This window comes from Cetorhinus maximus, chromosome 26 (assembly GCF_964194155.1).
Source record: "Cetorhinus maximus chromosome 26, sCetMax3.hap1.1, whole genome shotgun sequence".
Taxonomy (NCBI): Eukaryota; Metazoa; Chordata; class Chondrichthyes; order Lamniformes; family Cetorhinidae; genus Cetorhinus; species Cetorhinus maximus.
This window is the reverse complement of record NC_135904.1, coordinates 16,326,880-16,381,508: the sequence shown is the minus strand read 5'-3', so window position 1 is coordinate 16,381,508 and position 54,629 is coordinate 16,326,880. Positions and strand designations below refer to the sequence as shown.

At 39.8% G+C, this 54,629-nt stretch overlaps 1 protein-coding gene across 3 annotated transcripts; it reads left to right on the top strand.

Annotated features, from left to right (window-relative positions):
* Positions 1-2,313: 2,313 nt before the first annotated feature.
* Positions 2,314-53,929, top strand: ap4e1 (adaptor related protein complex 4 subunit epsilon 1). 3 transcript variants are annotated; one of them, XM_078530222.1, is made up of 20 exons: positions 2,314-2,408; positions 12,195-12,318; positions 13,401-13,474; positions 20,466-20,587; positions 22,480-22,639; positions 23,263-23,429; positions 26,796-26,869; positions 28,908-29,030; positions 29,121-29,230; positions 29,561-29,689; positions 30,973-31,096; positions 31,537-31,652; positions 32,781-33,083; positions 34,037-34,151; positions 40,144-40,279; positions 42,473-42,707; positions 46,541-47,146; positions 47,835-48,025; positions 50,213-50,373; positions 53,740-53,929. In XM_078530222.1, exons 1-20 carry the CDS (start codon positions 2,352-2,354, stop codon positions 53,898-53,900), a joined length of 3,288 nt encoding a protein of 1,095 aa, XP_078386348.1. In that variant the 5' UTR covers positions 2,314-2,351; the 3' UTR covers positions 53,901-53,929. The 3 variants fall into 3 exon arrangements, with proteins under 3 accessions (XP_078386348.1, XP_078386350.1, XP_078386351.1); XM_078530224.1 differs by having other exon boundaries at positions 29,561-29,700; positions 30,984-31,096; XM_078530225.1 differs by lacking the exon at positions 12,195-12,318 and having other exon boundaries at positions 2,335-2,408.
* The last annotated feature ends 700 nt before the right edge of the window (positions 53,930-54,629 follow it).

The window sequence follows — 54,629 nt, the reverse complement described above, 5'->3', positions numbered from 1 at the left end:
TCTCCTAACCCCCCTCTCTCTCTCTCCCACCCCCTCTCTCTCTCTCCCACCCTCTCTCTCTCTCTCTCTCCAACCCCCCTCTCTCTCTCTCCCAACGCCTATCTCTCTCTGTCCCAACCCCCCTCTCTCTCTCTCTCTCTCTCTCTCCCACCTCCCTCTTCTCTCTCTCACCTACCCCCTCTCTCTCTCTCTCATCTACCCCCCCCTCTCTCTCTCTCCCACCCCCCCCTCCTCTCTCTCCCACCCCCCCTCCTCACTCTCTCCCCACCCCCCCTCCTCACTCCTCCCCCCCCCCCCTCCTCACCTCTCTCCCCACCCCCCCCCTCCTCACTCTCCCCACCCCCCCCCTCCTCACTCTCCCCACCCCCCCCCTCCTCACTCTCCCCACCCCCCCCTCCTCACTCTCCCCACCCCCCCCCCTCCTCACTCTCCCCACCCCCCCCCTCCTCACTCTCCCCACCCCCCCCCTCCTCACTCTCCCCACCCCCCCCCTCCTCACTCTCCCCACCCCCCCCCTCCTCACTCTCCCCACCCCCCCCCTCCTCACTCTCCCCACCCCCCCCCCTCCTCACTCTCCCCACCCCCCCCTCCTCACTCTCCCCACCCCCCCCCTCCTCACTCTCCCCACCCCCCCCCTCCTCACTCTCCCCACCCCCCCCCTCCTCACTCTCCCCACCCCCCCCCTCCTCACTCTCCCCACCCCCCCCCCCCTCATCCCCACCCCCCCCTCCTCACTCTCCCCACCCCCCCCCTCCTCACTCTCCCCACCCCCCCCCTCCTCACTCTCCCCACCCCCCCCCTCCTCACTCTCCCCACCCCCCCCCTCCTCACTCTCCCCACCCCCCCCCTCCTCACTCTCCCCACCCCCCCCTCCTCACCCCCCCCCCCCCTCCTCACTCTCCCCACCCCCCCCCTCCTCACTCTCCCCACCCCCCCCCTCCTCACTCTCCCCACCCCCCCCCCTCCTCACTCTTCCTGTGATATTTGTTTTGCAGGCATGTTAATGGTGTCTGTGTCATCTCAGAAATAATTGAACTGTACTAGCTGTATAAATGCTGTGGCTACACGAGCAGGTCAGAGGCTAGGAATCCTGTGATGAGTAAGTCACCTCTTGACTCCCCTCCAAAGCCTGTCCACCATCTACAGGGCACAAGTCAGGAGTATAATGGAATACTCTCCACTTGCCTGGATGAGTGCAGCTGCCACAACACTCAAGAAGCTGGACACCATCCAGTACAAAGCAGCCCACTTGATTGGCACCACATCCACATTCACTTCCTCCATCACCGATGTACAGTAACAGCAGTGTGTACCATCTACAAGATACACTGCAGGAATTCACCAAGTCTCCTTCGCCACCACTTTCCAAACCCATGACCACTACCATCTAGAAGGTCAAGGGCAGCAGATAGATGGAAACACCACCACCTGGAAGATCCCCTGCAAATCACTCACCATCCTTACTTAGGACTATATCGCTGTTCCTTCACTGTCGCTGAGTCAAAATCCTGGAACTCCCTTCCTAACAGCACTGTGGGTGTACCTACACCACATGGACTGCAGCAGTTCAAGATCATCGTAACTTACTGAGGGGGGAAAAAATTCTCAATCAAGTTAAAACATGCAGAGAAACCTCTAAAATTATTTGTACCTGGTGATCACAAGATAAATATTGATGAAAACATAATTTGGATCATTGTAATTCATTTATTTGGGAAGAAACCCACAGTTTCCCCAACCCAATCATAATAGCCAGGATTTTCATTGGCATTGCTCTGCCCAGAGACCCTTCCAAGTGTTGGTCATTCTTTGTACAAAGAGTAGCCTCTTGACAAGTAAACATTTGTCTTTCACTGGTGTTTCCTTGTTCTACCGACGAGAGAAAATTCCAAGTAGTTTTCTGGATTTATGTTGTACTGCCTGGTATATCACTGAACTGTTTGAATCATTCCTGCATTCGTTTTTGAATCCTTCAAATTTTTTGCCAAAGAAAATATTAGTATAGATTTTTGAACTCTTTGAAACAAATTTGTGAAATAATAATGGCCCTGAACAAGAATCGTACAGACTCGAAACATTAACTCTGTTTCCCCCTCCACAGATACTGCCAGACCTGCTGAGTTTTTCCAGCATTTCCTGTTTTTTTAAAAAAATGAAATAATAGTATCTTACCTGTCCTCATAAAGTTGTGTTGTGTGGATATATCTGCCTTTATGATTAGATTATGAATTGGACGAGTGCTCTAATTTTGTAAGTAAATAATGCAAATGTAAGTTGGAACTCATCATGTTTAAATGTTTCCTTTTGTATTAACAGTTAAATGATTCTGGTTTTAGGATGAGGAGAAATTGATGAAGAAGGAATTGGCTGCATTAAAAGAACAGGTCTCTGTTCCTACCACATCACTGGTAAGAATTCACCCTCTGAGGCAATAGATTAATTTCTCCTTTCTGTGACTACTTTATATGATGTGATTGTGACTTGGAGCTAGGTACAGCATCTTTTGTGCACGTTTTCATTTCATGGTCATAGTAAGGTGGTGTGAAGCAGATTCGCCAGTTACTTGGTCAACTATATTAAAAGTTTGCACTTTATTGTAGCATTTTAAAGAGCTATATTTATACATATCATTTTGGTTGAGAAATCTTAAGTAAAGAGGCATGGCCAATAAATGCAGGACACCACCAAGGTTGAAGAGATTGAAGATTTCAAAAGCTGCAGTTGAACATTGAACCAGTGTGTTCATATACAAATAAGACTTTAGCTGAAATGTTAACCTTGTATTTTATATTTTCAGCATTTTCTGTTTCTATGTCACATTTTGTGTATTGATCATGGACGAATACGTTAATGAACGTGGTATAGCGCGTTTCTCTTAAAACCCCTTGGATAGATTTCCACTTTTCATGTTTGAGACTGCCGTTTTTGTTAACCTGTTTTTCTTTTGAAGACCAGGTCATCGGCATTCCTTTTTCAGAAAAAAAAATCCACCTCCCATAATATTGCATTTAGGGACTTAAGATCAATCATCAGGTGAAATGGTGTTCAAGAACAAGGGATAACTGTACCACTCTAAGTAAATGTAATTTTTCTAAATTTCATAATAAATTTCTGTGCCCACGTTTACAATGAAAAATTATCTGTGTAAACTTGTCACATTGTAACTCAGCCCTCTTGCTGGTGGTGTCACTGAAGTGCACATTGGCATAAATTTGATTCGAATTTTATCAGCGAAAAGGCAACTGGCATCTGAGTTGAAGTGTGATCTGACAATTAAGTGAAACCTGCTCTGTTTAGCTAGTGGATGGATGGATCATTTAGTTTTCAGGACGTTTGGTTTATGTTAGTCTGTGGGCACTTAATATTTATTTTCACGTGGGGAATACAATAACATGTTTATATTTAGCCATATTTTTGAAGCTATACTTCAGAGCTAGGGAGAGAATAATCAGACAGTGCTTCCACTGTTGCCCCGACTAGAAATGAACAGCTGTTATGACGCGGCCGATGATGTGTGCCAGGCGGATCAAATCCACAAGGGAAACTTGATCATGTGGTCACAACAATTTTGCAATTTGTATTTTATTTTGAAATGTGTGCCCTGAAATTCAGTAGTAATAAGTCCAAGACTCTCGAGATTTTTTACAAAACTAAATTAAACATTTGTTAACAAAAGAAATGATTTTAAGCACGTACATATGTCTACAAATTACCACTATAATAACTCCTCAACCCCTAATTAATCTGGCTTCCAGTCACACCCCTGTTAAGGCAACAGTAAACAAAAAAATAGATTCCAGCCAGCTAACACAATACCCTGGACAGTAGAATTCAAAATGACTTTTCCTAGCTTTGGTTTCTGTACTGTTTCACGTACACTCCTGATAGATCTTACAATGCCTTTCTCTCTGATACATAGCCTCATCTCCTTTATACATGTTTCTCCCTTTTAATGCAAATTCCATTGTTCTCATATGTCTTTGGAACTTTACTTTTCTCAGTATAAATCTATTCATGGTGCTAATATTGGCAGTAACTTTTAGGTAAAAATAAACAGACTGCTTGGCCTAGCTTCTCTGGCTAGGTGTAATATCCTGCCGTCTCTTTGAAATTCAAACTATCCTGATTTATCTAAAAATGCAAATGCAAATTCTCCTCACCTCATATTCTAAAGCTTCAGCCATGTTTATGTATTTAGCATTTCAAACCTAGCTTCTTTTGATGAGTCAAAGCCTCCAGACCAGCTGTCTTCAATTCAATTAAACCCCTCTCTCTCTCACACTCACACACACACACACACACACACACACACAAACTAGCAAACCCTACTTTTACAATAAATCACAATATCCTGAGGATTATTATACATTCGTGACACACCCCTCCTTATGAGGAAATGAACTGTCGTAATTTAAAACGGCTTCATTTTCTTAACCCATCTTACACTACCTCCTATACTTATCTATATATTCACACTATTACATTACCAGATGCATGCATTAACATAATATATATACAAATCCTTGGTATCAACAGAAATCATTCCAGTCCAGATTTCAAATGCCCAATTTTTCCTTTGGGCTTTAAACTCTCGACAAGGCATCTGCAATTGGATTTTCTTGTCCAGCTACATGTATAATCTGTAGATTAAATGGTTGCAGTAATAAGCCTCATCTGAATAGCCTTGCACTTCGGTCTTGAAATTTGTCCAGAATCTTTAAAGGATTGTGGTCTGTATAAACAGTTGTTTCTGATAAATTGTTCACAACCTAAATCTCGAAATGCTGCAACACTAACACCAGTCTCAGAGTCTCCTTTTCGATCGTTGAATTTTTTTTTTATTCATTCACGGGATGAGGGCTTCGCTGGCTAGGTCAGCATTTATTGCCCATCCCCAGTTGCCCTTGAGAAGGTGGTGGTGAGCTGCCTTCTTGAACTGCTGCAGTCCATTTGGTGAAGGTACACCCACAGTGCTGTTAGGAAAGGAGTTCCAGGTTCTCGACCCAGCGACAGCGAAGGAACGGCAATATAGTTCCAAGTCAGGATGGTGAGTTACTTGGAGGGGAACCTCCAGCTGGTGATGTTCCCATGTATCTGCTGCCCTTGTCCTTCTAGGTGGTAGTGGTCGTGGGTTTGGAAGGTGCTGTCTAAGGAACCTTGGTGAATTCCTGCAGTGCATCTTGTAGATGGTATACACTGCTGCTACTGTGCGTCGGTGGTGGAGAGAGTGAATGTTTGTGGATGTGGTGCCAATCAAGCGGGCTTCTTTGTCCTAGATAGTGTCAAGCATCTTGAGTGTTGTTGGAGCTGCACTCATTCAGGCAAGTGGGGAGTATTCCATCACGCTCCAGACTTGTGCCTTGTAGATGGTGGACAGGCTTCGGGGAGTCAGGAGGTGAGTTACTTGTCATATGATTCATAGCCTCTGACCTGCTCTTGTAGCCACAGTATTTATATGGCTAGCCCAGTTCAGTTTCTGGTCAACGGTAACCCCTAGGCTGTTGATAGTGGGGGTTTTAGTGATGGTAATGCCACTGAACTTCAAGGGGCGATGGTTGGATTCTCTCTTGTTGGAGATGGTCATTGCCTGACACTTGTGTGGTGCGAATGTTACTTGCCACTTGTCAACCCAAGCCTGGACATCGTCCAGGCATTGCTGCATTTGGACATGGATTGCTTCAGTATCTGAGGATTCGCGAATGTTGTTGAATATTTTGCAATCATCAGCGAACATCCTCACTTCTGACCTTATGATGGAAGGAAGGTCATTGATGAAGCAGCTGAAGATGGTTGGGCCTAGGACACTACCCTGAGGAACTTCTGCAGTGATGTCCTGGAGCCGAGATGACTGATCTCCAACAACCACAACATCTTCCTTTGTGCTAGGTATGACTCCAACCAGCGGAGAGTTTTCCCCCTGATTCCCATTGACTCTAGTTTTGCTAGGGCTCCTTGATGCCACACTTGGCCAAATGCTACCTTGATGTCAAGGGCAGTCAATATCACCTCACCTTGGGAGTTCAGCTCTTTTATCCATGTTTGAACCAAGGCTGTAATGAGGTCAGGAGCTGAGTGGCCATGGCAGAACCCAAACTGGGCATCAGTGAGCAGTAAGCAAGTGCCGCTTGATAGCACTGTTGATGGAGAGTAGACTGATGGGGTGGTAATTGGCCAGGTTGGATTTGTCATTTTTGTGTATAGGACATACCTGAGCAATTTTCCACATAGCCGGGTAGATGCCAGTGTTGTAGCTGTACTGGAACAGCAGGTGCGGCAAGTTCTGGAGCACAAGTCTGCAGTACTATTGCCAGAATATTGTCAGGGTCCATAGCTGTTGCAGTATCCAGTGCCTTTAAATGTTTCTTGACATCACGTGGAGTGAATCGAATTGGCTGAAGACTGGCATCTGTGATGCTGAGGCCTCCGGAGGAAGCCGAGATGGATCATACATTTGGCACTTCTGGCCGAAGATTATTATGAATGCTTCAGCCTTATCTTTTGCACTGGTGTGCTCGGCTCCTCCATCATTGAGGATGGGGATATTTGAGGAGCCTCTTCCTCCACTGAGTTGTTTAATTGTCCACCACCATTCACGACAGGACGTGGCAACACTGCAGAGCTTAGATCTGATCCGTTGGTTGTGGGATCGCTTAGCCCTGTCTATCATTTGCTGCTTATGCTATTTGGCATGCAAGCAGTCCTGTGTTCTAGCTTCACCAGGTTGATATCTCATTTTTAGGTATGCCTGGTGCTGCTCCTGGAATGCCCTCCTGCACTCTTCATTGCACCAGGGTTGATCCCCTGGCTTGATGGTGATGGTAGCGTGGGGGATATGCCAGGCCATGAGGTTACAGATTGTGTTCGAGTGCAATTCTGCTGCTGCTGATGGCCCACAGCGCCTTATGGATGTTCAGTCTCGAATTGCTAGATCTGTTCAAAATCTATCCTATTTAGCATGGTGGTAGTGCCACACAGCACGATGGAGGGCACCCTCAATGTGAAGGCGGGACTTCGTCTCCGCAATGATTGACTGACTGACTGTGTGGTGGTCACTCCTACCAATACTGTCATGGACAGATGAATCTGCGGCAGGCAGGTTGGTGAGGATGAGGTCAAGTATGTTTTTCCCTTTTGTTGGTTCCCTCACCACCTGCCACAGACCCAGTCTAGCAGTTATGTCCTTTAAGACTTGGCCAGCTCGATCAGTAATGGTGCTACTGAGCCACTCTTGGTGATAGACATTGAAGTCCCACACCCAGAGTACATTCTGCGCCCATTTCACCCTCACTGCTTCCTCCAAGTGATGTTCAACATGAAGGAGCACTGATTCATCAATTGAGGGAGGGCGGGATGTGGTAATCAGCAGGAGGTTTCCCTGCCCATGTTTCACTTCCCTGAAAAATACCTATCGTTTCTCAATTCCAGTTTCTTCTTCTTGCGACAGTGCGGCCCCAATGCCTCTATCGCTTTCGTCTATGGCCAACTTAAATTGCTTGGCACAGTTGGGTGCTGCCAAAACTGGTGTCGTAAGCAATACAGTTTTTAAACTGTCAAATGCTTTCTGACACTCCTGTGTCCATTGAAACTTCTTGTTTTTTACTAGTACAGACAATGGAGCAACCACACTGTTAAAATTTGGTACAAATTTCCCACTTATACTCAGAAATCTCAAAACTTCTCGTTTTGTTGTATGCACAGGGAAATCCACGATAGGTTCAACTTTCACATCTTATGTAGCCACCTTACCATATCCAATGATATGGCCTAGATGTGTAACTTGTGCTTTTGCAAATTCACTTTTAGCCAAGTTCATTACCAAATTAGCTCCTTGTAGTTGACTAAATAATTCTTCAAAATGTTGTAAATGCTGCTCCCATGTTTGGCTGAAGACTACCAAGTTGTCAATATAAACAGCGCGATTGCTCAGTCCTGCAATTACTTTGTCAGTTTGAAATGTTACAGGTGCATTTTTCATGCCAAATAGCATGACTTTAAACTGATATTGGCTTTTGTGACGCCAGATGGACTAATCTCCTTTCTTCTCTCCGATAATGGTACTTGCCAATATCCTCTCAGCAAGTGAATCTTAGTGATAAACTTTGATTGGTCCACTTTCTCAATACAATCTTCCAACCGTGGTATAGGATATGAATCCGCTTTTGTTACTCTATTCACCTTTAGATAGTCCACACACAGTCTTTTGTGTTCCATCCTGCACAATGGGCGAACTTCAGTTACTGCAACTAGACTCAAGGATGTCATTTTGAAGCATGAATTCAATTTCTTTATGTACTTGTGCTACCTTTGCTGGATTTAATCTATAAGGATGTTGCCTTATCGAAGATGAAACTTCTACACTGACATCATGTGTAGCTAAATTTGTCCTCCCCAGCTTGTTCCCACAAATAGCTTTGTGTGACTGCAATAGCTTCTCCAAATCACTTTGACACTTGTCTGGGAGGTATCTCAATATTACATGTAAATTTTCAAGTACCCCCTCATTATCCAATTTAATTAGAGAAAAATCAATTTCAGAATCTTACATTTATACCTCGTTCTCCTTATTTACCACCACTAATACCTCCTTTTGGTCCTCTTCCACGTTAAAGCACTTTTTAAGTATATTCACATGGCACACCCTCTGCTTCTCCCTTCTATCTGGGGTATTTGTTAAATAATTCACTTCACTCAGTTTCTTTTCAATCCTGTAAGGTCCGCTAAACCTTGCATTTAACGAGTCACCCAGTACTAGTAACAGAACTTACACTTTTTCCCCAGCAACAAGACTACGAGCTATAGCTCCCCTGTCTGCCTTCACTTTCATTACTTGCTGTGATATCTTTAAATGTTCCCTAGCTAACTCTCATGCTCTGAAGTTTGATACATTATCCAGGAGAGTAGTTTCTGAATTTTGACCCACCAATTTCTCATGAATTAATTTCAGTGGTCCCCTTACCTCATGACTATAGACTAATTTGAAAGGACTAAATCCAGTCGATGCATTAGCAAATAACAAGAATGAAATTCCCCTTTCCTAATCCTGTGGATAATCCTGTCTATACACCCTCATCATAGATTTTAAAATTTGATGCCATCTTTCCAAAGCCCCTTGTGATTCAGGATGGTAAGTTGTTGCCTTAAACTGTTTTATCCCCAAACTGTTCATTACTTTCTTAAACAGCTGTGACATGAAATTTGAACCCTGATCTGACTCTTTCTTTTGGTAAATCATATCTTGTAAAAAATTTAGTCAACTCTTCCACAATTCTCTTTGTAAATTGTAATATTTCTCAAAGACATCGTTTCAGGAAACCTTGTAGACACAGCCATTATTGTCAGTAAGTACTGATTTCCCCTTTTAGTCTTAAGGAGGGGGTCCTACAAAATCAATCATACCCCTTGTGAAAGGTTCTTCAAATGCTGGAATTGGAATTAAAGGTGCTGGCTTAATCATTGCTTGTGGTTTTCCTATCACCTGACATGTGTGACATGTTCTACGGAATTTGACTACGTCTCTCTGAAATCCAGGCCAATAAAAATGTTTTTGTATTTTCACCTGTGTTTTTCTAATTCCTAAATGACCGCCCCCCCCCCCCCAACCCATTGGAATTTCATGAACTATTCTCAGGATCTCATTTCTATATCCAAATGGCATAACAATCTGATGGACTTCCCTCCAGCTTTCATCTGCTGAAACTTGTAACCGCCACCACTTTCTCATTAACACGTCACTCGTAACATTCTGGAATATATTCTGCCTCTGTTTCTGAGTAAACTGATATAACTGTTTTATTCCTGGATCCTTTTTCTATAACTCTACCAACTGCCTTGAGCTAGATACCTCAGCAGCATTATCCTCCATTCTTTCTTCCTGAACAACCTTATTAAAGACAGTGTCAGCTAATTGAATTTCAACACCTTCCCCTGCCTTTTAACTCCCTCTCCTTCCTGTGTCAACGTGTGAGCTTGTGATTTTGTTTCCACACAATCTGGAAACAACCCAGGATGCTCTTTCTGCAACACTTCTGTTGAAAACACCGCTACAGGCTGCTCAACTACCATAGGCATCACCCACACCTGTGATCCAGCTATATCATTATCTAAAATAAATTGAGCCCCTGCAATGGGCAATTTTTTCACTACTCCAACAATCACCTCACCTGTTTTCTAGTTACTCTTTAAATTTACCTTCCACAAGGGAATAGGTTTAGCATCTTCATGAACCCCACTTATTATCACCTGTTCCTGAAATACTCCCCCTGAACAACAAATATCACTATCCCACAACATTAAGGATTGACTAGCCCCTGTATCTCTTAAAATTTTAATATCTTTACCCACTCCACCCTGAACACATGGAAAGACTTCCCCTTCACATGCAAAATCTTTAAACATTTCTGCAACCTGCTCCTCAGAACTCCCTTGGGTAAATTATGAAACATTCCCACATCGTAACTTATCAATGCTTCTTCCTGTTTTACCTGTACACAAACCACTGGTTTTTCCTGTGCCAGAACCTCCGAACCCATAGTACTTTTCTTCCAGAACTTTTTTGCACCCCAATAATTCCAACAGATTTTCGCTGTAATTTCCAACACACTGACTTTGTGTGCCCAACTTTTATTACAATGCAAACACCTCAATTTTCGAGTGTCACTTCAGCCCTCAGCGCCTTCCTTTTTAGTCTGTGAAAAATTTCCTGGTAATTTCCACCTACTCCTCTTCCTTGACATGTAGCCTTCCTTTCCCCTTCCCACTTTCTATCCTTCTCCGTTTTAAAAGGGTGATGAAAAAAAGGTTTAGATTTATGAACTAACTCATAATCATCAACTATCTCTGCTGCTTGTCTTACTGTTTTAACACTCTGTTCCTCCATATGAGTTCTCATTACCGAAGGAATTGAATCGTTAAACTCTTCCAAAAGAATTATTTCTCTAAGAGCTGTTTCTGTTGTCTCTATCTTTAATGGCCCTATCCATCAGTCAAAATTACTTTGTTTTACTCTCTCAAACTCAATACAAGTTTTCCCAAGCTGTTTTCTTATATTCCTAAATTTCTGCCTATGTGCCTCAGTAACCAACTCATGTACACTCAAAATAGCCTTTTTTTTTAAACCACATCATAGTCCACTGACAATTTCTTCTGACAGTGAAGCATAAACCTCATGTGCTCTACCCATGAACCTAGATTGTAACAACAATGTTCAGTTTTCTTGTGGCCATTTCATCCGTTTAGCTATCTTAAATGAAATAAAGAATGCCTCCACATTTCTTTCCTCAAACTTCGGAAGAGCTTGCACAAATTTAAACATCTCCCACTGGGTTTCGAGTTAATGGTTTTTTTCATCATCAGAACTTTCCTCAGCATCTGATGTCTCTTTTTAAAAGATTTATAGATCTTAAAAAGATTCCAGCCAGTTAACACAATACCCTGGGCAGTAGAATTGAAAAAGGCTTTTCCCAGCTTTGGTTTCTGTACACAGCAGCTTAATGCACAACTACTGGAGGCTTTTCACACTCCTTTCTCTCTGACACACATCCTCTCCTCCCTTCTCCTTTATACATGTTTCTCCCTATTAATGCAAATTCCATTGTTCCCATATGTCTTTGGAACTTTGCTTTTCTCATAATATAAATCTATTCATGGTGCTAATATTGTCAGTAACCTTCAGGAAAAATAAACACACTGTTTGGCCTGGCTTCCCTGGCTGGGTGTAACATCCTACCATCTCTTTGAAATTTATACTACCCTGATTTATCTAAAAATGCAAATGCAAATTCTCCTCACCTCACATTCTAAAACTTCAGCCATGTTTACGTATTTAGCATTTCAAACTTGGCTTCTTTTGATGAGTTGAAGCCTCTAGATCGGCTGTCTCCAACTCAATTAAATCTCTCTCTCACCCAAAAACTATCCAAACCCCAGTTTAACCTACTTTTACAATAAATAACAACAGTATTATGAGAATTGTTATACTATCGTGACACAGAGTGGACATCGTTTGAAGACTGGAGCAAGCTTGGTGCAATGTCCCTGCAGGTGAATGGCTTACCAGCACTTACTGCCAAAGTTCACTTGTGAATAATGATTACTTGTGATGGACCAGTTAGTGAATATTGTCAGTAGAACCGATTCGTGACAAGGAGACATGTTTTGGAGGAGGAAAATAAACCTTTGCTCTATTCCTATTACAGAAGCAGATGCGCGAATGTTTGGTGCGACTCATCTACTGTGAAATGCTGGGGTACGAGGCCTCCTTTGGATACATTCATGCTATCAAACTAGCTCAACAGGGTAGTCTGATGGAAAAAAGAGTTGGTATGTTCCCTCCTCAAGAGCATTGATTAAGTAGATAACGTTTTAAATGTAAATAATATATTTAGCTCTCCTGGTGGCGTGGCCTAGGTATTTAAGCCTAATTACTGGTCTGTGGTCTGTTGATCTTAGTCATGTTGAGAGAATTGTACAATTAGCTGCATTATTTTCTGGATACAGAGAGGGAAATGGAGCAGAATTACTGATGTTTGTGATTTAATAACCTCTGTTAAGGTGCACATGTAGATGTCCAGCGAAGACTGGTTGAATTCAGTTGTAATCCCTCTCCATGATGAAATAATATGAAACCACTGTACTCTAGGTAATGCGGTAAGAATCATAGAATGGTTACAGCACAGAAGGAAGCCATTCGGCCCATCATGTCTGTGCTGGCTCCCTGCAAAAGCAATTCACCTAGTCCCACTCCCCTGTCTTTTCCCTGTAGCCCTGCAATTTTTTTAATCTTCAGATAAGTGCCTAATTCTCTCTTGAAAGACAAGATTGAATTTGCTTCCACCTCACTCTCAGACAGTATTCGGTACTAACCACTCAGAATTTGTGAATGGTTACCTGGGCACTGTACAATAAATAACATGGCAATATACTCCAAAGATAACTCTCTACCTTTTGGCAGGGACCTGTAACCTCTCCAATCTGAAATGCTTGGGACCAAGTCATTTCTGGATTTTGGAATTTTCTGAATTATAAAATGATTTTAGAATGCCTAACCAAAAATGTGTGAACCAGAAAACACCACCAATATAAATATTTACTTGAAATATAAAACAGTGGTTAAAGTTTAAAAGTGGTAATAAACTTGTTTTACTGATGCAAATATTGTATCTTCTATATTTCCGCTCCCACAATACTGTACTGAAATGATGCTAATGATCCTTGGGTCTGCTCAAAGGAATTTCTGGACAACTTGTGTTTCCAAACAATTTCCAGACTATCAAGGAGTAGGATTGAAGGTTTCACTGAAATATCTGCCCTGCTATCCTGAAATTCTGCAATGGGAATAAGGGTGGGAATTACACTGGAACTATTTGAGCATATTCCTGTTTACTTTTTTGTTTCTTTGCTAGGCTACTTGGCTGTTTCTCTGTTTCTAAATGAAAGCCATGAGCTGCTGCTTCTGCTTGTGAACACTGTTTTAAAGGTAAGGAGTGGTAGTATGTTGAATTTATAATCAATCCTAACTATTTCACAGAAAATGCTGTCTTGCATCAATCCTAGTTAATCTGCAAACTTTGCCTCCCCTTCGTTTTGTACTCTATAAACATTATCAACAAAGATTTAAATACTAATAAAGTTTGTTGCAGTTTTTGAATTTTGTGGTAATGCGGATCCATTTACGTCCCATTTTTGTAATTTATTTTTCTCAGCCCTATAAACCCTTATCCTAAAACAAAAATTGTCACCTTTTGCCTCAGGTTTCCTCTATCTTAATTTCTGACCCATACTGAGTTGGCAGAGCTCCTGGTTTGTGGGAACTGAATAAGTCATATAATGTTTTTATTGTAAGGAATCCTGTGATTTTTTTTTTTTAAAACTGGTGTTTTTGGGTGACTTTCCACAGTTTTATTCACTTTTGTTGAAAATCCCAAACCAAAGCATCAGGTATTAGTTATAATTATTCTGCGCCAGTTCTAAGACTACTTGAATTGTAACTCACTTCTCATGTTTATGAGTGAGTCATTGCAGCTGACTCTCAATAAATCAGCAGCTCCACAAGTATCAGCATCGAGCAGAAATAAAGATGAGGGAAACTCCAGCAAAAACATGCCTTTTTTTTCTTTCTTAAAAAAGGAGGCTAATAAGGCAGAGAGAAATAACTTAAAAGAATGACAAGTAAATGTTTCTGCATTACCGCGCCAAGGTGCTGCCACTCTGTGTTGGTAGTGGAAGTGGAAGGAGCGAGTGTTGAAGGTGGTGGATGGGGTCCCAATCAGTCCATTGCTTCGTCCTGGATGGTGTTGAACTTCTCGAGTGTTGTTGGGCCTGGATGAGTGAAGCTCGACACCATGCAGGACAAAACGGCCCGCTTGATCCTTCCACCACTTAAAAATCCACCCTCCATCATCAATGCACGGTGGCAGCAGTGTGTTCTAGCCACAAGATGCATTGCAGCAACTCAGCAAGGCTCCTTCGACAGGGCCTTCCAAATCCGCGACCGTTACCATCTAGAAGGACACAAGGGCAACAGATGCATGGGGACACCACCACCAGCAAATTCCCCTCCGAGCCACACGCCCTCCTGTCTTAGAACTATGTCGCCATTCCTCCAGTGTCGCTGGGGCAAAATCCTGGAATTCCCTTACTAACAGCACTGTGGGTGTTCCTATACCACATGGACTGCAGTTGTTCAAGAGGGTGGTTCACCACCACCTTCTCAAGGGCAATTAGGGATGGACAATAAATGCTGGCCAAGACAGCGACGCTCACATCCCATGAACAAATATTGTTACGACACTGTTGGTAAAGGCTGAGTTGTTTAAATCTCAGAGGGAAACTTGAACAACTGTCATAACCTATATTTTAAATTGGTATGTTTGAGATGCAGCTTTGAATTCAGGAATAAGACCACCAAGCCTCAAGGGTTTTTTATATAAAACTAAATTAATTATTTATTAAGTTAACAACAAACTAAACACACACATATCTACAAATTACTACCGCAATAATTTTAAAATAAATCCCCAAATTAATCACTCAGGTAAATCTTCACCAAGGCAACAGTAATCCATTGATTTTAAACAGACACCAGGCAAAGCACATTTGACCGTACAAATTCAAAATGAGGTTCCTTGCAATTTGGTTCCTTTGCAGACACAGTTGTAGGCTTACAGGCTGTTTAGACCTTAAATGCCTCTGACCTACACACAAACTCCTTTCTGTTTATACGCAGTTTTTCCTTTGAATGTAAATTTTCCATTATGTCCTAGGCTTTTAATGTCACATCTTCCAACAATAACATTTTCATCCCAGTAATTTTATCAGTAATATAGTCATACTTGGCGTCTCCCGGCTAGGTGCAAGATTTCACCCATTCCTTTGAATGGTTTATTCAACAAATGCAAATTTACACTTCACCTTCTCCTCCTTACGTTTATCTAATTAACATCTCAACCTACCATACATCAAAGCACCCAGACTAGCCGGCTTTAATCCTATTAACCCACACACAGACACACATCCTACTACAATTCCAATTTAAGAATAATTTCCAATAACATAGATATTAATATCTCTTCATGATATAAATACTGGATCATTCAAACAATGCACTCTATTAGCATTTAAATCTTTGATGATATGATACATCAGTGATTAGAACGCAACAGAAGTGAAGATGAAATAAAGGCAGATAATGTTGGAAATACTGGGGCCTGCCACCATCTGTGGAGAAAGAAACAGAGTTAAGGTTTCAGGTCGATGATCTTTCGAGAAGTGAAGATGAGTCATGTTAACTCTTACCACCTATTTGTTAGTGGTAAGAATACTAATATATCAAACTAAAGTGCAAAAAAAATTATAGGATGGTTACAGCACAGAAGGAGGCCATTTGGCCCATCGTGTTTGTGCTGGATCAATTCACCTGATGTCACCCCGCTGCCTTTTTCCCGTTGCCCTGCAAATTTTTTCTTTTCTGATAATGATCAGGAAGAAACCACTTAGTTCTGTTACATTTGTTGCTAGCAATCCTGTTTAATTCTCTGTTCCAAGAAACGGTTCACCAAGATTGTTGCTATGAACTTGAACGGGCGGGCTATCTGGTGTTGTAGTTAGAGCTTTGTTTTCTTAGTCTGGATGCCAGAGGAAATCATTTAATGGATAATGTTTTGAGACGAATGAGCTCTAGCCTTAAACCAATATATATCTAAGTTCCTTTGTGATCAGCCAAAGATGCCAAAATACTGTGCTTTTCGGTTGTTCTAAATCTGGAATCTGTGCTCAGTCTTTAAACATTACCAAAATCTATTGGATTATTTCTCCAACACTTCAATTGAGAAAACAAATTCAGCACCTGTAAAAAATAAAATGCTGTGATTACAGTGTTGTACAACCATCTGCTCATATACACTGCGGTCTGGTTTTTTTTTACACACAAATCCAATTTAGGAAAAGTAGGAGCTTAGCACTTTGTTCAAAGTAAAAATGTCCATCAGGTGATCTCGCAGCACAGAACAGGCTTTTTGCCTGTTGTTCCTGTAAAGGAGTTGGACTGTGTGTGTGAAAATCACCTGGGCTTGCCTGTCTGATGAGCAGCCTAGTGCCTCCAGTATTTGGTAATGAGTGTGTAGTGGTAAGTTGTAGTGGTATTGAACTTCCAAATCTGAGAAATTTGAGGAAATCCGAGGGAAGCTTGTAAGGAGAAGATTGTTACTGTGATCCTGCAAGAGAAAGTGTGCCAAGTTTTATCAGTTTTAATTAAGTAATTGTACTTTGAAGAAATGATGCATCTTTGTTTTTATATTTGCTGTTTTAATATGATGACATGTTTTTTTTTTTAAAAAAGTATTTCATTCTGTGCCATACTGTTGGTCTATTTGTAATGCTCAACACAGCATCACATGGGCATTGGGAGAAAATCTCCCCTGTGAGCAGTGTGTCCTAAAATTATAAGCACGTTTGCTATTTTGTTAAATATAACACAGAAGAAATCCCCCCCCCTTGGAATTAAATTTTTTTAAAAAACCCATTCAATTGAATGAACTTCGAATATCATCTCCACAGTTGTTACCTACCCGTCCCAATTACAGTTTAATAGCAGCTAAGAATTTTACTTGACAATTAGGATTTTTTTTTGTTTTAAAGAAAATTGTATTTTTGTAGGTTTGTCATTAGCTGGCTTAAAGAAAATCAATCTCGAGGGTGTTGGAGGGAAGGGCATTAATGCACCGGCCTGCTGTGCCTCAGTGAAAGGCTGTGTGTCCACCTGTGTGTTTCTCATGTTAAGCTACTACTCCTATCCAGATTGTCAGGGTGGCACTGAATGCAGGTGAGGGTCTTCCCAAGACTATCCCAGGAAGGAAATGTTTAAAGAAAGTGAGTGCATATTGCCTCTTGCCCATACGTATTGCCTTCTTGGTCCTCTTAGCAATTGATTAGAGTGGCAGGGATCTAGGAGTGGCCATCCTCCTGAGGTGGGGAGTTTGCAAAGTTGCCAGGGAAGAGAAATCAAATATAAAATTTTTTAAAAGGCTCTTAAATCTCATTCACATTGGACAGCAACTGTAATCTTTTGACCCGAATGAGACCCTTAATTCATTGCAAGCATTAATGATTGCAAAACTTAGGGGTAATTTTAACTCTGTGTTAAAGGGAAATATCAATTCAGTTACCAGTCACCCCTCCTCCTTTATATCTCATGAAGATCTGGAGAAATGTATAATAGATGACCGAAATGACATCGGTCTTTTACATCCTAAGTTTCAAAAAATTCTTTACCATCCAGAGTTTAAGATTAGTGATTTTACAGGGCGGCTACCATGAACTAATCAAGATACCTCATAAATCTGCTTTGATCCCACACAGAAAGACTGATTGTCGATGACAGAAAATGGTTGAGCACAGCATTTTGTGATAGGGAATTAGGTTTGTAACATGTTATTTGGAAGTGCTCTGTAGACAGTGCATTTGGGAGAAATAAGCAATTGGCCAAACAGTAGCTGTTAATAAGTTAATTAGTTGGCAAACTTAAATGTGGTTCATAAAATATAGCTTCAACAATTGAAAGTTGAGTAATTAGTAATGCCTAGCATCATTGTAAATGGTTAAATTTTATGTATTACAAAAGTGATATTCAGAATAAATTATTTATCAGATTTGGAGCATGTGAATATATCAAGCTGATGTATGCGTACAGGCAAAATAATTTGAAATTCTTTTAAACCTTTTTTATTCATACGTTAAACACTGGTTCATTATATGTCTGGAATATTAATGCAGGAATAATGTGCTTTGTGTGTCAAAGCAGTGATGAACATTTGCTTTACAGCAGTACTTATTGGCATTTGGAATGGTGCTGCTTTTGTTCACTTTCATGTTGCCTGCACAGTATTCCATAAGTGACAAAACAACATTTTGGTACATCTGCTTGTTTATATCCTGTCAAAATCGAGTTTAAAACCTATCTCAGGTTTTATTCAACAACCCAACAACCCCCAAACCTCCTTTGGATTGGTGTCAATTACTGTCTGATTATACTTATGTGAAGTGCATTGAGTTGCTTTGCCTATGTTAAAAACACTATAAAAACAGCATTTATATAACACCTCTTATGTAATAAAGCGTTGCAAGGCACTTCACAGGGACATTATTAAACAAAATATGACACCAAGCTACATAAGGAGAATTAGGTCAAATGACCAAAAGCTTGGTCATTTTTAAGGAAAGTCTTAAAGGTGGAAAGTGAGGTGGAGTGGTGCAGGGAAGGAATTCCAGAGCTCTAGGGCCTAGGCTGTTGGAGACGTGGCCACCAATGGTAGAGCAATTACAATGCACAAGAGGCCAGAATTAGATGAATGCAGATACCTTGGAGGGTTGTGGGGCTGGAGGAGATTACAGAGATAGGGAGGGGCGAGGCCAAGGGATTTTGAAAACAAGGATGAGAATTTTAAAGTCAAGATGTTGCTTGGATCAGGAACCAATGTAGGACAGAGAACACAGGATTGATAGGGGATTGGGACTTGCAGAAAGACACGGGCAGCAGAATTTTTGATGACCTCAGGTTCACACAGTATAGAATGTGGAAGACCAGGCGGCAGGAGTGTGTTGGAAGTCAAGTCTGGCTGCAACAAAGGCATGAATGACAGTTTCAGCAGCTATGAGCTGTGACGGGAAGAGGGAATGGAGTTTGGAGCAGGGACTGAAAACAGTGGCTTCAGTCTTTCCAACGATTAATTGGAGGAAGTTCCTGCTCATTCAGTACTGGATGTTGGATTAGTAGTCTGATAATTTAGCAACAGTGGAGGGGTCTAGAAAGGTGACATGTATGTGCTTAAAACCATTTCTCTTACTAATAAATGTTTAATCTAGTTTTGTAAAAACCTATAAGGCTCGATGGTCTTATTACTACTGAATTCAAAGCCCGCATCTCTCAACATACAAATTGAAAAACAAGTTGTGGCAGTTGTTTCAAGTTCTGATTTGAACAGCTCAGCATTTACCATCGGCAGTGCCATAACACTGAATGTCAATTGGCTGGATTGAATTTGTCCTGCATTTTGTGAACAGGACATAACTGGGCAATTTTCAACATTGTTGATTAGTTGCTAGTGTTGTAGCTGTAGTGGAACAGCTTATCTAGGGCCACGGCTAGTTCTGGAGCAAAGTGTTCAATACTGTAGCTGGGATGTTGTCATGGTCTGTAGCTTTTGCTGTATCCAGTGCCTTTAGCCATTTCTTGGTGTCATGTGGAGTGAATTGAATTGGCTAAAGGCTGGCATCTGTGATGCTAGGGACCTCAGGAGGTGGCCGAGATGGATTATCCACTTGGCACTTCTGGCTGAAGATGGTTGCAGATGCTTCAGCCTTGTCTTTTGTACTGATGTTCTTGACTTCCACATCAACAGTGGTTTTATAATTTTATTTTGAATGCATTATTTAGAAGAAAGTGTTGGTTTCACAGTGAGCGGGAGGGCTAAAATAAAATTGAGTGAATAAGGAATGAATTTTTCTTGGTACACCAACTCTTGCCATGTTACTTGAACAAAATCTGTTGGGTTAAAGCATAAGTAACAGATGTCACTTTAAGGGTGACAATATGGGTGGGAGAGTGGGACTAGCTGAGTTCTTGCAGAGAGCCTGCACAGATGCATTGGGCTGAATCGCCTGCTTCTGTCCCAGGATTTCCACGCACTCTGGATGAACTGTTTCTGTTAGAAGTAACATATTGCTGAAAATTTCTGTATATTGGTGGGTTGAATAATAAAACACTTTTTTAATGTATGTGTGGAAGATCAGCCATGATCTCATTAAATGGCAGAGCAGGTTCAAGGGGCCGTATGGTCTTCTCCTATTTCTTATGCACTTATGTTAATGCAACTTGTCTGCCTGTGTACATGAGAACATCCAGCTTTTGCATATGAAACTCCGATTTGCACTACTGCTGACTTTAATTCTGGAAACTCTTGTTCTAACTTCAGGATCTGCAGAGCACTAACCTTCTCGAGGTGTGCATGGCTCTGACTGTTGCCAGCCAGCTTTTTCCACCTGATATGATCCCTGCAGTTCTTCCTTTGGTTGAAGAGAAACTTCAGCACTCTAAGTAAGGGAATATAAAGAAAGGTTATTATAAAATGGCAACATTTAGTCATCTAGCCAGGGTTGTGTATTGCACTTTGTGTTTTTTACTGGATTCACTAACATTTTCATTGGAATGGGAGAAGATTCGCACTGTTTGCTGTGCATAATAACATGATGAGTTCTTTATCATACTTAGCACTTTGCTATAAATAGGTAACAAGAAATCTTCCTGCACCACCCCCCCACCCCCCAGCCCCCCAACCACCATACCAACTGGCAAGCTTGGAGAGAAGTTTAAAATAGTCCTAACTTGCCAGTCAGTATAAGCAAAGAAAAACCCCAAACATTCAATGGTTGGAAAATGCTACATTCTCTCACTGGATAATGTTGAGCAGCCTGCAGCACCCCAACCTGCACACACTCCTGAGGAGTGTCATTGCGGCTCTACAGCAGGGCTTTCTCTATTGGCTGAACATAGTGATGTAATTTAATTGAAATTGAAACTGCCTAAAATTCTGGTTTAAAATTGCAACATACTGTAAACAAACTAACTTGGGAAGAAGTAAAATATCTGAAAATAGCACATAAAGGTATTTTCATTCCATAATCACCAGTACCAGAGTGTGATATTCTATTAAAAATTAAATTCCCGGGTAGTGTGTATGCTTCACGTGGAATCCATTTACTATTCTTAAACAGCTACTATACTGAGTTTAGAGGGCTGTGATATAGTTGGTTCACGACATGCATCTCGAGTTACTGGTGGCTCTGCCACCTGGAAAATTCCTATCTTTTCTTACTGTGTCCACTTGTTAGCTAGATTTGCAAATCTGGCAATTAGAGGCTGGGATTGGCAGCAGCACTCAAACCAATGGCACTAATATCCCAGCAAGGCAGGTATAAAGATAGCTTTAGAGTTTAGTGAAGTATTGGGCGTGAAGCACTGGCAGTTTCCACTAACTCCTTTCCCGAAACAAAAACACTGAAGTTTGAGAATTGTTTAAGTTTACTGTTCTCATGCACAGGATTAGTGTCTTAATTGACTTGATCTAGATCCAGCATATCTGTGCTGTTTTGCATTTGATGCTAATTAAAAGGATTGGACTTAATTTACTAACGTAGAGATCACTGTTATTGTTTTGAACCAAGCCCTGCAGATAAACTTATCTTTTGCTTTTCTTGACTAAATAGCAGCCACCTTTTTTTCTTGTAACTTTATTGAATTTATTGTGGCCAGTTTCACAATAGCAGTGCTTCCAAGTGTGATATTGCACACTTCTGTCCATATCAAAGTTGACAAGATGTCAAATTTCAAGAGGTGAAGAATGTTAATTAGGGCAGCCATTCCAAGTATTTCCTTCAGACCTAGAGCTGAGAATGTCCCATGTACCATTCCATTTACACACTGCTGTCGCTACACCATAATTAAATTCTGACCTCAGCCTGTGTTTGCTGTTAGTGGTTAGAATATGACCTTAAAGGAACAGACTCCTTAAGCACAGCCTTATCTTAAAAGTGGAATAATAGTATTGTACCCCTGTCACTGTAAACCGCCACATTGCGTAAGTTACCATGAACAACTGGGGAATTTGCAGGCCCATACAAATCCATGGGTTTTTTTTTCATGATACTGAACTGCAGAGGACTGTAACAAGAATTCTTGACCACTCTATTTGAGAGGGAACATGTAACCCATTAAAGGAACATGGGGGGGAGGGGGTTGAAAGTTACAATAATTGTAATATTTTTTGACAGATTACTTATAACAGAAAATACACATTTTATACTTGCACTTGTTTTATAAACAATGCCCTGGCTCCTGATGAGTGCTTTTCTGAGAATGTTTAAATGAATAATTGTGAATGTAAGCAGTGTACAAAAGTGTTCTAAAAACAAAATGTTGCTTCTTTATAGGGAAATAATAAGAAGAAAAGCAGTACTTACCCTATACAAATTTTATCTTATTGCTCCAAACCAAGTTCAACACATTCATGACAAGTTTAGGAAAGCTCTGTGTGACCGGGACCCAGGTGTCATGGCTGCCTCCCTTCACATCTACCTATTGCTGATTAAGGTACCATGCTATAACCAATAATGGAAAAAATAAGCTATTTTTGTTGGCAGTTTTTTCCCCCTCCCAATCTAAGCCACAACTCATGATGTATTTGCAAGTTTTTCTAAGTCATCAATTCGCACTGGAACTTTAAAAGTGGAATGATAAATTTAAATCGCTTGGATGAATCGGAAACAATTTTTAAAAATTATTGCATGTTGTTTAGTAATGCTGTCAAGGTGCGGACTCTGGGGTATGGTGCGTGAACCCCACAAGCATTGCCTGACCATTTGACTAGTTGGTTTCTCAGCTGAGTATAATTCATCATCCCCCCCCATGTGCATTTAGCTGCATTTTCCAGTAGGAGCAACTGGACAACATTTAGAAATGGGATCCCTCGTTGACATCCTCCTCTACCTCACAGCACACAGGTCCTAACAGCAACTATAACAACCCAGTTACAGTGGTTAATTCAGCGCATGCTAGAAATCAAACCAACATCTTTTGTCTTGAATGGCTTAGAGCTGCACCAAGTGGTGCCCTCTAGGCCAGAGGGAAGGAGTGATGAACAAGCAAACTTTATGAAACAGTCGTGTTTGTTTTTAAGTTTTAGAGGACTTAATAGTTTAATTCTTCAATTTTAGGAAAATCCAGGTGGCTATAAAGATTTAACTGGGAGCTTTGTAACAATTCTCAAGCAAGTAGTTGGAGGAAAACTAGCGGTGGATTTCAACTATCATAGTGTCCCAGCACCTTGGCTGCAGATTCAGCTGCTGAGAATTTTGAGATTATTGGGAAAGGATGATCAGATGTAAGTTGTACTTCACCGAGTTTTCCTTTTTCTAAGTTTAATATTGCCATGCTTGGAAATGAAACTGTTACAAGGAAATCTCACATTGGCATTGCTTGATGTTCATGTGGGAAAATGGTACGCTTATTGCAGGCAGAAGAATGTTACAGCACCACCTCTGGACCAAGTAAGAGCAGCAAGCAGCACCATTACAGAGTTAACCATGGATTTCAACGTGCTGGGGCATTACAGCTATCAATGCAAGGATTTTAATTCATTTTAAGTTAGTTTCCCACAACATTGCATATGGGAAGTAAAAACAAAATGTAGTTTTCGGCTGAAATTGAGCAGAGACCAAAAGATATTTGGGCATTATGCATAGATGTAAATTTGTCAAAGTCGTACACTCTGTCCTTATTTCTGTACATATTTTGGTTTATAGGCTCCTGTATCCATGTTTATAATGGTAACTGCCTCTGTAAACTTGCCACACTGTAAATATACTATATATACTTGTGTAAAAGTTGTGTTTTTGAGAGCAATGTTTTCGGCCAAAAGGTTAAAACTACTTTTATTTGGGTATTGTTTTTGATGGGTTGATGTGTGCTTGATTTGGGCTCAGATGAAATCCAGAAAAGACCATCACATTGCAATGAAGTGACAACACAAAATAATTCATATTATCATCTTATCACTGTAATAATTTAAATAAATAGAACTTAAACGTGCAAATGGTTTATGCCTTTATTTACCAGTATTAATTTTCATTAATATTTATACATTTACAATGGAATCAATTGTTAACATTTCCCAGATTATATTTTGATTCTGAAATGTTTGGGCATGGATCCCTGAAAAATTAAGGTCAACTTTTACACGAGGTATATGAAAAGTTACGACTTTTAGGCCAAAAGTCATGGGGTTGGTTTTTTACACAAGTGGATAAGGTACCTGTGTCCCGTCTTGCAGTAATTGTATTGACGAGAAGTGTGACAAGTATATGTCAGCAGCTCCCATTATAAATGTCGACATAGGAATTCATAATGGAAAAGTTGAGCTGATGAAAGGCGTAATGTAAATGCCAATTCTTTCTTTAATAAGGTGTTGTGGTAAAAATGACCACTCTTGAGTCTGTAAGCTTCAAGTAAGCAAAGATTTTAATTCAAGCATATGCTGGGAGAGATCAGATCTATCCTGGTTGCTTTCCCAAGGATCTCTCAATAATACAAAGTCTGTTTCACAATTTATAGTTCTAGGTTCTCACATTTCACTACACTGTTTGGTACAGTCCTCAATCACTGATGTTGCTTTAGCACATACATCACATAACTTAATCAGTGAGTGAGACAATTCATGCTCGCAGATGTTCCCTGTTGTCTCAGCTTTTGGCCTGGGGAGATTTGTTAGTGTCTGAGGTCTAATAACCCCTATCTGTTTCCTTATCTCCTTAACACCTTGTTTACCCAAGCTGTGAAGGCCATTAAATTTTACAGCTTGCGTTCCTATCTAGGTTCCTACAGTATTGGCAACATACCCCATCGTGCGCACAGTGTTGGCCATATTTCCAACATGCTTATAAAGAGCTCTCATAGCTACGTGTCTATTATAAAGCCATTAATGCATGTCAAACTGAATATTTCAATGCCCCACTTCAAAGGCATTTTAATTTCTATGCATCATCTGTTGTATTTAAATTGAAGGATTCTGGAATGCCGTTTAACATTTCCTTGAATTGCCTGTTGGTTGTCATCATTATATAGATCTATAGATTTTGTCAAAGTCTACAACTTGTCAGTTATAATGAGTTTAAAGTTAAATGCAGAATGCATCTATGTTGATATTGATTGAGTTATAATTTGACACATCATCCAGGTCTCTTTACAGTTTAAAAATTTGTTATCCTTTAGTGCAAAACTAGGAGCAAACATTCAATCAACATTTCTGTCTGTGTCCTGACTCAACTAGTTTTTAACTAAGATAAAAGCAAAAAACTGCGGATGCTGGAAATCCAAAACAAAAACACCTGGAAAAACTCAGCAGGTCTGGCAGCATCTGCGGAGAGGAGCACAGAGAGTTCTACCCTTAATTAGCACGTTCCTTAGATAATATCACCACCTTCAACACCTCTTTGTCCTTTTGTCTGTGACATCTTTTGGTTATCTCCATCTATCACTGGCCCTCTAACCAGCTCTACTTGTCCCACCTCCCCTTAAACCAGCTTATATTTCACCTCTCTTCTGTTTTTACTTAGTTCTGTTGAAGGGTCATTCGGACTCGAAACGTTAACTGTGCTCCTCTCCGCAGATGCTGCCAGACCTGCTGAGTTTTTCCAGGTATTTTTGTTTTTGTTTTAGAGTCTTTAACTAGCTGGTTGGGGTTTATCTAGGACGCATTTTTGTTTTTGAAAAATTACAAACCCCATTACAATTTATGAAAAAAATCTTAAATTATTGGCTAGATGTAGTTAAGAAATAATAAATTTACTTTCAGTTGATGCATTAATTCAGCTCGTGAGAAATATTGCCATTGTGCAAGGAAATTTAAAATTTGCTTTCACCTGATGGTTTAATACCCGCATGCATCATGAAAGCAACACAGATATGAAACCCCTATCTTTGGTTTTCGACAGTCCACCAGCTCTTGATCTCTAGGCTTTAGTCACCCTAGACCTTTGGTTACTGGGATGAGGTACTGGAGAAAGGCCTACACTTGTGTACCCCAGCAAAAGGCAACATTTTCAGGAGGGAAGATGATTAAAGAGGCAAATTGTCTGCAAAGAAGTGCACGTAGGATGGTTTACTATTTTTAATAGTAATTAGATTCTTAGCTGTAAGCCTTGGTTCACTGATAGCCCACTCAGCTCTAAGTCACATGGCCATGCATTCAAGCCCCTCCAGTGATTTGAGCACGCAATCTAGATTGGCACTTCATTGCAAAGTACTGGGGAAATGCTGCATTGTCAGAGGTGCCATTTTTTTTTTGGATGAGATATTAAACTGAGACCCCATCTGTTCCCTCAGGTAGATGTAAAAAAATCCCGTGGCTTTATTTGAAGATGAGCAGAGGAGTTTCCCTGATGCATTGATCAAGATTTATCCCTCAAATAACATCACTAAAGCAGTTTATATGGCCATTTGCCTCATGGCTGTTTTGGGACCTTGCTGTGCACAAATTGGGTAGCTAGTTTGCCTAAATGTGACTATATTTCAAAAGTACTGCTGTAAAGTGCTTTGGGACACCCTGAGTTTGTGAAAGATGCATCACAATTGCAAGTTTCTTTTCTTTGTTTCTATTTTTCTTTTTCCTCTCTCTCATGTGTTTACCCGGTGCTTCATTAATCTAAGTCTGCAATCACTCTGAAATGTGATATTGTTCTTTTTGGGACAGAACAAGTGAACTAATGTATGATGTTCTCGACGAGTCTTTGCGAAGAGCTGAAATCAACCACAATATAACTTATGGTAGGTAACCGTCAGCAAATGCAACTTGCTTTAATTGTCTGTACCAAGGAGTAGATTATATGTAGATCAGTTCTCAAACCAAGGAATAGTGAACAGTTGCTTGGTAGTGCAGAACTTGAGTACTTCTTAAAAACAAGAGACATGCTGATAAAGCTTTTTGTTTTGCATCCATTAGAGTAGACTCAAGAATACTAAATTTCAAAGGGAACAACAATTTATACTGTATGAGAAAAGGGTCCTGATTGGTTGGCAAGTGGACTCTGAACAAAAGCATCTTTGCCTACTTGATTGGCAGCCCTTCCACAAACACTCTCTCTCCATCACCGCGAACAGTAGTAGCAGTGTGTACCATCTACAAAATGCATTGCAGAAACTCACCAAGGCTCCTGAGGCAGCACCTTTCAAATCTACGACCCGTGCCATCTAGAAGGACAAGGGCAGCAGATACATGGGAACACCACCACCTGGAAGTTCCCCTCCAAGCCTTTCACCACCCTGACTTGGAAATATATCTCCGTTCCTTCACTGGCGCTGGGTCAAAATCCTGGAACCCTCTCCCTAACAGCACTGTGGGTGTACCTACACCACATGGACTGCAGCGGTTGAAGAAGGCAGCTCACCACCACTTTCTCAAGGGCAACTAGGGGTGGGCAATAAATGCTGGCTTAGCCAGCGACGCCCACATCCCATAAATTAATAAATAAAAATGGGGGACAACTGTTCACTGGTGCGTTCCCCATGGCAATGCCTTGACCAATCACAGTCGATTTGCCTTTTTAAAATTTAAACAAAAGCCTGGGGGTGTAATTGTTTCCTGGTGCAAATCAGATTACAAACTGGGATAATTGTGCCTTCTGCCTTAAGAAAGTGAAGGTGCTGTTTTGCTGTTGTCCAATTGCTTTGAAACTCTTTCGAGTTATCAACAGTCACAGATTGCAACTCTTTCGAGTACAATCACAGTTCTTGGTTTCCGGGAGTGGGATATGAACCCACAACCCTCTGATTCAAAGGCGAGGGTGCCCAATTGCTTTGAATGCGAACCATGATGATTTTTAAATTAAAAGCCCATTAGTTGGCAGTTCATTTTTTTTTTTTTCTGGTTGTTATTTCTGATCAAAGATGCAGTCTTCTGAACTTTCTGTATATTGTAAGTGAAATGTCATGACTGGCAACTCTGATACAGAACCAGCAGCATTCTCTGTTGAAATCTTAGTAAAGAAGCCCTCTGCTGTTTTACAGTTTTTTAAACAATGTGTGAAGTAACTCAGCCAGTAATCTTAACTTGAATTTTGATCAATAATGAATGCAAGCTGTTTCAGTTTTCAAAGCAAGATTGGATTAGTGTTAAATTGCTTGCAGGTGCAGGTCATTTACCATCTACAAACTGGCATTAGAAGCTGTAGTTTAGGAGTCTGCAGCCATGGTTGGGGCAATTATCACAATCAATAGAGCAGTACAGGAGATTTAAGATTAGCGGATTTGAGATAGGCTGCAATTTGTGATTACAAGACGTAGTGTTATACCTGACCTACAAGTGCTTGGCTCTTGCTCTATTATGGAAGTAGCATTTGATTGACCACAAAAAAGCCTTCCTTTGTTCCCGACCCCCCCCACCCCTGCCAAATTGTTGTATCACCAATTTTATGACGTGGAATGTGGCAGAAAATTCATAGTCCGCTAGATATGCCGCACTTTTGATATTTTAAATGCTTAGTTTGAAATGTATATTTTAGTATTTTTTGTATGTTCACATTATGCACTACAAATTATACCATGTAAAACAAGATGTGTTATATGAACTCCAGTAATAGTACTTTCCACCATTAGTCCCAATAATTTGTACAAACTTTCTTTCTTCTATAGTGTAATTGTAAGAACTTTGTGTGGTAAATGAAGTACAAAACTTGCAAACACTTTAGCCTTATTTTAATTGTTTGTTTGGATTCCTTTATCGCTTATTTTGTCTGAACTTGAGCTGACTTATTTGAGACTGTAACTTCCATATTGTATCAACTTCTACTTTAATATTGTTTTTCAGCAATTTTGTTTGAGTGTATTCAAACAGTGTATACTATTCATCCAAAGGCAGATCTATTGGAAAAGGCAGCAAAGTGTAATGGAAAATTTATCTTATCACCTAAAAACAACCTGAAATATTTGGGTAAGAATATTCTGCGAAATGATTGCTCACATTTTTATTTCATATTCACGTACATGTTGAAAAGTGAACCATTGCATTTTCATGTTCCAGGGTTAAAAGCCCTCACGTATGTAGTCCAGCAAGATTTGAATCTAGTTCTTCAGCACCAAATGACCATAATTGAGTGCCTAGATCACCCTGACCCGATTATAAAGCGAGAGGTAAGAGTTGTTTTGACCTAGGTTGTTTGAATATTAAGTCTAATGAAATGGTGGTGTTAATGTTCAAAACATTGATGTGAAGACTCATTGAGCACATTGTTCACCAGCATGTAATTTTATACTTTTGAAGTTTTTTCAAATTCATTTAAATAAGAGTCACCATAGGCTGCAAATCAAGGTTGAAGATTGATTCTGGGGAGTGGAAAGTGCGTATGAGCCTTGGATAATTAATTCTTCCCAAACTGATTGTACAGCTTGATTAAATGGTTCCTGATTTCAGTCATACTGTCTTACTGTTTTAATGTCATCTGAGTTGTGCTCTTTCCACAGACACTAGAACTGCTCTACCGAATCACTAATGCACAAAATGTAGCTGTTATAGTCCAAAAAATGCTGGACTATCTGAGGCAAAGCAAAGATGAATACATCACCATCAGTTTAGTTGGCAAAGTAGCAGAACTTGCTGAAAAATATCCTTTCATCACAGCAAATCAGTTAAGATTTGTCGGTGCTGTGTGAACTAATGGGCAGTGCTTTTTTATTTCATAATTAGAATGAGAGGGTTGCTGAGATTGAAAATATGGGGACTGACTAATAAAACATTCCGGCACAGATTGAAATTGGTGTTTGTAATTCTGATTCTGTTGGAGATGTTTGTGAAATGTGAACTGAATTATTATTCAGTGGTAAATTAAAGTTGAAAACAGTGTACTAGTGGCATTTATTTTGCAAATGGCAAAATCCGATGATTCACCAGCTCACAAGCACTAAGCAGTTGCTTGGGTATTTTGAGCGAGTTAAAGGTGGGACAGTGAATGCAGTGATTTCCACGACCCATGTTTGTTTTATTAGATGTTTTATTGGGATGAAGGAGAGGTGTTTTCTACTCCCCTTCCTATGTATTGGCAAAGTGAAATTTCACCTTGTGATATAGTTACATTTGTATTATTGGTCTGCATTTCTGTATCACTCATTATGCACAAGATGACATTCTGGGGTGCTTTATGGTAGGAAGTAATCGGGCACTGAATGAAGGGGAAATAAGGACACTAGCGAAAATATTGATAAAATTGAGTTCTATTTTCATTAAAAAAAAATTAATCAGCCCTATTTTTGTTTTTCCAGAATGATTTGACTGATCATTGTATCTTTAAGAATTATTTTGCACTCCCTTTTGGCTGTATCATGCAGCACAACAAAGAAAATGAAAATTCACACCTCACTTAACAGTTTGCATTGCTGGCAGAAGTTAGGAACATTATAAATCTCAGCTTTCAAAAAACGCATTCCATTGAGTAAATGGAAGTGGATTTAAATGAATTTTACTGCAGCTACGTTCCTTGTCCAGGCTTCCCTGAAGTTAAAGCACATTGTAGCAGATACATTAATTAAAGCATCTAGTTTGAGGCTGTTAATTACATCCATGTGTGCACCAGGCATAAGAATGCAGAGCAACACTTATATCATTAGCTAATCTTAGCAAAAATGTAGCTGAGAGAATGAAGTGGGAACGCTATTTAATCTGTAGTTTCTTTTGCTAAAAGTAGTAAAAGGGAGATAATCTGAAATTAGCATTAGTGTATTAACGTTTTAAAAAGCCTGTAAACTAGAAAATTGTCTTTTTTTCGATATACTGTTCAGTGCAACTTTATATTGAAGTATACCTTACCCATTTCTCCCAACCCACAAGAAGTATATGTTGCAGAAATAGTTTCTATTTTGGCTTTGGTTTTGTCCTTGACAACCCACAAACATATGCTCCCAACAATGCGTGGTTTATACAAACCATGAATGCAGTGTTCTCAATTGGTGGAGATATGATACCATCAGATATCCCAAACAACTTCCTGAGGCTGCTGGCTGAAGGTAATTAGACAGCAAGATGCTGTATAAATATAATAATTATAGATAAGTCTTGGACAGTTCCAACATGTGGCATAGTAATTTCAGTTCATTAATTGTTCTTTTAATGTCATGCCTTTTACACGGCAGTGGGAAAAGCTTTTAAATTCTTACCAATTGCAGTTTCTTCATTTCCTATACGAACTTGAGTAATTCTTTTATCACACTAACAACCCCATTTAAAAATGTTTTATAATAAATACATTTTTTCTATCTTGATTTGAAATTGTGGGTGCAAATGTGGGTGTAGTTTGTAATATACATCTTTCAATCATATAATTTATATGGTTGACTATATTGATAACGTTTAGATTTTTCAGAAGGTGACTCTTGAAGATATATTTTGTAGAAAACGTTTACAGCTCAATATTTAAGATGCAACATTTTTTAACCCTTTTCTGTAGGATTTGACGATGAAGCGGAAGACAAACAGCTGAGGCTTTATGCTGTGAATTCCTATCTTGCCCTTTTGGAAAAGAATATTCAATACCCTCAGAGATTCCTGCAGGTTATGAGCTGGGTAAGCTTGCAGCTAAAATGAATTAAGTAGGTTAGTAGTAGACCGGCAGTGTAGGGACGTATTGTGCTATCAATCTCATTGTGAAATATTTATCAGGGAAACTCTTTAGAGTTACCAACATTCACAGATTGCAACTTCTTTCGAGTACAATCACAGTTCTTGGTTTTCCAGGAGTGGGACAGGAACCCACAACCCTCTGATTCAAAGGCGAGGGTGCTATGAACTGACCCACAGCTGACACCTCTATTTATCAGGGAAACTCTTTCGAGTTATCAACAGTCACAGATTGCAACTCTTTCGAGTACAATCACAGTTCTTGGTTTCCGGGAGCGGGGCATGAACCCACAACCCTCTGATTCAAAGGCGAGGGTGCTATGAACTGAGCCACAGCTGACACCTCTATTTATCAGGGAAACTTATTATCCTGTTTGCTTAAAACTTTTGTAAACTCATGTAAGTATTTCTCCAACCAGCTCAAAACACAACACTGATCAGTTTAGAATTTTTATGCCAACTTATACTTTTTCACCAGTTTTCCCCTCCTGAAGAAGTTGACAACTTGTTGGGGTAAAGCTTTGGATGCCTAGCTATTTATATTGGCTATTTGACCATAACACTTCCAGCTGGGATGGTTGGATACCAATTGGGAGCATAATAGTTGGCTGTTACTTTATTCTGTCCCTACCTAACCTAGGCAATATTGATGCCAGTTGCAACATACATGCCACAACTCTGTCTGAGATTGAGTAACTCAACATAGACTATTCAGCTTTGGGCCCTTTCTAGATTTTACAGTTCATCTACTAATGATCCTTTTGTAATTTCACGGCCTTTTTGAACAGCAATCACAAAAATCTGCACATCCTCACTATCTCATGCCACCTGCAAGGCGCATTGGTATATCTCATTGCACAGAGACATACAAAATTGTGCTAAGACACAGTGGCTGAGGTTTTATGACCATACACCTGTTCATTCTAAATGGGTTGCTTTATTTTGGTCAGGAAAACTGTGACAGAACATTTGCATGTCTCAAAGCAACAGTGCTTTTATTTTTGGAAATCATGGTAATTCATTTCACGTGTGGCATTAAGTGATTGAAATGTTTTTGTATGACACATGTATCAGGTGCTGGGGGAGTATTCCTACCTCAAAACAGAAGCCAAACCAGAAGACATCATACAGAACCTACATTGTTTACTTGGGAAATGCTCTGCAAGCTTAGAAACGAAAGCCTGGATCTTGAGTGCAATTACCAAACTCTTTCGTCTGACACAGAATGTCAAAGCACTGCCTGAAGTCTTGCAAAACTATGGCAATTCAACGGATTCTTGTTTGAGACAATGCTCTTTTGAGTTGCAGCAGCTCGTTGAGAATAGAGAGATAATGGGCACAGTTTTACCTTTGGATGCAAGTTGCGATGATATAGTGGTAAGCCCCTAATGGTAATTAATTTTTTTTTAAAACAGGATTAAAATAATGTATTTAGGTAGGGCTAGAAAATGCTGAATATGAACTAATTCTTGAAAGTACAGAATGAATAATTGTTTTATTAAAAAGCTGTGTCTAGCTTCCTGGTTGCCTCAATTCCTAAGTGCTGTTCTCTGTGTGAAACTGAAGGAAACAGATCAGCAAGGTCCCAGATTTGATCCCTATGTTAGTGGAGCTCAGTGGAGCTTTAAGTAGAAAAAAAGGATTTATTTGGCAACTTTCTCCTTCCAAGGATGTTTCAAAGCGATCCATAGCCAATGAATTATTTTTTGAAGTGCAGTCACCATTGTTATGTCAGAAATCGTGACAGGCAGTTTTCATACAATGACGATAATCTGTTTTGGTGGCAGTGACTGAGGGATGAGAGACAACAGGAAAATTTCCTGAACTCGGGGTGGTGGGGGGTGGGGGAATAAACTCACTTGACCAGGCAAATCTGGCTTTGGTTTCACATCCCAACGGAAAGACAGCACCTCTTGCAATGTAGCGCTGCTGGGTTATGTACTTCAGTCCTGGAGCGAGTCTTGAGCCCACAGTCTTTTTATTTGAAAGGTGCATGCTACCACTGAGACAAGTTGACAGTGTTTACCTTCAACCTCTGGGTATGGAACCGGGGATCGCGGAATCAGTGGGTGTCCTTGCTCCTAATGATTATCTGGCCATTCCTGTTGGAAACTGAACTTGGTGGATATCGGGTAAGAACACCACGTTGGCCAAGATTGGAGAACCTGGTGACATCAGCTTTGTGAGAAGGGGAAATTTAAATGTGACGTTTTGTTGAGCTTTAGGTTGTAAAGTTTCAACTAACTTTCCAATTCTGCACGTAGATATAACTTTCAGCCAGAAAAGTGTGGCTGTGTAATTTCATGAACAAGCTTATTTTGCTTACTTAGGTTGATGCTTCATTATCTTTTCTTGATGGTTTTGTTGCTGATGCTTTGGGCCGTGGAGCTGCACCTTATAAGCCACATCATCAAAGACAGGAAGAGAAGTTGTCACAAGAGAAAGGTAAAAAAAAAAAATTTCAATTTTTATGGTGGGGCGGTAGAGAAATGACGCAGTAATTCAAACATCAGAGGTATGAGCCTTGTGTTCCAATTGCATGGGAAGTGAATTTCCAATCTCTGGGAGCTGCTTGATGAAGCACTGAGTCACCACCAGGCGTTTCCCAAAAGTGAGAAGGAGGCATTAAAAATGCTGGTTATTAAAGGATCGGTGAAAAATAGCTTAATTATGTGGATAACAGTCGCCATCAGCGTCCCAGGAGGCAGACTTGATATCTGCTTACAGAGCTTTATATGAATTGAGAAGTATAGAGAATACAATGATTCTTTGAAAGGACAAGTTGCAGTGGGTGCAGTGTCACTGTGAACTGGGTGCTTGGTCTGGATGTATGGAAATCACCATAGTGGTAATCTTTAGGTCAGTGATTGTTGAAGATCCAAATGTCACTTGATTTTTTCCCTTGCTTTTAGATTCTCATTTTTAAAGTATGAATATTTTTAAAATGAACTAAAATTCATAATTTTTAACATAATTCAAAATTATCCAGGGAAGCATGGCCCTGGTTCCACCTAGAAATGTGCTCCTAATGTACCATCAATACTTGAATTTTCCCTTCAGACTTTTGTGCCTCAAGTTATTTTCTTTCCAGTACAAGTAAAAGAACGTTGTGTGTACTTACCACTCGAATTATCACGTTGTGTGTAACTATTTGATTTCAAAAATAGAGCTGTTTTTGTGTTGTCACCTTTCTGGGAGTTGCTACTTTTCTACTTTGGCATATATACATTTCTAGGAATAGTTAGTAACAAAACCTTTTAGGTTCAGTGGCTTAACAGGCACTATAGTTGTAACAGTTCATTGATCACAACTATGCATGATGAATAGGTTCTTTCGATATACAGGTCATGCTGCAGTAATCACACAGAATGAGCAGTCCTTTGGACTAGGATCTTTGCCACTTCCCCATTAGCTGTTTGTTGAAGAAAGTGGAGGGCAAAGTTTTGATTGTTTTATTTTTTGATATCTGTTATAACTCACTGTGATAGGATTTGCTGATGCAGAGATGTTAGTGATGCTTAAGCAACTGCTGAACTGAAGAAGCGAGGAAACATGAAGAAATATCCCATTGTACCTGGACAAATCAAGCCTTTTTTAGTGAAATGATTGTATGGTCTTTTAGATAGTGAATAGTACTATATATAATGTATTGAATTCCTTACGGTTAGAATCTTTATAGTACTGGATCTTCACTAATCCCTGTTCAGAGGATTTTCTGTTTTGGACCAAATAGCAATTAAAAAAAAAAAATATTATTTCATGGAATGCTGGCCTAGCTGGAAAGGGCCAGCATTTGTTGCCCATCCCTAATTGCCCTTGAACTGAGTGGCTTGCTAGGCCATTTTAGAGGGCAGTTAAGAGTCAACCACATTAATATGGATCTGGACTCGCATGTAGGCCAGCCAGGATAAGAATGGTAGATTTCCTTCCCTAAAGGACATTAATGAACTGGATGGGTTTTTGCAACAATCAGTGATACTTTCATGGTCACCATGACGGAGACCTGCTTTATATTCCAGATTTATTAATTGAATTTAAATTCCACCAGCTGCCATGATTTGAACCCATGTCCTCAGAGTATTGGTCCAGTGACACTCCCACAATGCCACTATCTTCCCAGTTAATTAAATATTACATTATATATCCTTATAACTTTTAGATTGTGAGATTTATTTAAAAATGCTCAGCAAAAAGGAAACTGGTGAACAAGACAGCAATTTTTAAATTCAAGTTGTGTAGTAGGCTTGATGGGCTGTCTGGACTGCTTCTCCTAGTTTGTATGTTGCTATCTAGTCAGTGACCTGTCCTCCAAAGGTAGACGTGCCTTGCAAGTGTCTAGTGTAATACTGGGAAACGAGGGGATGGAACTATGGCTGAAATTACTTACAGGCGAAATGTTTAATGGGGAGGTTATGAAGAGGATGAGATGGTTACCAAACAAGCGCCCTGGGGCCTGGCAGAAACTGAGCAGTAAGGAAATGGTCAGTTACTTACCCACTCTTATTCCGCTGCCTTCCCATCCTTAGCCTTCAATGGGAAGCCTGATCTGCAATTTTACTTTGAGGTCTGGAGGGGTGGACTGCAGCAGTGAAGTTTACACCGTCAGGCCAAACCTGCGTTGCGGGTTGGTGCTGGGACTGTGGTCCAAAACAGGCCCAGTAAGATTAACTTTTATACAAATCAGTATCTGCTGGTTTGCAGAAGGAAACTCTGGGCCTCCCTTGCCCCAGGTTGCCTTCCTAATTGCGGCCAGACCTTCCCTAACCCCTGCCCTTGACATGCTGCTGGGGACCACTCCCTCGATCCCTGGCTGTGGCCTCCTGCTGCTGAATTATCATTAAGATCGATGGGGCCTTTCCACCCCTGTGTGTGCTGCCCACTTAAAATCAGGGTTGATATCTTTGGAAACTCAACTGGCCTTGTTGAACTGCATATTCACATTGTATTGTTATATTGTTTGATTTTTTATTTTATTTTGATGAAGAATCATTTGTATAAATCCTGATCCTTTTTTTTTTATACATGCTGTAAGGAACAGCCTGATGTGGAAAAATATTCCATTTTAGATGATCAATTTGGGGCTCCTAATAACTGAAACATGCCACCTCGTTCTGACTTTCCCACTTTTGGACACAGTTCATATGTAAAAAGGGAGTATATCCACCATTATTTCACTATACCCTGAGTGGTAAGAAGCACTCCCTCTTTCCATTGCCTTTGCATATTCCTTAAAAGATCTAAGCCCCCTGCATTCCTGCTACCCTCGATACCCGAAGCTGTTAAAACAGGATTTCCAAATATGCTGCAATATGCAGCTTTTATCCTGTGATTAAAAATAATTGAAGATGGTTCATGACTTTTACTAGTTCTGTAGATTGTAATGATACTGTACATTGGTGAATTGTTGAACTGCAACACATACGTGGATATTTTGTTTTATCTAGTCAAAGCTTTTATATAATGGTATTATTTTGAACAATGAAATGAGATTGCTGTAAGAAGGAGGGTCTGTTCAGTGTTAGGTCTGACTCGTATATGAAAAAGGTGACGCACAGGCAGGCTTACAGATGGCATTTATGTTTCACTATGCTTCAATAAATTTCAGATTTAAAATCTTTGGCCTATTACATAAATGCCCTTGAAATGAATTGTGACTCAGCAGAATAGCAATCTTTTTTCAAACCCACAACGAGTTATGTTTAAGAAACTGCTTATTAGTTTAACATCCAAACCCACCTCCAGCTAATAAATGCTTAGGCTAGACAATAATGACAGACATATTCTTAGCATTTGCTTTCTCCTCAAACTGTTTAGTCCAAATAGCTCTTTCCAGTAAGCTAGTTAATGCCCAGTCACTCTTTGTTTGCACTTATGTATAATATGCAACCAAGGGTATTGGAGACAAAAGATCAGCCTTTGGATATAAATCGCCTCACTGTCTACTTTGAGCAAGGGGCAGGAAAGAAAGAACTATTTGTGTTCTTGTAGCTGAAACACAAAAAGTACTTTTTTGGGACTGTCACATAGGCCAACCTGGCAACTATCCTGTGGAACCAGCACCTATCCTACAGTAGAGACCACTTGGTATTACTCAAAGAAGAGCAGCGTTCACCAAGTCTAATCAATACCATAAATATAATTTAACTTTTTAACCTTTTTGTTATAGTAATGGTTGGCCACCTTGCCCCTCTATGGATAGTGCTCATTTGTCACAGGTTTTACCATTTGTTACCGAATCATAACTTTGCCCTCTAATCATGCCAACTTAATGCTTAACTATACCTAGGTCAGGAGCGTGTTGAAAAATGAACAAGCTATGTGTTTCTGCTGTTGAAAAACAGTTTAACTTTAGCCAGAAGTGTCAGGTTCTTGACTTCTTTGACTGTCTGGTTATTTGTACTTATTAACCCTGAATAGCGGACCATATTGTGTGGATTTTTTGAGGCAAGAGGTTAGCTTTACCAAATTTAAGTATTCTGCTAACTGGTATTGCTTTTTTTTTAAAAAATTAAGGCATCATTTACCCTTCTGCTCTTTATGATACCATACCCTGTACCAGACCTTACCTTGGAAATGGGAGCAGGCTGCTTCAGGCCTCTGGTCGTGCTACTTCAAAATTACCTGAAGGATTGGTTCTGGCCCTTGTCGCTTTGGTCTTTGCCTCCTTCCCTGCCCTCAATTTCAGCAACTCACTCAGCTGCACGGTTAAAATCAAGGCCCTCACTGGTTGCGGAATCAAGGATGCAAAGCCATGCTTTTATCACTCCAGTCGAGTTTCGCCTTGATGTCCAGTTCAAGTTAGTGGCAAGGCTGGAGTGAGACAGTGACGGGGGGAAATGGAATTTTATTATTAATCACTTCAGGAAATAATTATGTAAAATACTGAGGGTGTTGGCTTCAGAGAAATAAATTATCTTTGGAACAGAGAACAGGTGCTGATAACAGGGTTTGAAATTGGGATTTAGTTGGATAGCTCTTTGGCACAGAAACCAATGGGCTAAATGACCTCCTCCTACGCACTATGTTACTAGGTTACAGATCAGATTCACGGCCTTCAAATGTAGTTTTCAGGTATCGGTTGCAAAGGTGGGAACAAGACTAATTTGTTATTTTAAATTTTGAGACCACACTCATAAATCTTGCTGTTTAAAAAGACTTCTGACTGGCATACACTTTTATGGCCTGTACAATGTTCAAAATACTTCCTGTGAATTTGCAGTCGCTGTCGTTATGCAAGCAAGCGGGGCAGCCATCTTATGTATAGTACGATCGCAAAAACATCAGAGAGATGAATGACTATTTCACTTGTTTTATGGTGCCATTGGCTAATGGAAAAATGTTGACCGATATATCGGGAGAGTTCCCTGCTCCTGGACCTCGGTTTAACTTCCTGTTTAAAGAAAACATTTAAAGTAGTTATGTCATTGTCCAGGACTAGTGTGGGTGTGCTCTCACATGACCATATTGGTTTTATTTTATATTTATGGGAAGAAGAGAAATTGCGTTCGCATTGTTAACATCCCACTATTTTTTTGAATTTGCGTTCATTCAAATGGCCTTGCTAGAGAATAGAGAGATCCTTCCTTTTAACCTGTTGACAGTATCAAAATACTCCAGTTATAGCTGAAGTTGGCTGTAGTCAGGAGCTGTTCCCCTCAATTATTTGGACAAACAAACGACATTGTATCAAACTAATGGCAGATAAATTGCTGGATTTGCTGCTGTTGATATGAATTAATCTTGAGGCTGGCAGCTCAAGTCTTGAGGACCCTGCCTATGACAATTTATGGTCCTGACATGCCATCCAACCTTGCAGGCGCCAAACTGGAGAATCACTCCCATAGATAGTAAATTGTTCCTAGTGGTTTTTAACATTTAAAATATACATTTTAAAATTTTTTTCCTCTGTTTATTTTACCTCTCTCATTCCTTCCTCTCCCCTTATTCCTCTTTCTGTATCTCATTTGACTCTCATTCACCCTGCTTTTTTCTATGTTGTTGGATCTATTTCTTTATGTTTAAATTCCACGGAAGGGAGAGACCATTGGACCTGGTGTTCGTGAGGCCCAGATGCCCCATTGAATACTGTCTGCTGCAACACACTTAATGCAGACTATGTTCATTATTAAGTGAATTTGTTGAGAAAGAGCACCCCCAAGTGGCTAGGTGGAATTAAAACAGATGTCATCAGGAGATGCTGTGCAATGGAGTAAAAAGAATATTAGTCAAATGAAATGTAGTAATAGATCTTTGTGATTGGATTTAAGTGCTGGGTTGGTGAATATTTTAACACATCCTGTAGCAAGAGTAAGTGTGGGGAAAAATGTTTTATTTTGCTCTGAAGAATTTAACTTTATCCAGATTTACATGTTGACTGCAATATCCTCTTTAAAAACTTATTGCACAAATTGAAAAATTTTATTTTATTTTGCTACAGTGTTGAACTTTGAACCGTATGGACTGTCTTTTACTACAAGCCCACAGGCTTCCTGTGTTACGGGAAGGCAATCTCCAGCAGGATTATCCTTCAGCTCAGAGATTTCTTGCAACAGCACAGAACCTGGATTAAAAGAGTAAGTTTAGGCTATTTTGGTAAATATCAGCAATGGAAGCATGAATGCTGTTTGTTTAATGCGTGTGCTAGAATCATCCCTTTGGAATACTCATTCCTGTTTTTCAACCCTATCTTTACTCAGCTTGAAGGTGCACTGATTGTCACTTGCTGAGTGTAATTTTAATCCTTCACTGTTGAATTAATTTGGAATAGCTACAAATTAAAATCAACATTTTCTTCTTGGAAATGAAAGGACTAGTATTTATTTAGCACTTTTCTCCACTTCAGGATGTTCCAAAGTGCTTTTGAGGTGTTGTCACTGTTAGAATATAGGTAAACTAGGCAACCAATTTACACACAGCAATGTCCCATAAATAGCAATGAAACAATGACCAAATAACCTATTGTAATGTTGTTTGAGGCATTTGTAAATGGCATGGATACCAGGAAAATTCCTCTGCTCTTCTTTGAATAATGCTGCTGGATTTTTTTAGTATCTACCTGAGGAGGGGCCTTGGCTTAATATCTCACCTGAAAGATGGCACCTCCAACAGTGCAGCACTACTGCACTGACGTGCCAGCCTAGGCTATGTGCTGGATTCTCTGAAGTGGACTTGAATCCACACTTTCTCACTGTAGAATTGAGTGTTATTACTGAACCAAGGCTGGCAACTTTGTGAGAAAATTATGTTGCTCTTTTCAGTTTGCAGCTTGTCAATAATCACCCTATTATGTTGTGCTCAGCAGCATGCTTAATGTGATTTTTTTTGTGTGAGAGTTATATATTTAAAAACTGAGGTTTTGAGGCAGTGTAATAAGTATTATTTTAAATTTTTGAAATGAATTTTATTGTATTGCAATTTGACAAGTAGGACAAGATGCCATACATATATATTTAATTGTATTTAAAAATGTTAATCCCAAAAAAAAATCCTGTGATCTCAATGGCATGCCTACCATAATTTACCATATTTACATACTGGTAGATCATTATAACTAGATTCAGAATTTTTGTTACATTTGAATGTAATAAAACACAGCATAATGTGCAATTATGGGTGTACATTAATCATGGTAATTATGATGAATTTCCATTGGAAATACTAATTAAATAGCTTCACAGTTAATTTAGCTAAGAGTTTATTCCCATGACTCTGCTCAGTTCCTAATTTCAATCATACCATTTTGGGTAGTTGCTGAATGAAGGCCAAACACTTGCAGATGGGAGGGGTATAGCTGTAGGAAGACTTGTCACTTGGCGACTGTCACACTTCTGTTGATTGCCTCGGAAGTGATACAGGCAAAAATCTGGGTTTAGTTGTTCATCTCCCCACTTGACTCCAAAGTGGTGACTTTCCAAAAGAAGACCAGCGGGCAAAATAAAAGGGTATTACATCCTCTAATTAAAGGAAGGAAGAAGAAAGGACTTAGCTTTATATAGCACCTTTCACGTCTTTGGAATATTTCAATTGCAGCCACTGAATTACTTTTGGTGTAGCCACTGCAGTAGCATAGGCAAGTGTAACAACCAATTTGTGTAAAGGTTCCATAAACAGCAGAGAGATTAAAATAGAATAACTGGTTATTAGTGGTCCTGGTTGAGGGATGAATGTTGGCCAAGACACCAAGAGAACACTCATGCTCTTCTTTGAAGAGTGCAGTAGGATCTTCTACATTCACATTTATAAGCTGATATGTCTTGGCTTAAATGTTCAATTCAAAAGACACTCTTAGTACTGCACTTACGTGTTAGCTTAGAATTAAGTGCTTAAGTTTCTGGATTGGGCTTGAACCTATGACCTCCTGACCGATGCAAAAGTGCTTCCACTGAGCCAAGGCTGACAGCTTCCAACCAGTACTACAAACCAGTATTCCATTATGCAATCCTATAATAATTTTAATCATGCATTGAGAGCATGAGAACAGCGTACCCTCTAATTTTTTTTTGTAGTGCGCAGGCCCTTTACATTTTCTTCTGGGGCTGTGCATGCGTGTATCTTAAAGCGGCCAACTTGTGCACTGCCTGCACGAGACCTTTTGGGTTGCTGTGTGGCAAACAGCCTCGAGGGAACATTGTCTGAAGACTTTTAACATTTTGGTTTTGTACCTTAGCAGTAGAATGTTTATAGTAGTGATTTCTAACATGGTTGAATAAGGCAGTCGTCAGCATTTGGAGTGGACCAAGCGTATTGAATTGTAAACCTTTATTTAGTTCCGATAGCCTGAAGCTTGATGGAGTGAAGAAAGTGTGGGGTAAGGAGGGCTACCTTCGAAAGAAGAAGGAATCCAAAGAAGAAACCTTAAGTCCCAATTCCAAAAGTAGTGTAACGACAGACCGCTCCTCCACAGCTGAAAAAACGGCAGGTGTTACTGCAGAAGAGCAAGAAAAGCAGCTTTTGGCATCATCACTGTTTGTTGGGTTAGGATCCAACAATTCAGTCAGTCTGGTAAGTGAATTTTAACAGGTCTATGTTCAGAGTCACGTGAAGCAGAATTATGCTCCAAGTATGAATTACAAAAGCCCCATTAGTATCTCGTAAAAAGAATTATCATTAGTCTCTCATTTGTGTTGTTTTTACATGGTGTAAATAATCAGCATTTGAGACTTGGTGGTGGTGAATTAAAAACCTTAAAGATTGTAAAAGGTTATTGGATTAATCACACTTCTACACCTGGCACCTAGTGTTATTGTCAAGCGTTTTCAGGTTGGAAACTGTATGGGCTGGATATAAAGTCTAAAGGTCCGTGGTCATTCTGTGATGTTAGGTGTTGAGGATTCAGTGATAGCTATTTGGGAGCATTGCATTCATCCACCCTAAATGTGGCTACAATGACTCTTCATTCAACTCACTCAACTAGAAAAAATAGCTCCTCTCAGATGTGCCTAACCTAAAATGTCAATTAGAAATAACTAATATTCTCAGCACATCAAGTATGTGCACTGTGAAGTGCGTTGGTGGATCCGCCATATCTTGTTGAACCTCAACCCGCTTTTCTTTGCTAATATGTCAGAGTTTCGCCCAATCTGCTATAAAAGGTTATGGTACCAGGGTTGCACCTTCCACCTCTCCTCTTGAAAAGTCAAATGCACCAACACGTTCAGATCACTGGCCTGTTCAATTCTTAGAGCTAGTTGTGCATTACCCTGGTTTGCGTGTGCAGTAAGAAGGAAAGGGCATTCACTTCTGAAATGTCTTTTCATGTCCTCAGGATTTCCATAGGGCTTCACAACGAGTGCCTCTAGTCCAAAAGTAACGCATAACCTTCTGGCTGCCATGCCAACAGTGCTACTAATTGAGCCAAGCTATCACCATAGTGGTAAAGCTAATGTAATGGGACAGGTAAATGAATCTGACCACTTAAGTAAATATAGTTTCTTTTGAGATCACTCAACATAACTTTCTGGTTAAACCTAAGAATATTTATGCCTTGCAAAATATGCAAGGCATAAATGGTGATTTTTCTGTTTAAAATCTCCCTGTTTTCAATGAGGTTTGTGCCACGTAACAACTCAAATAACATTCCCAAATAAAACCTTTAAAGGCTATTTTTGAGGATATTGGCTGAGCTTAACCTGTGCAATCACTCGAATGGCTGGCCAAAAATCTTTCTTTCACAGTTCTAATAATTGTTAGGACTAATGGCTTAAAATTTATAGTAAACACTCAGAGGTGCTGACTGCCAAGATTTCTTTCACATTAAAACTTCAGATATTTTAATACACTAATAGGGAAATGTATAAAGATTTAACCACAGAGCTTTATAATCCATTTTTGGATGACTACAAAATCTGTGTATTAGCTTCAGTTCACTAAACCCGTTTGAAATGTTGTCACATTCTTGACTGACTTCAAGATATTTCAGTACTATAATTAGTAACTGCAGCCAGATAACAAAACCACTTTTTTTTCTGGAAACTAGCTCTTTGTAATGTTTTAAAATGGAAAAGAATCTTAAATCATACTCCCAAGAGGGCATATATCAAACATCTCATTCCATTCCATTCCATGAGTGCTTTGCCCGGAGGTATCGTCTTGGCTCATTGTCTGCTCATGCTTCATTCTGAGCCCTTTTTCTTGGCAGTTTTTGTCGGTGGTCATTTGCCATTGCCTTCCACTCTTGGGCAGGGCGGGAAGGTAGGTTCTAAGCCTACCTCTGCCAGAATGGGAATTGAACCCTCGCTGCTGATATTCTGAACTATACGCTATCCATCTAGCTAACTGAGTTATTTATGTATACACGTATATCAGGGGTAGCTAAACCCTCTGAACCTTAGGACTGCATATGATAATCTTCAACCATTCAAGACACGGACATCCTTTGCCGACATTTTTATTACTATTGCATACACTTCTATGAGGAAATATGTTAGCAAGAATATAAGTGCAAATATAAAAATATGAACTTCATCACAGAGTGCAGCGATTCACTGTCTGTATGTTGTGTGAAAAGTTGAAAAAAGCCGCACACTGGTCGTCTTGAATTGAGGATACTTTGCTTCTGGCACTTGCTTCCAGAGCTGTATTGTAGATTGTGATCATCTCTAAACTCTGGTCCTCCTGTAATTCTAACAATTCCATTTCGACAGTACATGTTTCTGTAACCAAAGGCTTGAGAATTGGTCAGCCGTTGTTGGTCACATCGACCATGGATGGGTTTACAAGAAGGAAGTGAAGCAAAACCTTGGCTTCTGCAGATAAGGCACATGGTTTTCTTGCTTTTAACAGTGAAGGCAAAATCTTCCTTTCTTTCTTGTTTAAAACTTTGGTTTTTTTCCTTCATTTTTCCATTTCTTACAATTTGACATTGTCATTTTCATCCACAAAGTTTATGAAGCGTTTTTGGTTTAGGCCTGTGACACATTTTCAGTTGTTCGTGTGTGTATGATGGCTTTCTCTCAAGTCTTCAACTTTTCCCCCCTCAGCTTCCAGGCTTTCTTCACGCACAATTCGGATTGTGGCAAAAAAACAAAATTTGCTTCACTGACACGTCAGAGCTAGCACATACCCACTGCTTTGGCAGCCATGTTCTTGCAATGTGGAAAATCAGTCAAGAGATTTAAAAAAAATAGATTTTACTTGAACAGCGTTTGTAACCACGTACTGAAAAACAAAATCGAATCCCAGTACCTGTGTTCCAACACAGTAGATTCTTAAATTTCTGTTCTGCCCTTTCCAGAGGCCGCAAGTTGGAGGGTCAGCTGCAAGTTTGAGGGTCAGCGAGAGGGTGAGTGAGGGAGCCAGAGAAAATGGAGCTGATGGTCATGTGGCCCTCTAAGACCAGCGGGAAACTACAAAAGAAATCGTCTGGAAGGAATTGTTGACCTTAACCACCCTCCTTCCCTTTTCCCAGTGCTGCTGCCTGATCTCTGGTTCTTTCTCTCGCTGAAGCTGTTTGTGGCCAAGGCTGCATCCTGCTGTTTACTTCCCCCCCAATGTGCGATTTAATGGATTTCACAGCACAAGGAATGAGCCGCACTCTGTGTCAAAGAGCCGCATGTGGCTTGTAAGCTGTGGTTTGGCCAGTCCTGAGTTATACAGTTAAAAATTGTAAGAAAAACGAAGGAAATTTAGGGTCAAGACCTATGTGCAAAACCTGCAGAGTTTGTGTGAGCTGCAGGAAACTTAATGCAGCATCCAGTACTGGCAATAGAGAGGGAATTGCTTTCTCTGCACTATTATGGAGCTAGATGGGAATCCTGAACAGCTTTATGTTTTATGGGATTTAGCCCCATTTGAAAATCCGTGCAAGACTTGAACAAGAAGCATTTTGCGTAGTCTAAACATTGCATGTAGTGCAACTGATCCAATGAGGTGATTAGTTGTGGTTGTTTCTGTTAATGGAATAAATCTCCAACTATTAAGTCATGATAACCAATTTTGCCAATTATTATTACATGATTCCTTTTTGCTCACTGCCTATTTTACTGGCTAATTGATGCATATCACATCCAGTCATGTATCATTTGCCATCTGTTTCAAAAATCTACCAAATAATAAAAGGTAATGAGCAATTTGACAAATATCCCTGTAGTCTCTTAGGAAATTATGCAACAGAAGACTATTGATAATTATCTAGTCTGAATTTCTGGTAAACTGTGAAACTGGCTCTTTGCTACATTTGACTTGCCTTTAAGAAAAAAATGAGCACCATTATCTTGCACCGCAAGGAGTGTGTTTTAGTGTGCATGATTTCTCCTGAGTAAGAATATTTGACCAATGCTGTTTAGCGTTTCAAAAATTTAACAAATAGAACTTCTAACATTTCTGCAATCTTCTAGATGGGAAAAACTCAGAGCACTACCCAGAAATTTTGGAGAAAATCGAAGATTGTTGAGGGGCAAAATAGCCATGAAAAGACGATGCATGCACAGAAGGCAGCTGTTCCATCCCTTGCTCAAATTCCAAACCTCATGGATAACGTCCTAGAAAGGTGTAATCCCTTCCAGGAAAGTAAAGCGATACTTTTAGGAAAAAAAGCATCTGACTCTGCAGAGGCCTCCACAGAGGAGCCTGCCCAAGAATCTGACAAGACGTGGACTCCAAGTGACAACTTAAAGACAATCAAAGCCGTGCCTTCAGCATCAAAGGAATCCTTTTCAGGTCTATTTGCAGATGGAAATCTTGACATCATACAGCCTACAAATTGTAGCTCTGTCCGTGTGGCTCATGAACCAATCTCCAGCCTGACTCCAAGTTTGCCTTTGGAATTTGCCAAACTTTCTCATTCACAGTTTGAGCTCGTTCGTGCCAATGAAAATATAGCTTTGTTTTCCTGTAAAGTTTGGAAAGAGGACTGTCTGCTAATAGTCCTGTCTTTCACTAACCGCAGCAGTATAGAAGTTACTAATGCAATGGTCAACTTTGCATTAACTGAAGAATTGCAGGTAAATATAATCTGGCAGTGCTACGGTACTGAGCAATTGAAATAAGGTAATTCGCTGAAATTAAATTTTGTTAATTATAATGTTGATCACTGTAAGGTCATTGGCATTAAATTTAAAGAATCAACATTTGAACATTAATGGGATTTTTGGTAAACATTACTTAAAAAAAAAATGTCCTTAATACCAGTCATGTGAAATTCTGAAATGAGAGCCACAACTGTATCAAAATAAGTTGCAGCTTTAGAATGAAGTCAGTCATGAATTTGTGAAGTGCAGTGAACTTTTGCACTTGTTCATATTTTGACTTTTTTCTTGGAATTTGCCCATCCCATTTCAGCTGTTTTTCTTTTTTTTCTATTGGCTTCTCTTTGCTGACCCCATCACACACTATTCTTCAGCTGAGAGATTAGACATGTGATGTGCTGCCTAATAGCTTAATGCTAGAAGTCATTTGACTTCTGATTTGAGAAAGTGTTTTTCCTTCTCTCAGGCTCACTTGTGGATGGATGAAGCAATGAACCACAATAAGGAGTTTACTGTGTGGAGAATTATTGCAAACCCACCCTACTGTGACAACACACCATGTTACACACCATTTTACCTGATCACACTTTTCTTGTTTAAATGTGATAATGTGTATTTATAATTTTAACATTAATATCTCCACTTTTAATATCTTATTGCACAGGCTTGCGAGAGCACAGACTTCACTTTTCCACTGGTGGAATCCCTCACCACAGTCAAATGTCAACTCTGTCTGCAGATGGTGAAACCTTGTGCCCAGGTGCTACTTACAGGGCATGTTACTTATCATCTAGAGTCTAGTCAGTGTACCCAGGAGGAATTTGCACTAGCTGTATTCTTATCTGATTTCATCAGGTACAAGACCAATGTGCAGGAACATGATTGTTTCTAAAATTTGGTTTTCATAACTAAATGAATTGCTGCATTAGAAGTTTGTACATTACACTTTTGAATGCCCTTTGCAGTTTTAAGATATTGATGCATTCTAGTGGGATATTTACTGAAAGTGTTTTTAAGATATTGATGCATTCTAGTGGGATATTTACTGAAAGTGTTTTTAAGATATTGATGCATTCTGGTGGGATATTTATTGAAAGTGTTTTGTATATTTCTTGTTGTTGAAGTAGAATTGAAGAAATTTGCTGGAATTTATTACAGTAAATGTGGAACTTCAGTTATAGTTCTTGGCACCTAGGCAAATGATGGAAAATCAGTAACAGAAGGTTGCCAACTGGCTATCAAAGGTCCTGAATGAATTGGGCCTGAGTATGCTAATCCCAGGTGTATAAGAGCATTAGCTCATAACCATGTAGTGGGGATGATGGGCAGCAATTGGCCCCTAATATCTGTTTCATGTTGTTCTAGAACTCCTGTTACCATCCTGTGGTTTGTGAATTACTATCTATGGGCCTGCATTTTGTTTGAAGGGCAATTAAAATATTTGATCTTGTTTGAATGGGGTAGTTATGAAAAGGCACCTGCCCAGAAATACCAAGGCATGACGCCTCTCTGCTGATTGAAGAACACGCTGGCTGTGAATGTTGGTGTCCTGAGGTAATCAAGAACGTAGTCCCTTCTGCGGGAAGGACAAGGAGAAACTGCCGAAATTTGTTTCCAGACTTGACTATTCTGCCAATCTACAATATTGCCGTTTTAATCCTGTGAAACAAAATGCAGGCTCACCAGTCATCTGTGGGACAGTTACCGGCCAAATTCTCTAATAATCATGATTAAGAAAGTGTGAAATAGAAACAAAATGGAGGTGAGACGCAGGATGTAATACGCTGTAGATATTTTCCTATGTACTGAATCTCTCATTTAAGGGGAATTGGATTTAAATTGGCCACCCTTGTCTTTTTGGCAAGTTGACGAAACCCACACTGGAAGACAAACAGGTTAAAAATCATTTGAGGTTTTTGACTTGTAGCACTGAAAAATCAGGGACACTAGAGCCTCATCATTTTCTATTAGAGTGTTGGATGTTAGCTTAAACTTGTGCTCCTCCAAATGGTGTACAACTTTTAGCTGTCTTACTGTTAGGAGATGCCACGTGGAGCCCAGGTGCTGCCACACAGGAAGAGAGAAAATAATAAGGAAGAATTCCCTTAAGCCATGCTCTGACATCTTGTAGCGGCCAATTTCGGATGAAGATGGCTGACATGTTTGGACCATTATCAGTCTGATTACTCTTTAAATGGGAGCATCGGTGTTTGGGGAAATATCTACGGTGTAAGTTACTTTGTCTCCGCAAAAAAACCTTAGTTTGTTTTCAAGTCTTGCATTCAACAAACTACAAAATAATTGTGCAAGATCAAAAATACCTTTTAGACTGCTTTCATTTCACCATCTTTTAATCACAATCAGAGATAGATGGATTTCCCAGCTTTCAATGTCATTGAGTGATTTGGCTATCAATCAGAAAAGCGCACTCAGGTTACTCAAGTTATAACGGAATAACAGAAGTTGTGTCTTTTTTTAACATAAACTGCTAGATAAAGAAAAAATTGCAGGGCAGTGTTTGCAATGAAGTGAATGCCTTTGTGCCAATTAAAATCAAACAGCATACATAGCAACAGGCCTATGTCAGCTCTTTCATTAGCCCCATTTACCTGCTCTTTCTGCCTGAGGAGAAATTACTTTAAAAAGTAGGTGATTTTGCACCTTTGCTGAAGTTGACTGTTGTCCCCTTTGCTTTTTGGAGAGTCCAGAAAAAAGTGATGATTACAAAGATGAGATAACATCGCTTCCTTTGGAAGAGTTTGTTTTTCAGCACTTCCTTATACTGAAGTCAGAAAGAGGGAATGATCTCTCTTCATAAAGCAAATGCTGCACAACTATCCAAGTTGGGCTGTTGATTGTTCAGTTCCTGCAACTATTAATAACTGGACAAAATTAAAATGTTGTCCAATTATTTAGCAATGCACTGATACTTCTGTTAAACACGTGAGGTTAAATGTAATTTCTTTTTAAAACACATAGGAAGAATTAATGTTCTCATTTTGATAAGCGCTCTGGCTTCACTCACTTGTCTGTTTGTTCCAGGCCATTAAAACTGTCCACTGAAGAGTTTGGGCACCTTTGGCTTTCACTTCCCAATGATGTGAAACAAAATCTTAGCTTTACATCAAATTCACCTGAAGCTCTAACTTCGGCTCTCCACATACTTCAGCAAGAACTGAAGCTACATATCGTGGATATTATAGGTAAAGTCTGTTTCTTGTGCAGCTTCCCTGAACTGAAATTATGTATAAACAGAGCCAACACTGTACATAAACCTGACCTGAAAATATTTCCTGTTACAATATGGTAAGATTATTGTTTTTTCCACTTCTGGTCAATTTCCTCTACTCCTCCCCTGCAAACGTTGACCCCTTGGTGGTGAATAATTCTAGGGGCGATGGTTAATGTCGAAAACCATGTGTTAAGTGGCCATGATTGATGTGACTGTTGACTGGCGAGGTAACTGCAGGGGGCTTCACAGATAAGCCCAATTCTTCATTTCATACAGCATCCATTTGCCATTAATCACAAGAGCCATCCACATGTAGGCTGCAAGTTTAAAAATTGTACACAATACTTTAAAATTCCCCCAGGCATGTGCCATCATACAATTCTAGGAGGAATTTCCCTTGGAAACCTTTACATTTTATGAAAAATTCATTCACTCTGATTAATTTTAGAACACTTTACAGCCTTTTGTAACCTCTGAAAGAATTTACGCTTGGGAGACTGGCCACTACAGTCCTGTGACAGATGTCAACTTCTGTCAACTGGCTGACAGTGGTCAGAGATGCACCATAGTTTAATCAAAAGATGAATTGGAAATTTAAATCTGAGCTTGTATATCCCAAAAATTCAACAAATTAGAAAAACCAGCTGCAAACATTTTAAACAAATGCATGAAGAATAAAGTTAACAATCTGTGTTTCATTCATTTTGCCCTTTCCTCCTCTCCCCTTTTCCTCTACCTTTCCTCCCGTTTTCTCTGCCTTCTTTCCCACCCCTGCAGCTTAAAAAATAAAATAATAAAGAGAAAAAAAATAGCATAGCAAGTTAAAAGTAATCTCATAACGGCTGTTTCCAAATATTTGAACGGATCGTCCTGTTGCTATGGCTACATTTGGCCCTGGCCAGTTGCTCTGGTGGACAGTGGGCTGCGCTGACCCTGTGATTGGCATCAGCAGGCATATTCTGTTGATGCCACTAACCTAATTCTGTAGATGCAGTAAGTTAGATACTTGGCCAGTAGATGTCAGCAGCTAACTGTTAAGATACCACTGTTTATTCAGAGTCACTGCTTATGAAAGTGATGACTATGTCTAGCCAGAGATCAAAACAAATCAATTCCAAGGAGGACGATAAAGAAGAGTAACATATTTTAACTCATTTGGAAGCCTTCAAATCCTCAATTTTTGAGCAATTTCCTCATCTGTTTTAGAGATGGTTGCATGTAACATGAAATGTATCATGTAACTCTGTATGACCCACCCTCATTAGAGGTGTGGAGAAGAACTTTAGATGCTAACTGGCTGCCTTTTTGAGAGTGCTAACCTGTCAGTTCAATTAGCTTTCTTTAAAGTATTTTACTAGACTACACAAGGTCTCAATTGATTATTGTTAGTACCTTCTTAACTTGAAGATCTTAGTATTGGGGTTTGTGAAACTTGACATTCTCTTATTATTCTGCAGCTTCCTTTTGTAAAGGAACATGTTGCTATGAGCTATCAGTGCATTGGCGGATTGTGTATTTAACATACTGCTACATTGTTATGTACTTATCCGATTTAACCAGGAACTTTGACTCATTAAGCTGACATTAGTAAACAAATACTTAGTGTTCACGTTGCTTTTTCTGCCTTCTATTTCACCGGACCGCATTAATCCATTTCAAATACCCTTATCCAGTCTCAATAGACTAAGGTGAAAGTGGATTTGATCTTGATATTTGATTAGAAACCACAACTACATATGCTCATGGCTATAAATACTGACTTATGACCCCTAGAAATTAAAGGCTTTGTTCGGAGGGCGCTCTCATTTTAAAATGATAGTGAGACGCCTCCATTTTCGTATTGCAGCACATGACTGTCTTCCACAAGAGTTGGTGGTGTGGCCCATTTTGTTGAAAATTTTTTTTCTCCTCTTGGCTTTTGAAATGCCTTTATTACCCTTCATTTATCTCTCTCTTTACCCCTCCCTTGCTGAGCTTTTGGCATTTATTTTTCTTTCAGTTTTGTTTCTTTTGTATCAGCATTTTGCTTTTATTTTTTTTGTTTTCCTTTTTCTGTCTATCTCGCTCTGCCTTTTCCCCCTCCCCTCCCTCTCACCTTTTCATAGCTTTCTTTTAGTTTCATATTTTCTTTCTACTCTGCCCAATCCCTGATAGAAGCAATTTAGAAACAGTTGAGAAAGCATATAGTAAGAGTAAATAAAATGGACTTGATACTGGCCTAAATGACTCTGTCTGTTTTGCTGTGAATGGCTCCTCTGTGATTCGGATGCTCTTCTGTTCTGACTTGAAAGGGAAAAGTGCGGGAAAGCACAATGCTTAAAAGAATATCATGGAAATAAGGGTTTAAATAACTTGCCTTTATCTGAGACTTTGTGCATGTATGATAACTAGACTTATCTGTCCAAGCATTACAGACAAAAACTCAGCCCTGTCGTCACCTGATGTCCTCAAGTGTATACATTTCAGACAGCAATCATGAGCTGAACTCTTGGCTGATTTTTTTTTTCCTTCCCTTCCAAGTCCAGGGACACTGAGGCCAGTTATGACATCCAACCATTGTTCCAGCTGGCAGCCAACTTGGCTCTGATCAGGAGTTGAAACTGGGGTCTTGCTGCTCTGCATGGCTCAGCCCTGGACAATGGACTTGACGACAGTGAGCAATGGAGAAGCCACCCTAATCTAGTACATTTGTAAAGTGTAGCTTTTTGAGTTTTTAAAAAGCCTTTAGAATGAATTTATCATTGGCAATTAAGATGTTAACAATAACTAAAGAGTTAACTATCATCATCCCATCAGCCCAGAGGGAGGAGGTAGACTGTAAGAAAGTTTGCAACCTGAAACCACCTTCACTGCTTTTTGTTTTTATTACTGTTGACTATTCATCCTTCTGGGTAGCCCAGCTCTGACTTTCTAAGTTAATATCGTTATCATACAAAGCTTAAATTTATATTTTTTTGTTTATGGAGATGATTTCTGGTTAACCATATATGACCACATCGTGGAAAGGACACAACTTGCCCTCGGCTCATGGGATGCTGAGGGCAGTCAGGTGTGAATGAGCTTGTACTGTCTCTTTCCTGGAATGCTGTGGCATCTTTCTCTACACTGAGCATGTTGTTGTACTCTGACTTAGCCTGGAAAGTGTTGGAGTTGTCTTGGCTTCAGATGCTGGTGGACATGATTCTGTTACAGATGGCAAACCTCTGTTTGCATTTGGCACTATAATGATAGCTGTAAAATAGATATTGATAAGAGAAAACCTTGCCACACGGTGAAGTATTTTCACTTTGCTGGGTTCAGAGTATTTGTCCAAATTAACCTTTACTTTTATCTGCAGGAACAGAAGGGATTGTAGCATGTCAACTTCTGCCATCAACCTCCTGTTTACTTCACTGTCGATTTCATGCTGGGATTTTATCAGTGTGGCTGCGATCAGGTTGCTGTGTCCTTCCAGACTGTTTGTTGTACGAATGGCAAAAGGTGATACAAAAAGTTTAACTTTAGCAAAAACTCAAGCCAAAAATAAAGTCAACTAGCTTGCATAAGCTTCGCTGTGGTTTGCAGAGGTTGTCAAGTAGATTGGACTCAAGATGACTGAAATGTTTGATGCAAGACTTCTTGAAGATGGATTGTTCTAGACACGATAAGAGCCAGGGTTAACCACGTTTAGCTGTCATAAGAGAATTTTGGAATGATGGAAACTACCCAAAGCAGCAGCTACTTACTGATTTTTATGGAGCCCTCGATAGATTTGTCTTCCTGGTGGTTTCTTTGCGAGATGTTCGGATGTTTCACTTGGATATAATTTCCAAAGTATTTTTTTAGGACGGAAATTCCAGTTGAGACTTGACTAATGTCAAATTGCAGCAGTGAAATTCTGAGTTAAGTGCTAGAGGAAGCGAGATAAAACATTTTGCATCCATATTTGAAATTTTGGACATATTGGGATTGATGATACCAATGCACAGTTTCCTACCTTTTTGCTAAATGCCAGGAGCCTTGAAATGCTGTAATATTGTTTACAGTTTGCAAGCAAACTTAAAGTTCTCATTTTAAAGTTCCACCGAAGTGCACACCGATTTATTCTTTCTGTGACATACCTTGAAGTGAGTTATGTATTGGTTATCTATTCAAATACCTGAAGTATTTTGTACACGCAACCTTTGTTATTGTCTGATTTTTATTTTGTATTTGGAGCACAAATGGTCAAACCTGCATCCTTTCCAA

Coding starts and splice junctions, on each gene's coding strand:
- ap4e1 (XM_078530222.1), top strand. CDS start 2,352: ATGAAGAAGGAATTGGCTGCATTAAAAGAACAGGTCTCTGTTCCTACC. Junction 12,319..13,400: donor TCTGATGGAAAAAAGAGTTG/GTATGTTCCCTC, acceptor TTTCTTTGCTAG/GCTACTTGGCTGTTTCTCTG. Junction 33,084..34,036: donor CAAGTTGCGATGATATAGTG/GTAAGCCCCTAA, acceptor TTGCTTACTTAG/GTTGATGCTTCATTATCTTT.